The sequence below is a fragment of the Aethalodelphis obliquidens genome, unplaced genomic scaffold, assembly GCF_003676395.1.
Source record: "Aethalodelphis obliquidens isolate GAN/ISIS:26980383/991018 unplaced genomic scaffold, ASM367639v1 scaffold43, whole genome shotgun sequence".
Taxonomy (NCBI): Eukaryota; Metazoa; Chordata; class Mammalia; order Artiodactyla; family Delphinidae; genus Aethalodelphis; species Aethalodelphis obliquidens.
This window is the reverse complement of record NW_020837987.1, coordinates 8408817-8465830: the sequence shown is the minus strand read 5'-3', so window position 1 is coordinate 8465830 and position 57014 is coordinate 8408817. Positions and strand designations below refer to the sequence as shown.

The 57014-nt window shown below is 51.5% G+C and overlaps 4 protein-coding genes across 9 annotated transcripts in view; 1 reads left to right on the top strand and 3 right to left on the bottom strand.

Annotated features, from left to right (window-relative positions):
• Positions 1-259, bottom strand: part of ZFP36 (ZFP36 zinc finger CCCH-type) — a 2584-nt gene extending 2325 nt beyond the window's left edge. The window contains exon 1 of the mRNA XM_027079522.1: positions 133-259. Coding sequence (XP_026935323.1) covers positions 133-156 — 24 coding nt within the window. The 5' untranslated portion in view covers positions 157-259. The remainder of the gene's footprint in view (positions 1-132) is intronic.
• Positions 260-6844: 6585 nt separating this feature from the next.
• On the bottom strand, positions 6845-10292 carry MED29 (mediator complex subunit 29). The gene is made up of 4 exons (XM_027079521.1): positions 9927-10292; positions 9315-9373; positions 8953-9037; positions 6845-7148 (listed from the first exon to the last, which is right to left on the bottom strand). The coding sequence occupies exons 1-4, from the start codon at positions 10140-10142 to the stop codon at positions 6906-6908; spliced, it is 603 nt and encodes a 200-aa protein (XP_026935322.1). The 5' UTR covers positions 10143-10292; the 3' UTR covers positions 6845-6905.
• An 18-nt stretch (positions 10293-10310) lies between these two features.
• On the top strand, positions 10311-15408 carry PAF1 (PAF1 component of Paf1/RNA polymerase II complex). 2 transcript variants are annotated; one of them, XM_027079519.1, is made up of 14 exons: positions 10311-10740; positions 11292-11321; positions 11420-11512; positions 11818-11939; positions 12033-12099; positions 12187-12288; positions 12371-12476; positions 12577-12645; positions 12730-12833; positions 12924-13040; positions 13138-13266; positions 14483-14588; positions 14701-14791; positions 14870-15408. In XM_027079519.1, exons 1-14 carry the CDS (start codon positions 10694-10696, stop codon positions 15265-15267), a joined length of 1581 nt encoding a protein of 526 aa, XP_026935320.1. In that variant the 5' UTR covers positions 10311-10693; the 3' UTR covers positions 15268-15408. The 2 variants fall into 2 exon arrangements, with proteins under 2 accessions (XP_026935320.1, XP_026935319.1); XM_027079518.1 differs by having other exon boundaries at positions 11271-11321.
• A 157-nt stretch (positions 15409-15565) lies between these two features.
• SAMD4B (sterile alpha motif domain containing 4B) lies at positions 15566-53011 on the bottom strand. 5 transcript variants are annotated; one of them, XM_027079514.1, is made up of 15 exons: positions 52794-53011; positions 46587-46902; positions 40923-40979; positions 39264-39666; positions 29566-30036; positions 24795-25034; positions 24112-24221; positions 23866-23952; positions 22784-23126; positions 21587-21672; positions 20968-21086; positions 20184-20382; positions 19871-19994; positions 17999-18082; positions 15566-17788 (listed from the first exon to the last, which is right to left on the bottom strand). In XM_027079514.1, exons 4-15 carry the CDS (start codon positions 39457-39459, stop codon positions 17760-17762), a joined length of 2088 nt encoding a protein of 695 aa, XP_026935315.1. In that variant the 5' UTR covers positions 39460-39666; positions 40923-40979; positions 46587-46902; positions 52794-53011; the 3' UTR covers positions 15566-17759. The 5 variants fall into 5 exon arrangements, with proteins under 5 accessions (XP_026935315.1, XP_026935316.1, XP_026935317.1 ...); XM_027079515.1 differs by lacking the exon at positions 52794-53011 and adding an exon at positions 48305-52730; XM_027079516.1 differs by lacking the exon at positions 52794-53011 and adding an exon at positions 47815-48289.
• Between the last annotated feature and the right edge of the window lie 4003 nt (positions 53012-57014).

The window sequence follows — 57014 nt, the reverse complement described above, 5'->3', positions numbered from 1 at the left end:
GAAGCACTAAGGAGTTCCAGTTTGAGAAAGGAGCCAGGGGTCCCAGGCGGGAGTTTGTGGCGCTAGAGAGCCCTGGTTTGAGAAGGGAGTCAGGCATTGCGGACCTCGGGGTGCCGATCAGCGGGGGCTCACCTCGTAGATGGCGGTGAGATCCATGGCGGCGCAGATGGCCGAAGGCTGAGGTACAGACCGAAAGTGGGAGCGCTGAAGTCAGGCTGCGGTGGGGTGGAAGAGCCGCCGCTTTTATCCAGCCAGAGGGGGGCGGGGCCTTGAGGAGTTGGCCCGGGCGGGCGGGGCCAGGAGGGGCGCTTCCCGGACGCGCGCCCCCGGCGCAGCCCGCCCAGCCCTGGACCGGACCCCATCCGCCCGGCTCCCGGCCGGGACTCGCCTGAGGGGGGCCTGCGGGCGGTCGCAACACCGCGGGGAGTGCGTGGGGTGGGGGGTGTCGGCCCAGTTTTCAAAGGCTGGAGACTGAGGTGCGGAGAAGGGAACTGGCACGGAGGTGGGGGCAGGGCTCCTGGGGGAATTGACAAGGGCAGAGGCTGAGAGGGCGTGCAATCGAGAGACTGACCGACAGGGGCGGGGAGAGACGCACGGAGAGCAAGAGACAGAAATGGAGAGACCAAAGAGAAAAACACAGGGACACACACACAGAGGGAGGGAGTTGCGCACACAGGGAGACGTGCAGAGAGAGAGACAGGGTAAGGAGAGGAGGCGAGGTGGGGAGGCACAGATTGAAAAGACAAGATATAGACGGTCCCAGAGAGACAAATTCAGAGCGGGAAGCGGGAGGGAGGGAGAGTCACATAAAGAAACAGAGAAAAAGGGAGAAAACTGGGAGAAACAAGCATCCACAGACGGAAATCCGCAGGAGCAAAACGGAGAGAGGAGACCCACGGGCCTGGTGGAGAATTCTCTTCTGAGACGCTCTCAAACAGCCCAGATCCGGAGACCTGGACCGCCCTCCCCGCCCCCACTCACGGGGGTTGGGGGTGGGTGTGGTTCTGGACACCTGGTGAGGCTGGAAAGGGGCCTCCTTTCCCAATTTCCCAATTCCTCTGTGTCTTCTCACCCTCACGCAGATAATGGCACTTCTGATCGCTTCCTCTGGGCTAGGCACTGTTGCATGAAAGTGCTGTATTTACACACATTAACTCAAAGAGGTATTGTTATGCCTATTTTACACACCAGGAAACCCTGGCAGAGAGAGGCCAAGTTATCCTCCTTTAGTAAATGGCAGCAGCCTAATACCAGGGCCTTAAATTATGTTAAGAGTTTGTGCTCAGAGAAAACTCAAGATTGGAAAGGGGGAGATCTTTATTATGGTGGCGGGTTTCCTTGATGGAAAGCTGTCTCGAATGGCAGAAATGGGTCATCCCCAACTGATGGTCAGATGGGTCTCTAATAAAGGGATGTACCTTGAGAAAACTCTAAATGTGCAGAAATCACTCCCCTTATTGGCAAGTCTTTTATTGTCAAGGGGTTGCACTGAGTGATGCTCTCTTAAGATATTGAGAAGAAACTAATTTTTAAACTGGGTCTCGATGAGCTAGCTGGCTGCCCTGAGTGAAAACACGGGGGTAGAAATAAACCGTTGACACGGAGTGCAGTTATAATGGTGGAAAGTTCATTCTTGCAGGTTGCGACTGCAGGCTGCGGGCTTGTATTGAGGTGGGGAGATTCTGCTAGACACGCCGACTTGCTCGTCCGACAGAGCACGGGGGAATCCCTGGTGCGGCGCTTTCTGGGGCCGAGGGGCCTTCCCGGCCGGTCTCGTGAGCTGGGCGGCTGCGGGCGGCTCTGGCACGGTTGCAGGCTCCCTCTAGCCTGTGACTCACTCGCACGGGGCGAGGGAGGGGGGCTTCCTGGAAGCCGTGACGAGGAGGCTAGGCCTGGATGCCAGGGTTCCTCTCTGTAACCAGGGCTTCTGTCGCCTGTAAACAGACGCTCGAGGGCTACGGGAAAAGGGGGAAAGGGGAGGTGCCTGGCACCCGCCACCCGGCTGGGCTCCAAATCCCTGTGCGGCTAGTGGGACTAAGGCGGCGGTAAAACGAGAGGTGGGAGGCACCCTGGGGTCCCCGGTGTCCGGCTCGGCTCTGGCCGCGATCCTGGAGGAGGGATACCAGTTTCGATTCCCTGGAGACAGGGAGCATTTCCCATCCCTGAGTCAAGCAGACCCCCTCCCCTCTCCCAACTGCTGAGTCATCGGCCCGAGAGCCAGGACGCTTCGGACTGGGCGACTCTCGAAGAGGCTAGAGGGGGCTTTGCGCGATGAAGAACAGACCACCCCTGGAAACACTGACGGGGGCGGGGGTCCTAAGAGCCCGGGCCTCCGCCCCTCCTTGCTCAGATCTAGGAGTCCGGGTTTCCAAGCCACCTTCTCGCTCAGACCCAGGAGACCCGGCCCCCAGCCCCTTCCTTCACCAGACCCAGGAGTCCAGGCCCCCAGCTACCCTCGATCTCAAACGCAGGAGTCCGAGCCCCGAGGCCCCTCTCCCAACGGTTTAGGAGTCTGGCTCCCATCCCCCCTCACCCCCCCTCACCCCCCTCCCCTCCCATCCAGGCCTCAGGCGTCCCAGCCCAGGAGGAAGTTCAGGGCAGGGCTCCGCCCCGCTCCCCACGTAGCCAGCGGGAAAATCCGTGGCACCGGCTAAGGCCGGGAATCCCCTCTGGAATGACGGTGGGGAAGGGGACGGCCGGGGTCCCCCGTGGGGCGCAAGGGGGCAGGTCCTGGGCGGGCAGACCGAGGGGGAAAGGGGCGGAAACCAGAGAGGCTAAAAATACGGCGAGCGCTTCCGGCCTAGGGGGAGGGGAACGTTGAGCAGTTTCCAGAAAAACAAGCGGGGACGGGAAACGCGGGGGTGTGAGAGCCGGCCAGAGTGCGCGGGCGAGCTGGGGACAGTGTACGCGCCGGCACGTGTGCCTTGTGCGCCCCAGGCGTGATTGACTGGGAGGGAGCGGGTGCGGCCGACGCGGGCTGGCAGTGCGCGCGACTGCGCGGGCCCTGCGGCGTGTGGACCGCGTGTGCGGTGTAGGTGCGAGGTGGGGCTGCCCTGGCGCGCCTGGATGTGCAATTGGGCAATTAGGTGTGGGACACAAGTGCGCCCACTTTCCTGTGTCAACGCTGTGTCCTTACAACCCACCTGGAACGTATGGCTGTGAGAATAAATGCGGGAAACCGCCTATGCCTGCGCGTTTCTGACCAGACTGTATTTACTCTCACCATCTATGGGGGAGGGAGTGTGTACTCAGCTGTAACTGTCTTTGAGGTGGCATCCGTGAGAACGTGTGACTTACATACCTCCCTGCACATCTGTGTGTAGCTCTGAAACACCTTGGGATCTGTAGTGACTGAGTGTAACTCTTTGAGGGAGGCTGGCGAGAGTCGCTGTCTGTGTCCTCAGGTGTGATGAGGCTCTGTGAGCACACAGCTTGGGAGCTGAGGGTGTGTGGGAGCATGTGCGTGGCTGTAGGCAGCTGTGGCTGTGTGCAGGGCGCCTGCAGCTGACTGTGTGTGTGATCATCAGGTGTGTGAATAGTGTTCCTGTGTCTGTGTCCTCGGGGTGTAGCTGAAAGCACCAGGAGGCCAGTGTCTGGAAGCAGTTCCTCTGTGGCTCAGTCACAGGGCAGTGAAACTGAACTTTGGTTCCTGACGTCTACAAGCGCACATGATGGGGAGGGCAGCTGGCCCACTCCTGCGGTTCACACAGGCCTCCGTGAGCAGAGCAGAGGAAAACACGCACGCACACTCGAACCTGAGAAGCATTATCTAAATCCAGCCTCCGCTGCTTTTGATAATGTTGAGCTGAGGGCAGGGCTGAGTCAGCCTGTGATGGGCAAAGTCTGAGATGGGGTAGGAGATAGCGGGTTAAGGGGTGGTTAGAGGGTTGTTTGTATCTTCACATAGTTGGATTGTTCCTTGAGTCTGTTTGTGGGACTGCTCCCAGGACGGAGACGCCAGGGACACCATGGTTGTAGGATGGTGGGTTATGCCATTCTCTGCTAGGGAAGAGGGGTGTCATGTGCGCCTGTGTTTTGCCATGGTCTGTTTTGCCCTGTGTGGCTGTGCATCTCATATGCATGCTTCCCTGGAGTGGGTGGTTGTGCACGAGGCTGTACAGTCTCCCTCTGGGTTTAATAATCCACTAAGAACCTTCACTAAGGTCCTCTCCTATCCCTGCCTCTTCACCGTGGCCAGGCTTCCACATTATTCCTCAGGCAGGGCCTCTGCACTTACTGTTTCCTCTCCCTGGAATATCCACAACTTATTCCCTTTCCTTCAAGTTCACTCCAATACTACCTTCTCAGTGAGGCCTTCATGACCTGGGTCAAGGACTTTAACAGGTTTAAAAATAACCTTGTCATCTATTTAACAAATAATAAATACATGTAACATCTATTTATAGATCACATTAATACACGTGAACCACTACCCAACCTAAACTCTCAAACTTTCATGTTTTCCAATAAAGTAACATAATTCTCCATATGCAAATCTTTTTTTTTTTTTTTTTTGCGGTACACGGGCCTCTCACTGTTGTGGCCTCTCCCGTTGTGGAGCACAGGCTCCGGACGCGCAGGCTCAGTGGCCATGCCTCATGGGCCCAGCCGCTCCGCGGCATGTAGGATCTTCCCGGACCAGGGCACAAACCTGTGTCCCCTGCATCGGCAGGCGGACTCTCAACCACTGTGCCACCAGGGAAGCCCCCATATGCAAATCTTGTGTTACTTATTCCCAAATACTTTTCTTTTCCTCCTATTCTCTCTCTCCACTTCTGATCTCACTTCTCTGCTTTATTTTCCTTCTTGGAATTTCTCATTACCTGACATACTGTGTTTTACTTTATCACACTTAACTGTCACTAGAATATCAGCTCCAGCAAGGCAGGGATCTTTGGTTCACACTGTATAGGGCTTGGCCCAAAATAGATGCTCGGCAAACGTGTGTTGAATGAATTCCACTTCCGGGTGCACAATTTCCACCGTGTGGCTGTGTGAACTGTGCGTCCATCATCTCACTGCCCACCAGGTGTCTCCGCAGTCTCCCTGGGTATGGCTTTAAGCACTGCTGGGCCCCATGTCAGGGCTGCTGGGATGTCATGCCCCCATCTGTGTGTGATGTTGTGTTGATGCTGCCTCACAGGGCCAGCTGTACTTCATTCTGAGTGTGTGGGCCTGTGCACTGACACATCTCTACCAGTATGTGGTGTGTGCCCACAGGCTGGAAGCCACTGGGCTCTTCTGGGGAAAGCGTGCTGTACTCAGATAATTGCATCATGTTAGGTGGAAATATAACTTTGTTTTTATTTGGACCTTACGCATGGTTAAGGAGATGTGTATGGGTGTCATATTGACAAGGACAAGGTTATGATGGTCAGTTTTATGTGTCAACTTGGCTAGGCTACAGTCCCCAGTTATTTAATCAAACTAGTCTAGATGATGCTGTGAACGTATTTTGTAGATGTGATTAAAGTCTATAATCAGTTGACTTTAAGTAGGTTATCCTAGAAGATCTGGGGAGTCACGTGGGGGGTGGGGGCTGATTCAGTCAGATAAATGGGCAGAGCTGTGGCTTCCTTTCAGAAGAAATTCTACCTATGGGCCGCAGCTTCAGCTAGTGTCCAAGAGTTCTGCTGCCCTGCCTGGAGCTTGGCCCTATGTGCCTGGCACTTCAAGGAAGGTCAGGGAGAAAGGGAAGGAACTTCTGGGATGTGTGTACACACACACACACACACACACACACACACACACACACACACACACACACAGTTGCAGGCTCTGGGTGAATTGCAGGTCTCCATGGTCCCGGGTTTTCCTCACAGATGTGGAGTCCAGGACAGGAGGCCTCTGGGCGGTGCCATGGGAACCAGGGTACAGAAGGTTTTGGGTGGGTCAGTCCCCCAACCACGCTGAGTCACTTGAGCCTTTCACACCCACCAGCTGGGCCTGGGCTGGTAGCTCCGCCCTGTACTTGCCCAGGCCTGAAGGCCATGGGGAAGCCTGGTGGGGCACTCCCTCCCTGAAGCCCCCTCCCCAAGGTCTGCTTCCCGGAGCTGGGGCCCAGGCGCCTGTCTTCTTCCCCAGGACTGATGATTCACCCCTGCTGGGGCCTTTTCACTTCTCCTTTGGGGCTAAAAATACAGGGACCCAGGCATCCAACTGCGCCAGGCTTCACCGCAGATTGCACAACGCCCCTCATTTGAGTGCTGCTGACACAGACCCCGGGTACGGGGGCTGGCGGGCTGGGTTGCTCCCCAATCAGGCGTGCTGAGGTCAGGGCCTAGACCCCTCCACTTCCTCTTTCCTGGGTCAAACAGACTGGGGGTTGAGCTGACATGGGAGGTGCTGGGGATCCCTGGATGTGACTGTGGTCCCTGGAAATGAAGCTCCTTCTAGCCCCAGGTAAGCCAGGGGTTCTGGCTTCCATTCTGGCCCCCTGCACAGAGTCCCAGTTAGGAGCTGGGGGCAGAAGACAGCAAAGGGGCACTGGGAGAGAGATGGTCAGAGACAGGGAGATGGGGACAAAGAGATCGAATGACACAAGACGCTCAGAGGAACAGCTAGAAAAAGGAGCAGGCACAGAGACCACCCCCAAACTGGGACAGAATCAAGGAAGGATTGAGGGAGAGGGACCCAGTCAGGGTTCCAGAGCCAGGCCAGGTTGGGGGAGAGCCCCTGGAAGAGGTCACCAACAGGCACAATCCAAAGTCCACCCTCAGCCAGGGAAGAGAGAAGGCAGCCCGCAGAGGCCAGGCCCCGCCCTGGGTGCTCCCTGCTGGCCTCTGCTGCCCCCTGCTGGCGCCAGCCACAGTGCGCAGGCAGGAAGAAAAGTCAGAGAGACAGCTGCTTTGAGGCCACTCTTCATTCCCTCCTCCACTGCCAGCCCCGCTCCCAGCCCTGCCAGCTCACAGGGCGCCCCCCGGGCCCGTAGGCGGTGCAGGCGTCTTGCCTGTGACCTTGTTGGCGCAGTCCAGCAGGGCAGTGTGAATGTCCTTGGCACAGGCAATCTGGGCTTTGATGACCGCCAGGTACTGCGGATAGGGCAGGCTGTCAGGCTGGACGGCGTCGGGCTTGGTGGCCGTGGGCACCAGTGTCGGAGAGTGCTTGGCGCTGTCGCAACTCTGTGACAGGCACTCATGGGCCAGGCGCTGTGGGCAGGCAGGCAAGGTGTGGCATCAGCCTTCACTCCGGGTACTGCCAACCCCACCCCAAGGGCCAGCCTGGGGTAGCCTTTTTAGCCTCTGGAATCCTGGGGTCTTGGGGTCAGAGCCTGGCCCTGCCACTCGCTGGGTGACCTCAGGCATGCGGCTGCTCCTCTCTGCGTCTGTTTCCTCCTTTGGAAAATGGGCTTAATAACTACTTCTACTATCTAATAAGGTGAGAATGGTGAGAGCAGCGTGCAAGAGACACAGGCACAGGTCCTGGCAAGTTAACTTAAGTGCTAGTTGATGAATGTCAACTACTATTGTTGTGACTGTCCTGACCCTAGGCTTGGCATTGGCACTAGCTTCTCTGGCGGCACCTGCTCCTCCTGGTTTTCCTCGTACTTCTCTGGCTGGTCCTTCTAGATGCTTTTTAATCTATCTAAGCCTTAAATGTGGTAATTCCCGTATCCCTTCTCCTCGTCTCATTCTCATGCCCTCTAGGGGTTGTCTCACTCACACACACTACTGTTCCGACCTCTGTACTGATGACACCACTTCTGTGCACCCAGCCTCCCCTAAAATTCCAGAGTTCCCATACTCTGCCCCCCAAACCACTCTCCTTCCTGGGTCCCTGTCTCAGGGACGGCCCTACCATTCCAACTAGAGCCCCGGGCCTCATCTTGGAGGCTCCTCCCCCAGCCCGTCAGTCCCATGGCCCCGTGCACAAAGCCTTCTGAGTATCTCTCCCACCTGCCCTTTCCCACTTCCTCAGGACCCTGCTCTGGTGGAACCTGGCCCTCCTGAATCCTGCCATGGGCTCCCAGCCTCCACTCTCAGCCCCTTGCACCCATCCCTCATGTGGCAGCCAGAGAGGCATATTCCTAAAAAAGCAAATGGGTCCATGTCCTTCCCTGCTTGAAACCCTCCATGGCTCCCCAGCACCCTCCAGGCTATATTCAAAATGCAACAAGCACCAACGCCTAGCACACCTCAGCCAGACTGAATTTCATGATGTTCCTAAAGGGAACTTAAAGCAGAAGCTGTTCCGTCTGGCTGGAATACCTTTCTGCCACTACGAGGCTCCTCAGACTGACTTTTCCTTCCAAGTCCAGTTCAAAATAATGATGACAATGAGGATACTACAGGAAACGTTTGCCATGTGTCCAGTACCAGGTTAAGTGCTTTATATGCAAGATCTTGCTGAGTCCTTCCCAAAAATCCATTTTCCAAAGGAGGAACCCAAGGCTCAGAGGTAGAGATTGGTGGTCCGTCTGACTCCAAAGGCTGTGCTCTGAGACACTTGCCCTCCTCTCAACTCCTGCCCTTCTTCCATTTTTGTTCCAGGCTCCGCTCAGATGTGCTCTCCACTAGTAGTCTACCCTGAGCCACTTCCTCCCTAAACCTGCCCTAGGCAGGGTCAGGTGCCTTCTCTGGACTTTCACAGCCCCCTGAGCTTCCCTCATTTTAATCCTGCCCCCTCTGCCTGTGCCTACACGACTCCAGCCCTGAGCCTTCTGTCTATGCTTCCCCCTTCAGAGACCTCCATGGCCTGAGCTTTTCCCATCAGAGCCTTGACTACTCTGAACTGTCAGTGTTTGAGGATATATTTGTCACCCCACTGAACTGGAAGCTCTGTGAGGGCAAGGATTGGGCAATATTGTGCCCCCAGCATCAGTTGCAGCATCAGCACAGGTCTGGGCCGCAGGAGGTGCTCAGTGAGCGTGTGTCGATTGACTGAATGAAGGTTCCTGAAGCACCAGGAACTGAGACAGGGTTGTGGTCACCCGGTGGCTAGGAGACCCCTTACCAGGCAGAGCTCTAGCTGGTCACAGAGTGCGTAGAACTCCTCCAGACACTTGTCAAAGCGCTGAATGGGTCCATCGCTGCTCTTCCTACAGTCCGGGAGAAGAAGGTGCGGAATGTATTTCCAATCTCTGGGACTAAGTGACTACCCAACCAAGTATCCATCAGAAAACCAGGTATAGGCCCAGGAGACCCGAGGCAGGGCCTAGGGGACAGTTAATAGAAGAAGGGGCAAAAAGGGCAAGGTCAGGCGCTAGGGAGCCAGGCTTGAAAATCAGAGAAAAGTGGGGTGGGTGTGGTGCAAGGGGGATGAGTTTCTAAGACTAGGACGGAGTTAGGACAGCCTGGAGAAAGAGGAGTACTCACTGTCCATTGTCAATGTTAGTGTTCTGAATCAAGTTCTGGGCTGCAACCTTCATCAAGGTCTAGTTTAAAGAAAAAAAAAAAAGAGGTGCAGCAGATGGAGAAAGAGAAGAGGTGACACTTTTGGTAGATCTACACTCTTCCTTAAGATACACCCAATCTCAGGCCTCCTCTTCACTTGGCACTTACCCTCCTGTCACTCCAGAGTAACTCCAGCTTCCATTCCTCTATAGCAATAACCACCTGTATTTTCCCAGAGGCCCGCTCTCACCTGGGGTTCTCGCCAATACCCTCCCGGACATACCTTAGAGTCCTCCCTCACCCACCAGTCACGGTCAGTCTCTGTACAGGCCAGTCCTTTCCTCAGGCTTTAACGACCAGAGCTAAGTTTCTCCTTTAAATTCCCTCCCCCTCGAATTCCAGTCAGTCTCAAGCTCATAATTCGCCCTGATCCCACCTCACACTGTCAATCCACAGAGCTTCGCTTTGGCCTCACGAAGAAGATCAAGTCTCATCCCTCTCGCCTGCCTAACGCTCCTTTTGCTCTCTCCCTGACTAAACAGTCCCTCCGCCCGCCCCCGTGGTGTCAGAGAGCCAAATCTCCCGACCAATCACCTGCAGACTTTCCTTCAGCTGCGGGATGAGCATCTTATAGCGCTGCACAGGATCGAAGTCCTGTTGCTGTTGCTGCAAAAGCCCGCTCTGGGCAGGTCCCACAAGCTGTGTTGGTGGTTGTGGCTGCTGCTGCGGACCCGAGCCACCGGCCGAACCCGGACCTGACACACTACCGGCAGAGGAAGCCGCGGAAGCCTGCTGCTGGGAGGCAGCCATCTTTCTCGCTTCGCGGGCGGGAAGTGCGTCAGAAGCGCGTCTTCCCGGTTTCTTTTTAGCGTCTTGGTCTCTAGGCCCCGTTTGCAGGTTAGCTCCGCCTCCCAGAGAATTTAACCAATGGGGGGAAAGAACCCACCCTCCAACTCGACTCTCAAATCCGACGTCTAGACAGAGATACCGATTCACCAATCACATTGCCTCGCTCCGCCCTTTGCCCAGACGCTCGCCAATCCGGGTGTGGTTCCAATCAGACTCTATTTCCCAGAAGGCGTCGCCGCCTGAGGCGACCTGCGGTCCTCAGAGCATTGGCGGCAGTTGGTGTTCTGGAGCTGTGAGTCAGTCCCTGGCGTTGTTTGCGGGTTTACCTGAGTACTACGTTGTACTCCAGTGTTGCTGGAACTCTTCTCACCAGCCCACCTCACTCCGACCCTATCCCTGAGGAGAGCGGTGTCCACCCGAGCCCTGCCTCGGACTGGGCGTGCGCCGAAGTCGGCACGCCTTTTACCGTGGCTTTTTGAGGCTCTTGTTAGGACTTATCTCGCGTCGTCGCCATGGCGCCCACTATCCAGACCCAGGCCCAGCGCGAGGATGGCCACAGGTAGGCAATACGGCGCCTGACTGTACTGTTTTTCTTTACGTTTGGGTAGGCATCGGCGAGGTGGGAGGGTCGAGCCCAGTTGTCAGCCTACAACCTCACCAGCACCCCCAGGTCTGCCCGTGACGTCACGGAGCGCTCACCCGCTCACGGGGGCGGGTCTCAGAAGGCGTGTTGCCCCCCTCTTTCCCTGCCGTGGAGTTCTGGAATTAAGCTCTTGGGGACTTTACCCAGAAGGGATTGAGTTTTTATTCTTCCAGTCAAACGTTTGGAGACCCTTTTCCCAAAAACAATTGAGCATGTGACTTTTATTAAAGTACTTGAACACATCTCCTTCAAAAGGGATTGAGCACTTGGTTTCATTCATTAAAGCCTTTAGGGACACTGAAAGGAATACGTGACACTCTCATTAGAGCACTTGGGACACCCCTTCCAAGAGGAATTAGCGTTTGTCACTCTCTCCTTCCCTTTTAAAAGCTTGGAAAAACCCCCTTTGCTCTCCTGTCAATCTCTTTCTTTCCATCTTTTGTCAGTGTCTCTCTTTTACCCACCAGGCCCAATTCTCACCGGACTCTGCCTGAGAGGTGAGCTCCACTGTGTTTTCTTAGGACGGGTGGGCCAATGGGGGTTGCGAACAGAGGTGGGGCATCAGGGGCTGGGTTTTGAGCCACTGTGTTCCCAGGTCTGGAGTGGTCTGCCGAGTCAAGTACTGCAACAGCCTCCCTGACATCCCCTTCGACCCCAAGTTCATCACCTATCCCTTCGACCAGAACAGGTGAGACTGCGCATGGGGGTTAGGGAAACGCCTCACTTAGAATATGAGTTCCTTGAGGGCAAGGACTGCTCTTGTTGACTGTTCAGGCATACAACAGTAGCTAGCACATAATAGTAGGTGCCCCGTAAATATTTAAGTAAAGAAGCAGTGTCCAAGTCTCTTCGAGTGCTGCTCGCCTGCTGACTCCAACATGGGGGACATTTCGTTCTGAGTTCCTTCCTGGAGGAGCTTAGCCTCTGGGAAGCAGGGATGTGAGGGATAAGCCTGGAATTAGGCAACCATAATGGGCATGTTTCCCCACCCAGGTTCGTCCAGTACAAAGCGACTTCCTTGGAGAAACAGCACAAACATGATCTCCTGACTGAGCCAGACCTGGGAGTTACCATTGACCTCATCAACCCTGATACATACCGCATCGACCCCAATGGTGTGTTGGGAGACAGGGAGGGCCTCCCCTAGGCTAGCGAGGGCTGGCTGTGGTCCTCGGTCATAGTCCTTCTCTCACCTTGCTCTCTTCTAGTACTCCTAGATCCAGCTGATGAGAAGCTTTTGGAAGAGGAGATTCAGGCCCCTACCAGCTCCAAGAGGTGAGGGGGTGCTGAGTGGGGACTCAGGACTGGCTCTGATGGGAGGAAGGTAGTGGGGTCCTGAGGTGCCCGATTCTCCTGCCCCAGATCCCAGCAGCATGCAAAGGTGGTGCCATGGATGCGGAAGACAGAGTACATCTCCACCGAGTTCAATCGTTATGGCATTTCCAATGAGAAGCCTGAGGTTAAGTAAGTTGTGGTGGGTAGGGAGGGAAGGTGGAGCATTCAGGTATATCCAGTGGCCTCTAAAGGCCTTTTTCTTCCTCCCTAGGATTGGGGTTTCTGTGAAGCAGCAGTTCACTGAGGAAGAAATATACAAAGACAGGGATAGCCAGATCACAGCTATTGAGAAGACTTTTGAGGATGCCCAGAAATCCGTAATTGAGGCACTGGGATGAGGGGGTGGGGGTGGGGCAGACAGAGGTGTGGTTCCAGAGCACTTTGTACTCCTTCTCACCCTGTTTTTGCCTCTGCCAGATCTCCCAGCATTACAGCAAGCCCCGAGTGACACCAGTGGAGGTCATGCCTGTCTTTCCAGATTTTAAGGTCAGATCCAGGGCAGGGGGCAGAGAGGGATAGCCTGCCATCTCTGCCTGTCCCAGTCTAACTCCAGTGCCCTCCATCTCCCAGATGTGGATCAACCCTTGCGCTCAGGTAATCTTTGATTCAGACCCTGCCCCCAAGGACACAAGTGGTGCAGCTGCATTGGAGATGATGTCTCAGGCCATGATCAGGTAAGTGGCCCTGCTGTCCACCTTGGCCTGCTTCTTATTGTCTCTTTCTCCTCACTCACTCTTAACTGCTCCTCCTCTTCCCCCAACCAGGGGCATGATGGATGAGGAAGGGAACCAATTTGTGGCTTACTTCCTGCCTGTGGAAGAAACACTGAAGAAACGAAAACGGGACCAGGAAGAGGAGATGGATTATGCACCAGATGACGTGTGCGTGGGTTGGGGTTAGGTTTTGGGTATTGAGAAGTGTCTCCTTTTCTCCCTCACAGGGAAGAAATGGGGCTGACCCTATCCCCTTTATCCTCAGGTACGACTACAAGATTGCTCGGGAGTACAACTGGAATGTGAAGAACAAGGCTAGCAAGGGCTACGAGGAGAACTACTTCTTCATCTTCCGAGAGGGTGATGGGGTTTACTACAATGAGTTGGAGACCAGGTACTCAGCACAGTCCTACCTCACTCAGATTAGCCTGGGCTTGTACTTCAGTACCCTGGGGTGTGCAAGAGCCACCTTGGAGGTCATTTATACCTAAAGATTTGCCATGTGCATTTGTAAGAGCAGAAGCCTGTTCATGCATGTGGGCTGGACCTGGTTCTAACACAAGAACCCAGAAAAAATCTTTACTTAACACTGGAGATATTTAGAGCTTTTATGTAGAGTAGGACTACCAAGTTTACCGATACTAATAAGAGACTTCGTGTAAGAGTAAACATAGCTAAAGTATGGAGTAATACATAAAATTAGCATGAATGTTTTAAATGAAGCGCTAGATACCCAAGTTCAAAAAACATGACCCCCCAGACTTCCCTGATGGTTAAAAGTTTACTGCTGTGTTGGGACCCTTGGTGTAAGGTTGGGAAAGTGTGACCTGGAGTTTCTATTTAAAGGAGAGATCCAAATTCTGATCCCATTAAGGCAAAAAAATCTAAAAGGGGGCTTCCCTGGTGGCACAGTGGTTGAAAGTCCGCCTGCCGATGCAGGGGACATGGGTTCGTGCCCCAGTCCGGGAAGATCCCACATGCTGCGGAGCAGCTGGGCCCGTGAGCCATGGCCGCTGAGCCTGCGCATCCGGAGCCTGTGCTCCGCAATGGGAGAGGCCACAACAGTGAGAGGCCCGCATACTGCACACACACACACACACACAAAATCTAAAAGGCACAGTGGGCTGCTGGGGGCTGGATGACCTGGAGCTCTTGGCAACCTCCAAGGGGCACTGTGACCCAGCACAGCAACCCATCTACCGCTATGCTTGGGGTGGGGGTGGGGGGTGGCAGCGAGGCAACAAAGGCCTGGGGTGGGGGTCACAGAATCTTATTTTCCAAAAGCCAGAAATCCAGATTATGTTCTTTTAAAGTGTTGGTGTCTAGTTCACATTAAAGTCTCTTTCTTTATAGGTTTATGTGTATGTGTACAGGGCATACATATACACACATATAAAGTGTAGGGCAACCAAACTGCTATCCTGATGGCTGTCATGCCACCCGTCCCTTACCCCCAAGTTTAGTCTCCTTTATTCAGTCTGTATTTATTCTGGTCTGCTCTAGGCTAAGCATAGATGAGTAAGGATGGTTAAGAACCATATTAGACCAGGTTGCCCACGGGGGTCCTTAACTGAATCTCACACACCCCTCCCCCAACTCCACCACCACAGGGTCCGCCTGAGTAAGCGCCGAGCCAAGGCTGGGGTTCAGTCGGGTACCAATGCCCTGCTTGTGGTCAAACACCGGGACATGAATGAGAAGGAACTAGAAGCCCAGGTAACAAGCACCACTGACCCAGGGCACCCATGGGGAGGGTGGTAGTTCGTGAGGAGTGGGGCAGGAACCAGATAGAACACCCTCCCCTTCCCCTCAACCCTGCTGCTTCCAGGAGGCACGGAAGGCCCAGCTGGAGAACCACGAACCCGAGGAGGAAGAAGAGGAGGAAATGGAGACGGAAGAGAAAGAAGCTGGGGGCTCAGGTAAAGCTGGACAGGTCAAACTCTGGGAGCCCTGGGAGGGTGGGGAACTGGGTCTTACTGTTTCTTGCTCCTTCACAGATGAGGAACGAGAGAAGGGCAGCAGCAGTGAGAAGGAAGGCAGCGAGGATGAGCGCTCAGGCAGTGAGAGTGAACGGGAGGAGGGTGACAGGGACGAGGCGAGTGACAAGAGTGGCAGCGGTGAGGATGAAAGCAGTGAGGATGAGGCCCGGGCTGCCAGGGACAAAGAGGAGATCTTCGGCAGTGATGCTGATTCGGAGGACGACGCTGACTCTGATGATGAGGACAGAGGACGGGCCCACGGCAGTGACAATGATTCAGACAGTGGCAGCGATGGGGGTGGCCAGCGGAGCCGGAGCGCCAGCCCCTTCCCCAGTGGCAGCGAGCATTCTGCTCAGGAGGATGGCAGTGAAGCTGCAGCTTCTGATTCCAGTGAAGCTGAAAGTGACAGTGACTGAGTCCCAGGGCCTTCAGGGCTGATGCGGATAGTTATTTCGTGCAGGAAGGCACTTTTCAAGTGGTCTCTTTGTGAGCCTTTTGCTTTGTTTCCCTCTCCTCCAAACCTCTGCTGTTAATAAAGCCAACTTCTCTTTACTTACCCTCCAGGCACCATGGTCTCATTCTCCTGCCCCCCACCCCCACCCCCGCACCCCTGGTGCTTAAGGCACAGAAGCAAAGGCCACAAAGGCAGGGCCACCAGGTTTTTCATGAAATGTAGCATAACAAAGGTCAGAATCCTTTTTGTTTGTTTGTTTGTTTTTTTTTTTCCAAAATAAGCCCAGACCATTAAACAAGTGAAACTCCAACAAATAAGTCTTCTCCAACAGCGAGAAAAACTGTACAGTTACTCAAAGCTGATTCTGCCGGTGGGGCTGGGAATAGAAGGGAGAGTGAAATCATGGTGGAGGGGCAGGGGCCGGGGAGGGTCGGGAGTGGATCAGGGTCCTGCCCATCAGAGTGGGGCCGCCTGCGTCCTGCACACTCTGCTGACAGGTGGGGGGAGGGGGGCAACTCTTGCCTCCCACTGTGTATGGGGGTGTCCCTCACCGCCTCCCAGGGCCAGGAAGACCCAGCTCACCCTTATGGGTAGTGAACAAGACAGGACTGGCTGGGAAGAGGTGAGGGTCTCTAAGAGGAACACCCTGCTGATTCCAAAACGAGGTGGCCCCTGTCCATCCCACTTCCCCGGGCTAGGAGAGGATTGGAGAAGCCCTGGGAGTTGGAGGGGAATGAGCAAAGGCACAGAAACATGGAGGGGCCGGGGTGGGGGACTTGCATAGGTTGATGAGTGTGCAAGAGGTACATAAATAAACCTGACACCCTACCCAGCCCGGCACTGGGAGAGGAGGTGGGGACCTAGAGCAGGTCCCCAGGGCCACCCCACCCCCTGGCTTCCTCCCTCTCCCTGGGCTCAGAGTTGAGGGAGGTCCAGACCAGGAGAGCAGAGGCAAGAAGGTCTGGGGAATGGGTGAGTGCAGGGAGGGTGGTGGTTTTAAAATTTTTTTTTTTTTGGTTTTTTTTTTTTCCCAACGTTTTGTATCTTTAATAACATACACAATGGTTACCAGCCATATTCATAACAAAAGTTATTCATAAAATGTATCTAAAAATAACATTTTTTCCTTTTCGGTGTGAAAAGCTTGAGAATGTCCCAATGGGGGGTGCCGGTTGAGGGGGACAAGGGGTTGGAATAGAGGACCCTGGCTTCCCTACAGCCTGAACCCCCAAATCCCCTCCCTCCACCTGGGCCCCAGCACAACCCCTCAGGAGGAACAGGGATCAGAGGGTCTGTATGACTCTGGGACTGGGACGAATCTCTGGCTTATGATATAGTGTTCCACTTAAGTGAGGTCATGACAGAATGGGGGGTGGGGGTGGGATAAGGGTGAAAGAAAAGGGGATGGGGGTGGGGAAAGAAACCAAAAACCATCCCCTTTCCCTTATTCCTTACCCCCAAGTCTTTCAGCAACCAGACCTGGGAGTGGAGAAGGATTTGTTTCGGTGGGGGAAGGAGACGTTAAGGCAACAGACTTCCTGACCTCACTGGCTGCCCTGGCTCCCAGCCTTCAACCTCTGCATCTGGGGAGCCAGGGCTGGGGGCAAGTGGGGAAGGGCTAGAGGGGTCTGGAGGAGAGGGCTCTGCCCTCTCCCCTCGTAAAATTCAGGCTCCCCCTGCCACTTTCTTGGCTCAGAGAGAGGCCTGGGGGTTCTAAAAATGAGAGGGAATGATCAGAGAGAAAAACCGTTAAGAACTATATAAATATGTATCTTAAATAGGCCTAAGAAATTAATTGCAGAGAACCTCTGATAAACAGGGCAAAAGGAGGTGAGGGAGAGGAGAGTGGCTCCTGTCCTTGGGGAATGATGGGAATGGGGAAGGAGAAGGCTGCGGCAAGGAGGTGAGGGGCGGGGGGAGGGAGAGAGAGAGACAGAGAGCGCGCCAAGACAGACACGCTCCTCACCCGCCTTTATCTCCTCAGCTCCTCTCAAATAACGTTCAGGAGAGCAGATTATCTACCTCACTCATCTCTCCCCAAATGTCAGATGGTTCTGAGCAGGCCCCACAAGATAGTGGGTCAGTGAGTCTCTGGGGGAGACTGTTTCCTTGGGAGGGGCAGGTGGCCGGCAGTCTGGAGGAGGCAGGGGTGGGACGGGGCCAGGTGGGGGATGAAGGAGGGAAGGAGGGGGCAGGCAGGCTGGCCAGTCCCTGCCCCCTTTATCCTGGCTGCCCCCTACCTCCCTGGGCCTCAGCAGAGATCCCTCGACGGGCCTGGGAGTGAGCAAGGCGTGTGCCAATGTTAAACAAAAGTTAAAAGGGTGAGAGAGTAGAAAAATATTAGAATGTATAGCTGAGCCAGCCCACCCTCTCGCTGTCGCGGAGAAGCCCGTTGGGGGTTGGCCCCCGCCCGCCGCCCGGGGAGCCTATGGGTGCGCTGGGCTGTGGGTCCCGTCAGATGGTGGAGGTTTTGTCTGTCCCATCTGTGGTAAGAAAGGGAGGAAGGGAGGAAGGTCAGGAGCTGGCGGGAGGCCCAAGAAAAGGTGCTCAGGTAGCCTGTCATCCCAGTCGGGCCCTCCCTGGAGTCCGGCCTCCCCTGGGGACCCCTCAGGATGACTCTGAGTTGCTCAGTTCAGAGGTGGAGACGCTGGTGGGTAGGTGGGAGCTGGGTCAGGGAAAGAGGAAATGCTCACCACCCAAGGCGTGTTCTGTCATGCTCAGACACAGAGACTCCAGAGTGGGATTGATCTCCAGGTCAGGCCCAGGGACCGGGCAGTCTGGGTGGGAGACAGGAGAATGGAAGCAGTAAGAACTGGACTGGGGTGAAAGGTAGAGTCATGAAGACAAAGGCTGGCATGAGGCAGAGGCTGAGGGGGACGAGAGGGAAAGGGAGGAAGGGAAAGTAAAGGCAAGAGACAGAGACACAGAGAATGTAAGACATGCACACACTTGGATGGAAGGTATGACTGGGCAGAGCTGAAGGACAGACAGGCCTGGGAGTGCCACTAAGCAGGCAGAGGTGATGATGGCAAGGGCAGAGGCTTGGCAACACAGAGAAAGGCTGACAGGAAGTAATGTAAAGCTGGGGGAGCTGCTTGGAGGCCACGACTATTTTGGACACACTACACGTTCCCTTGGGCACAGTGAGGGCATCTGCCCTGAGCACTGGGCAGCCCCGTGCTCCCTGACTGATGACTTGCTCTGTACTTGGTGCGGAAGCTTAATTAGAGCCGTTCCCTCCCACCTGGACTTGCTCCTCTGTCAGGACGCTGTTGGGGAAGGCCTAGCAGGCACGGCAAATCTGGACAGCAGCCATGGGGGCTGGTCTTCATAGTCTCTCAAAGGGCCTCCTGTTCTGGAACCTGGGCAAGAGCCCACCAGGTCCCTGGGCAGACCTGACACCACCCACTGCTTAAAACCCTTCCTGGGCTCCTCACTGCTTCTAGAGGAACTCTAAGCTTTCTACCTAGGTTTAGAAGACCCTGCTCTTTCGCGCTCCAGCCTCACCTCTCACGACCTCCCCTCTGAACCCATGAGCCATGTCAGACCATCTAACTGTCTCTCCTTAATAAAAAAAATTTTTGACCTTGGGCAAATCACCTGAGACTCAGATTCATGACTAATAAGATGAAAATAATATCAGTGCCTTCACATGTGCAGTTGGGAGGATTTCATTCAACAGTGCAGAAAAGCTGTCTGACACAGTCTAGCACACGGCATACTGGTGAAAAGAACTGTTCTCAGTTTTTACTCCTGTAATTCATCCACCCAGTCATTTAATATCATTTACAGATGCCTACCATGTGCCAAGCCCTGTGCTAGGATGAATGGGACAAATGGGGTCTCCTGCCTCCCACAGATGGCAGTTCGCATAATCTCATAAAGAATCCCTACTGATTTGGCTATTTGCGACATGAAGAGTTTAGGGTTACAGGCAAATCTAAGCTCTCTCTAGAGGCAGCCCTTTCCAAACCAGCCTTATCTGCTTCTGCAGCCTCAGTGCCCAGCAGCAGGCCTGGCATAGGGAATCACCCCTGACTTACTGAGCAAGGCAGGGCTAGCGCTTCTCTAACCTCCCTTTTGCCCACTTTGCCCTCATTCTAATCTCCCATCTCTAGGCTGATCTGTGAGCAGAGGGGAAGACAGACCTTCCACCCTTTAGTGTAGAACCCATTCCAAGAGCTGAAGTCTACTGGTTCCTGCTTGGTCAACTGGCTCCTGAAAGAATGCCAGTGGACTGATAGGCAGGACTCCCTTCTATAGACACCTGGCTGCTGTGACTGTCTCATCCCCTCCACCCTTCCAAACTGAGTACTTAATGATTCTCGAAGAAGATGGGGACAGAGACCAGTATGAACAGTAAGATTATGACACAGGGAGGGAGAGAGATAGAGATTGGGGGGGGTGGGAATGAGGAGTGAGAGAAGATGACAGGGAGGGGGAGAAAGACAGAAAGACAGAGAGACAGAACACATGCAAGGGATAGTGTGTACAAGACCCAGAAGAGAAAAGAAAGGCCAGCTAAGCGTGCTGTTGAGGCCGAGTCGTAAGGGTGGGCACTGTACCTGGAGGGAACATGAGAATGGCCTGGGGGGACGAGTGGACCGGGAGCGAGTGGGTCCGTTGCACAGAGCTGCGGCTCTGGCTGGGCATGCTGTTGCTGCCTCCAGGGTTGGCGAACCACAGGTTCTGCATGTGGCATGGGAGAGAGAAAGCAGTGGGTGAGCGGGGAAGAGGCCCAGACCCAGAAGTGGTGGAGCTGGCAGAGTCGTCCCCTCCCCTCTACGCTGGGCCCAGACACAGAGATATGGACACATATCTCAGGCACCACCACCCCAACCCCAGAAGTGCCAGGTCCTTTGCTTCCAGCTGGCTCACCTGTCGGCCCTGGCCCCCAAGGCTGGGGCTGGTGAGGGCATGTCGAGGGGAGATGCCCCCAATGCCCGAGGGGCTCAGAAGGCCCATTCTGCCAGGCGGAAGGGCCCGGGGAGGCATTGGGAACTGCCGCTGGGTCCGCCGGGCCACCCCCATCCCCACAGAGCCAGCTATGGGGAGTGAGTTGGAGCCGAATGCCCAGCTGTGAGAGAGCAGAAGGCAGGGTGTCAGTTTAGGTGGATGGGGCCCATCTGTTCACCTCTTCCTCACCGCCCCCGCCCCCCGGCAGCCCCCATGGGTAGACAGAACACAGATCTGCTCTGAGCAGGGATTCCCTGTCCAAGGCCCTGCTCTGTACATTGTCTCCTCCTGCCCCAAGGGTACTCCCAGGATGGAGACGGGGAGTGTACGAAGGTTTCCTCAAGTCCACTCAAGGTAGTTCTCCTAATTTCAATTCTCAAGCACAATATTTCTGCTGTTTGTTTGGAGTGAGAAGGGACTTCAGAGTCCTCTGCACACAGGTGAGGAGAACAAGGGACAGGCAAGGGGCCAGCTATGGGGACATGTGCTGGTCTTGCCAGCTCAGCACTCTATTCTAATGGAAAATCAGGGACCACCTGATTTTCTTATGGCAAAGTCCTCACTGGGTGACTTACATAAAGACACCCAGTTACTGAATGAGTATAACAGGATTCCCAGCCCAGAATGCAATCACCCCTCTAGGCACTACCTGTCAACCAACGAGGGCCTAGGGAGGGAAGCCCCTGTGCCCTGGCCGCCCGCCTACCCTTTCTGCTGCCGGTAGTTCTGCATCTCTAGTGCGGCTTTGCGCGGGAAGGTCCGGAGGAGCTTCAGCACTTGCTGTTTCCAGGACAGCAGCCGTTTCTTCTGCGTTTCCGTGAAAGCCTAGAATTAGGGGGGTGAAAGGGGTGTGTGTGCTTCTTTCACATTTGCCTTCCATCCATTTGCTCAAATATTTATCAACTGCCTGTGCTGGTCAAAGCTGGGACACAGAGGTGACCTGTGCTCACGGAGCTTACAGTTTAGTTGGGGAGAAGATACACACGCATTCATAAGTGATAAATGCTGTGAGGGAGAAGCACAGGAGGCACAAGAAACCTGATGTTATGAGGGGCTGGTCAAGGCATCCCTGAGATACAGACGTATCAACTGAGATCTGAGGGGCCAGCAGACGGGAGGGGGACTTACTCCCCAGAGGATTATGTACTAAGGCTCTAAGAATGAGTGCTCAGGGGCATCCACTGAACCCAACACTGGGAAGGATGAGGGCTGGAGAGGTGGGCACGTGCCAGTCAGGCAGGGCCCTATTGCTTATATAAGGAATGTTGGTCCTGAGAGTGATGGGGCAGCCTTTCCCTTCTTGGGACCCCTAGAGAAGGCCTCACCTCATGAGTCAGGCACTTTTCGATGAGCTGGAGGTAACTGGTGATGTTCTCCTCGTCTGGTCGGGACACCAGCAGCTGGGTGCACACTTGGGGACATGGGAGAGGGCAGGAGGTTAGCTACCAGCATGCCCTCTGCCATGTTCCAGCTTCCCTGGCCCAGCTGGGTGGCACAGAAGGTGGGTCAGGAAACTCATGCTGGATGAGTACTAGCTATGTGCCAAGCACTGTACCTGGCTTATCACGAGGATATATAAAGTGCCCAGCATAGTGCCTGGCATAAAGCAGATGTGAAGTAAATGATACCTTTTCTCCTTTTTAAGTCTTGCAACAGTCTCATCAATGTAGGCATTTTTAGCCTGAGGCTCAGAGAGGTTGAGTCACTTGTCCCAGGCCACTCAGCTAAAAGAACTTAGACCTGGGACTTCCCTGGTGGTGCAGTAGTTAAGAACCCGCCTGCCAATGCAGGGGACACGGGTTCGAGCCCTGGTCCGGGAAAATCCCACAGGCCATGGAGCAACTAAGCCCGTGAGCCACAACTACCGAGCCTGCGCTCTAGAGCCCACGCGCCACAACTACTGGAGCCCGCGCACCTAGAGCCCGTGCTCTGCAACAAGAGAAGCCACTGTAACGAGAAGCCCGCACACTGAAATGGAAGAGTAGCCACCGCTCGCCACAACTAGAGAAAGCCTGTGCGCAGCAATGAAGACCCAATGCAGCCAAAAGTAAATAAATAAATAAATTTATATATATAAAAAAGAAAACAAATTTATTAAAAAAAAAAGAAACAACTTAAACCCAAGTGTAAAGTTGCCTACGCTGTGCTGCCTTAGGAAAAGGCGAGCCCATTAAGAGCTTCACCATACCCATCCTGTGGACTTCAGTCCCCTCTGAAAGAACCAACGGATTCGCCTTATCTGTTCACTCCTTACTGTATGCAGTTTCCACTGACACAACGTCCCATCTTCTGCTCAGGCTGGAGACACTTTGAGGGTAAGGGCTGTCTCCCACCATCAGCCTGGATGCACCTGAGGGCAGGGGCCCTGTCATCTCAGTCTTAGCCACTCTCTGTAGTGCTCTAAACCCCAGAGTGCTTTGAAAAGTTTTGCTTCCATCATTTAAACTGGATTTGACCTTTGATGCCTGGGTTCACTTGGCACCCTGCCCCAGAATTTCCTGCTGGGCCCTGGGTGGTCTCACCTTTGCCCATCACCCGTGTAAACTGACTGGGGATGTCTCCATCAGCGACGGGAGCCGGGGCTGGCTCACTGCCATCAGTGGGAGCTGGAGCTGGTGGAGGGGGGTAGCCCTCTGCAGCTGGAGGGTCCTTGGCCTCACTGCCCTTGTCTGTGCCAGGGTGAGCCAGGGGAGGCTCCGCACCTGGCAGTGGCAGCTCCCCCCGGCCCCCGTCCTTGGCAGTAGAGGTGGTGGCGGTGGCGGCAGCCACAGTGGCCTGAAGGACACTGTAGGCCTTGATGGGGGTGATGATGATCTGCTGCAGCTCCTGCAGAGCGTTTCGCAGATTCCCGCCTTCCAGCACATCCTGAGTGGGGAAGACACAGCCTGGGTCACATGCCAACCCCCAGAGCTACGTAGAATGACTATACATGTGGGGTCAAACAGTCCTTGCAGAGAGCTGGTGGGACCCTGGGTTCCAGCACACAGAGAAGGCAGGTAAGGGCACTGCCAGAGCATACACACACACACACATGCACAAACACACACATTTGTACATACACAGTCCCTGTTCCCCCCTCAAGGTAGAGTCCCACGGAGCTTAGAAGGTGGGGCCTCAGGGTCCCACCGAGGATGGAACCAGATTCAGACCCAGAGATCTGGACTAAGACACCGAAGGGGGCAAAAACCAGAAGGTAAGTGGCAGGGAAAGGGAAAAAGGGATGCAAATCAAGGCAGATGTGTAAGGAGAGTGAGCGGATAAGAAACAACCAACTGGAAAGAGAGATCATGCACACAGGGGAGACATTCTGCTCTATCAGCAAGAGCTGCTAGAAATGGAAAAGTGAAATGGAAGAGAGGGGCTGAGTCAACAAACAAGATTCTGGAGACACAGGCCAGGACAGACAGGGAGGAGAGCCTCTTAGCTTAGCCACAGCAAGTGAACCCTGTGATCCGACCTGCACTTGGTCCTTGGACCCTGGTTCCCTAGGGCTGGGGAGGTCCCGAGGTGGGGGCCACATGAGCAACAAGGCTGACCCAGAGACTTCAGCCACTAGCACCACTGGGTAGCCAGTTGGCCTTGGATGGGGATAGCAGGTCCTCACCTTCTCCAGGGATTTGAGGACACTCTGCCTCTCGCGCAGCTTCTGGATGCTCAGGGCTATCTTGTGGCGGGCACCTTTGGTGACATTCTGCGGTAGGGCAGAAGGGGAGAGGAAGCTGGAAATGGGAGGCTGAGGTACTGAAGGTGCCCCAACAAGGCCCAAAGAGGCAGAGGAGGCTTGGGCTGCAAGGGTAATGTCAAAATGGTACTGCCCCCAACCCCGCCCCGATGGTCCCCTCGGCTTTACCTGAGACTCCAGGTGCTGCTCAGTCAGTGTCATCATCTCCTCATAGCTCATCTGTGAGAAGAGGGCCGCGTACTTGTGCAAGCGGAGGCTCTTAAGCCACGAGGGCACATCTGTGGAAAAGAAGGGAGGGCCTAAGATCAGGAATCTGGCCCTGGTGACAGATGTGGGGAAGGACCAGGCATAAATCATAGGCAGCCTTAAAAGCTGTAGAAAATTGGAAGGAGGTAGGGAGAAGCCAAGGGTCCATAAGCTACCTTCTTCTGTCCAGCCAGACCCTTCCAGGTGGCCTTCCCTGGTCAGAACACCCGATCCTCCTGAGTTGCTGGGTTGGATGTGTACTAGGATGACCTCTGATGTCTTTAAAAGTATTCCTGGAACCTCTATTCCATCAGTTACCTCTGTGTCCTGGCTTTCTTGTCAGACTGGTGTGCCTGAGGGCAGGGGCTTTTCCCCCATCAGACTGGGACCTGTGGGGGTCCCTCTGCCCAGTCTTAAGCCCTAAGGGCAGGGCCTGTCCACTCTCCTCAGACCTGTCCCCTTCTCGGGGATGGAGTGGGGGAGAGGAAGAATTGGGTGGGGAGGGACAGGACAGGTGGGGTGGCAGCTACAAGCTCTCTTCTGTCCTTGTAAGTTCTGCGGAAGCCTCTTGAGGAGGGTCCTAGTGTTACTCTCCCACATTGTACCTTTCATGCCACTGCCGTCCTCCTGAAAAGTGTTCCGGCTGGAGCCCTGCTCCTCCGTCTGCTCGCTGCCAGAGGAGGCCACGCTGCTCTGGGGCGAGAGGGGTGCGTGGTCGGGCGTGTTGAAAGCAGCCCGGGCCCCAAGCTCCTCTGGACTCGGCCACTCACCAGGGGCCTGGGGGCTCGTGGGGATGAGCGACATGGAGCGCTTCAGCGGGCTGGGGTGGATTTGGCAGGGGAGACCTGGCCAGAGGGGGAGAGAGGCAAGAGGTCAGGCTTGGGGATCTGACCACAGGAGACCGTGTCCCCCTGGTCAGTGCCATGGACGGCAGCTCAGCCCTGGAATTCAACAAGAGGAAGGGACCCTGGGGTCTGAGGGGAACCACCTACCAGGTACTGCTGGTTCCCTCACTCCTCCACCCCCCAATCCATCAGCAAGCTCTCAGCCACTTCTCTGAACCGCTCCACTTCCTCTGCTAGCACCCTGGGCCAAGTCACTGGCGTCCCTAGCTGGAATTACTGTCACAACCTCCTCACCGGTTTCTTGCCTTCATCCTTGCCCCCTACAGTCTAATCAACTCACAACAGCCACACTGATCCTTCTTAAAAATGCAAATCTGACCCAGTCAGTCCCCGATTAAATCTTACCTGTAGCTTCCCTTTGCACTGAGAATAAAATTCAAACTCCTCCCCTGACACCTACAAGGCCCTGCAGCATCTGGGCCCTGCTCACCTCTGACTTCTCATGACTCGCCCCTTTGGTTCAAGCCCTTCTAGCCTTTGCCGCACACCCGCCCCAATTTGTTCCTGGAACAGTCAGGCTTGTTCCAGCCTCAGGACTTCTGTGCTTGCTCGCTCTTCTTGTTCTCCTGATCTTAGCAGTTGGCTCCCCCAGGTCTCATCTCAAACAATCACCTCTTCCGAGGCTTTCCCTGAACCCTCAGTCAGCAGTAGCTGTCCCCCACCAACCCCCTATCATATCACTCTGCCTTATCTTTTTTTTTTTTTTTGGCGGTACTCGGGCCTCTCACTGTTGTGGCCTCTCCCGTTGCGGAGCACAGGCTCTGGACGCGCAGGCTCCGCGGCATGTGGGATCCTCCCGGACCGGGGCACGAACCCGTGTCCCCTGCATCGGCAGGCGGACTCTCAACCACTGCGCCACCAGGGAAGCCCCGCTGCCTTATCTTTCTTACAGCACCTATCACAGCTTAAAATGACCTTATCTAGTTATTTGTTCACTTGCTTATTAACTGTACGCCCCTCCTACAAGACCTGTGACAGCAGGGCCCTGTCCTGTCTTAAACATCATTGTATCCTCAGTAATTACAATGGGGCCTCGACTAGAGGAGGTTCTTCACAACTACTTGCAAAGTAAGTGAATGAAGTACATAAACTGCTTCCTCAACATCTCTGTTATTGGGCTTCACCACCTCCCAAAGATTTTTCCTATACTGAGCCCAAATCAGGGTGAATCCAGGCCCTCATCCACAGGATGTTTCACATCCTCCATCCATCCCATTCCTGAGGTAAGAAAAAGGATCCAACTTGATTTTTAACCATTCTAAGGACAGGGCAGGTTCCCATGAGCTTCCAGACCTTTACAAGTGCTATTCCCTCCCCCTAGCTCACCGCTCGTCCACCCTTATCTGCCAGCCACTTCAGCCTTCACTCCTGGCTCAAGTGTTCCCTCTTCTGTGACTCCTTCCTCTGCGTTCCCTGGGCCCCTGTGCTACCTCAAGTCCAGCACTCACTGCCCCCTTCACTAGCCTGCCTCACACTGGACTCTGGGCTTCTATAGGATGGCTGCAAGCCTGCCCAATCATTTCTGTACCTCCAGGTCAGGGCAAGATACACAGGAATTTTCAAAGTTTCACTAAGTCCAAAAGGAGGGCACCCACCATCCTAAGGGTGCTAAGGGGGCCTCTGAGCTTGACACAGGAAATCTAGAAGTATCCCAAGTCAAAAAAAGAAAAGGAAACAAAGCCAAAAGCCTCACCCTGGGTAGGTGAGAACATCAAGGCCTGGGGAACTGAAGTCCTTTGCCCCAATTCCCACAAAGAGTTGGGAGGCAGAGACAGAAGAACCCCAGCCTTGTTTCTGATGGAAAGGCTGGGATTCCTGCCAGTGCTACACTGACACCCAGCCTCAGAAGGACAACCAGCCTGGTACAGGTCCCCAAAGCACCTTCCCTCATCTGTGACAGTTATCTATGATCCTAGCCAGGAAGTCACCTGAGGAAGAGGGCAGCGCATTGATCCCACCCACTAAGGCTAGCCTCCTCCCCCTATCTGTGACTTCTGGGGTTCTCTGCAAGGGGCTCCTCCAAGCCTCTGGACTCCTAGAAGATGTCACCCTCTGGGCCCTGGGGGGGCTGGGTAACCCTTAACACAGGCCTTTTTTTTTTTGCCTGTCTTGGTGTTCCTGGCTTCCTCCTTCCTCCCTTCTCAACCAAGAAGCGGGAAGGCGAGGCTGAGAGGGCTGGAAATTATCCTCATTGGAACGATTGTGCAGTTCCTGAGGAGCCCTTTTTGGACCCACACTGGGGTGGAGGCTGGCCACAGCATGAGAACCATAAAAACAGGAATGCCGGCCAGACATCCAGGGCCTCACACTCTCCAAGAAGCCCTGGCCTGTCCTTGGCAGCACCCCAAACCCACCCTGCCTGCCCTTACAGGCCAATCCTTGCTCCCCACTCAAAAATAGTTTAATGGCTTCCTGTTTCCTGCAACTGCTTGAAATTGAAATTGAAAAGCTTCATCCTAGCCTTCAAGGCCCCCTCTGAATGTGGCCCTAACATACTGAGATCTGAGAGTCAAGACAGACCTGCGTTCAAATTCTGGCTCTGCCATCTATTAACTTCATGATCCTGAGCAAGTCACTTCATCTTCCCCCTCTGTCTCCACTTCCATGTGAAGTCTCTGGCACAGGGTAAACATGAATATTTGCTACTGCTATTACTCATTTAAATCCTCGCACTTCTCCATCCTAGCCAGACCTGTCTGCATACTGTCCCCTCCAATCTGACACCCCTATACCTTCAATTCATGCTGTGCCCTGTACCTGGAATGCCCAATTCCTCTTCTGGTTCAAATCCCCTATTCAACATTGTTCCATCTTGGTCCTCTAAAGCTGCTGTCCCCATCGTGGGGAGGAAGGACTGTATGGGCACCCTGCATGGGTGACCCCTCCCCTTGATGAGCATCTTCGGGAGGGTCACTTTTAGGTGGGGGCAGTGTAGCACAGTAACAAAGAATATAAGCTGAGGAGCCAGACTGCCTCGACTGAAATTCTGGCTACACCACCTTGGGCAAGTGACTCCTCTGTGCCTCAGCCAATGAATTTATAAGTATAAACTTCTCAGAACAGCTCTTGGCAAAGACTAAACACTGAATATATTTTAGCTAGAATTACGATTATTAATATACCCTCCCAACATGGACCCAGAAACTGTCATGCTCTGAGACTAGAAAACAAGGTCCAAGACACCTTGGGTTGCTAGAGTTCCCGGAAGTACCCTTCTACCCCTCTATCTTCCCTGATTCTTGCCAGCATCTTGGAAGGAGGCAGGTGACCAGGATATCCATATTCAGCTGGGGAAGAAAGAGGCTCAGGGGTAACTGATATGTAACAGGTGCCACACAGCTGGGCAATGAAGACCCAGGGTTCACCCCACCCACTGGCACAGGTAACATTTCACTGCCACCCTCTCCTGGCCTGCTTTACCCAGTGCCTGCAAAAAGGGGCCGGCCACCTTGAGGTTAAATTTGGAAACTTCTTGCTTTGAGTCAGGTCCTGTCACCTCATCAATCCTTGGAAACGCCATTCTCCCTTATACTGTTCAACTAATATTTCAAAAACTCACTGGAATACCAGCTCCTCCCGCTGACCCCAGCCTCTGCGGGTGCTTGCTAAGAAGCCACTTAGTTGAAGGATGGCACAGTGGTCAGATGCAAGCTCTGGTATCAGACTGCCTGGGTCTAAACCCTGGCCAGTTCCACCACTTGTTCTGTGACCTTGAATACAAGACTTCGTCTCTTTGAGTCTCAGTGCCTTCATCTGCAGAATGGGGCTAATGATATTGTTGTGATGAGGATTAAACGAGATCATGCCTGAAAAGTCCCTATAAAAGAGTACCGAGCACAGTCAATGCTCAACAATGTTACCTACTATTACTAATGCCTTGCAGCATGAGTTACACCTAATATGAACAGGCTTACAAACATACATTTCTCAGAAATGAGTCTGTAGGCTGGAGCCAGATACAAAAATCCAGAATGTCTGGGCTGGAAGGGACCTCAAATTATGATGGTCTATAACTGAAGTCAGGCAGTTACCACACATGCCCAAAGTGGGATGGTAGGGGCAGAGGCCGACTGGGACACATGTGCAGGGTCAGAAGGTGGTGACCAATATTCAACTCCATCTTACGGTTGCCACCAGGAATACCGGCCTTGAGTTGCCAGATCTTTTGACTTTTCAAGAGAAGCTGAAAATCCAGATTTTTAGGAGAAAATTCCCAATTCCTTACATCACCAAATTTATTTAAAAACATAACAAAACAAAAACCGAAGTTTTGTTGAGTTTGAGCTCAATAAAACATGTCTGCAGGTCAGAAATGGCTCTGGGAATGCCAGTTCACAACCTCTGCACTGTCTCATAAAGCTGAGGCCCAGAGAGGTTATGTGACTTGCCCAGGGACACAGAGCGAGTGAAGAGAGAGCCCGGTCCGACCCTTTTCAAGTAGGCATGGCCTCCCGGACTCCCACCTCCTCACCTGCGTTTGCGTTGCTCCCAATACTGTTGATGGCTGGCGGCACTGAGCTGGGTGGGTGGAAGGGCACGTGTCCATTTTCCCGGGGTGGCTTGTCCTGCCAGCCTGGTCCTGCCTCCCCAGGGCCCAGCTCTGCAGGGCCACCCCACTCATCCGAGCCCTGGCGTGAGTGGTAGGTGGGCTCAGGCCGGGTGCGGAAGCCGCTAGCTAGCCGCTCTTCCAAGTGACTCAGCCAGAGGGCCAGCGCATTGCGGTCCTCCAGAGTGGTGGCCGGGTGGATGAGGGCATAGGAGAGCAGCTGGCGGCTCTCCTCGATGAAGGCATTGCTCTCAATCGAGTAGGCCAGCACTTTCTGCAGCAGCCTCATGTACTCCGACTTGGCCTCTGTGTTGCCTGGCTGAAGCAGGGGTAGGTGGGACAGCAGGAGGGACACCACCTTCTCTTTGGACTCCTGCTGCCACTGGCTGACGATGGCTGCAGAGGGGACAAGAGGGAATGTCAGGGGAGCCAGGGTGGGGGACTCCCATAAAACCAGGAGAGGTGCCTATAGCCTGCTCCCTCAGCTCCAATCTCATTTCCCTTCTCCTTTCATGACTCCGACCTTGTCCCTCATACAGGTGATATCTAACACACTCAGCCTGCTTCCAGAGTAATTTTTTTTCTGGTTCCATCACTCCCACTCTCAGAAACCTGCTTTGACTCCTAATAAGCCAAACTTGCTACTTTGGAATCTGAGCCCCTCCTGCTGCCCCCAGGCCTGCTCTTCTTGCTGTATCCCGACTCTTTATCTTCATGGCCTGTACCTGCTTTCCCCTGACTATCAAAACACCCTCTTTCCTGACTTGGAGGACAATGGAATACAGTGGTTAAAAGCTTGGGCTCAGGAATTCCCTAGCAGCCCAGTGGTTAGGACTCCACACCTCCATTGCAGGGGGCACAGGTTCAATCCCTGGTCTGGAAACTAAGATCTCACATGCCATATGGCTTGGCCAAACAAAACAAAACAAAACAAAACAAAAAAACCTTGGGCTCTGGAATCAGATGGTCTGGACTCCCCAACTCACTAGCTGGACCTCTGTCACTTGAACCTCACAGAGCACTGATTTCCTCACCTGAAAAATTCTGAAGATAATTACAGTACCCAATTCACAGTGTTGCTCTGAGATTCAAGAAGCTAAGAAAGAATGGAAAGTGGCCTGGCATATAGAACATAGTTAATAAATGCTTACTGTTGCTTTTTAAACTGGACTCAGCCTCTAGATTCTCCCCTTCCAATTCATCCCATACACCCAGATGGAGTGATCTTCCTAAAGCACACCAGGATATCATGTTCCTGACCAGGAGCTTATAATGGCAACCAGCACCAATGGACTCAAGCTCAAGAGCTCCTAGCCCAATATCACCTTCATTTCCAGGGCACTCCCCCACCTCCTATTCCTCCAGATAAAAACTTGGTTTAGGATATCCCCATCCTCCCTGGGGCTCTCTCCATGCCATATTCATCCAAGCTTCCATACTCAGGCTGAGATTCAACGCTTTAGCCTGCAACAGTCTCCTTCCTCCTATCCAAATTCTACTTCTTTTAGGGATTGCCTACACCTGCCCTTCTCCAGGAAGCCTTCTGTGGCTACTCCATGCCCTGGTGATCTGGTGATGTCTCCTTCCCATCCCATCGTCTGAGGGCCTGTCTGTCCTGTGAAGATGAGTGAGGCTTCCTCTCTCTACCCAGAAGTGAGCACCCCAAGAATAAGGCCCCAAGCTAGCCACATAAAGGAGGCCTCGGTACTCCCTGGTGGTCCAGTGGGTAAAACTCCACGCTCCCAATGCAGGGGGCCCGGGTTCGATCCCTGGTCGGGGAACTAGATCCCACATGCATGCCGCAACTAAGGGCCTGGATGCTGCAACTAAAGGTTCCTCATGCCGCAACTAAGACCCGACACAGCATGAATGAATGAATGAATAAATAAATAAATATTAAAAAAAAAAGGAGGTCTCAGGAAGGAACTGTTACAGGACTGACTGTCCTCCTTGAAAACCTTGTTACCACTTCCATGACTAGCTCAATGGAGTGGAGGATGGCAGGTAATGCTGATGGGGCAAGGGCAAGGGACAAAGTATACCAATACTTGAGAAAAGAGACAATGATCAAAGACTGGGACCAACTCTGCCCTCACTCTTGGGCAACTGAGCTCATATCTATAGCCACGGTAATGATTTTCAAACACCTAACAAGGAAGTTCTGAGAGTTGAGTTACTGGGATATTGGTGAGGTCTTGGAAAGGGACAAAGGAGCTGGTTCTAACCAAACAGAGCTAGGACCCCAGAGGGGTGGGTGATGAAAAAGAACAGGCAGTGATGTGGCTTATGTCCCTCCTCTCCTACTTACTGATGTAAATGTGATCACCTCACTGAGCTCTACTTTCTCTGTCCATAAAGTGGGGCTCACAATCATTCCTACCTGGCATGGTTGCTAATGAATTGAGACCAAAGCACAAAGGAAGGCACAAAGTAAGTCCTCAGTAAACATCAGCTGTCATTTCTAACACCATGGTTATTATAACTTACAGGGGCTCCCTCCTTTTGAATACCCACAGAGATTCTCAAGGCATAAGCCAACTGCCGGACCAGGAAACAGAGAGGCTGGGAATGGGCATGTATAGAAGGAGGGCCTCAGAATTCTAGCCATCTGGATTTCAAGTGAGCCCTGATCTGGATCCCTCTGCCTCTGATGGTGTCTCAACCCAATTTCCTTAAGGCTTAATATTCCAAGGACCTCTGGTCTCCTTTGGCCACACTACAGACCAGACACCTGGCCACTGGAAGCCTTGCATAAAAACCTGAGAAATACTTTTTTCACACATTTCTTTCCCTTAATGACCTGTCTGGAAATCTATGGCTTGGGAATTCACATAACTAATTCTTACATTTGTAGCTCTAAGAAAATGAAACACATACACCTCTCAACTCCTGGCCATATAAGTGCACATTTTCTTGCCTGCGCCTCTCTGACCCAAGCTTCCTAGAGAACCCCTGTTAAAGTGTTCAAGGGTTCATCCATTTATTCAGAGTCATGTTATGCCCACAGTACTGGCCAAAACAGAATGAAGAGTAATACTACACAATAATAGTAATAATGGATATTTACTGACCATTTATTCTGAGCCAGACACATGCTAAGAACATGACTGTCTTTCATCCTCACCTCAACTCTTGTTTTAGCACCCCCATCTTGTAGATGAGAAAATACATTTGGGAAGGTGATGTCCAAGGTGACAGAGCCAAGATCTGAACCCAGGTCCCTCTGCCTCGAAAACTGGGAGGAACTTTTACCCACAACCCTCTACTATCTCTCCAATGCTGCCTATCTTCTTCTTCCCCCTGTCCCTGGCTTTCAAGATCCCTTTCAGGACCTGCCACACAAGGCTAGGAAACCTCATCCCCTCCATCCATCTTCTGAACTAGCTCCCCATGACCATGAAGCTATCTCTCAGGTCAGCTCCATATCTAAAGATCTTTCCAAGGTGGGATAAGCCTTCCTGACTTCAGGGAGTCTTCACCTTTTGAGCTCTCCCACCTCCATCTGGCACTGGATCACATGGGAAGGACCTCCCTGGTACTCCATTTTCCTGACTTAGTCCCTGAGTTTTTAGTTTTTGATGAGAAGGAAGAAGAAATATAGTGACTGAAGATTAGGGACAGAAAGTTAAGGACTTGCATCCCAGGTGTGGTACAGTTGCCTGGGCAATATGCCTCCTCCTCTGTAAAAGAGGGATTACAGGGCTGTTGAGAGGATTTAGGGAGACAATGAATATAAAGCACCTGACAGAGTCTGCCCATAGTAAGCACTCAGTATGTGACTCAATGATTGGTGTTTTTCTCCCTTCTCCTCCAGCAGAGTTGGCCTACCCCTTTAGCCCTACCCTGATGCTCTCAATCGCTGTTGTTCAGGCCTTGCAGGGTAGCCAGAGGCATCTGGGACAGAGAGAAGCCTTGTCTAGTCCCTCCCCCACCCCAGAGTACTGCCAGGGCTAAGGGACACAGCTTCTCCTCTGGTACTGCCAGGGGACATGACAGAAGAGCCCCAAGGGTTGGGCTCAATGAAGGACCTTGTTCTACTGCAGTGAAAGGGGAGAGTGGTTTTGGAAGAATGGAAGCTGACCCTAGGGAAATGTGTGTTCATGTGTCTGCACAGCGGTGAACTGGGAAGGGTGGGCCTCCCATGACTGGAAAGCATCAGAGAGAACTGGAACTGGTCCAAGGAATCTGCACAGCCTCAGGCCCCTTGGGGTGAGCCCAGCAGGGGCTGCAGATGATAGGTAGGGATGGAACTTCTAGTTTCCTGCCCAGGGCAGAAAAGTCTGGCCCAGAGTTGAGGCACAGCAGAGGCCCAATGAATACCTGCACAGCTGAACCCTGATGGTCCCCTGGAAGGTAGTGGTGTCTGTGTGTGTATAATGTGCCCTGTCTAGGATCCCTTGACCTCAGGTCTCTCTGTCTCATGTCCTAGCAGAGTATACTGAGTAAAGAGTACAAGTTCAACTGGCAAACTTGCCTGGATTCGAAATCTAGCTCTGCCTCTAAGACTAGGTCAACATAACTGTGGGCCAGTCCTTTAAACCTCTCTGAGCCTTGGTTTCCTCTTCTGTACAATGGGGGTAGTTAAAAGCCCCTACATCACAGGGTTATTGTAAAGATTCAATGAGACAATCGTGCAAAGCACCTGATCTGTGTTAAGTGCTCCATGCATTTCAACTATTATTGTCACTGCTGATGGTTGAAGATCTAAAGCCTACGCTATTTCGGGGCTGGAGGGAGCAATTCACACAGGAGGGCACGTCTGGTCTCCCCCTTCAGATTCCCCACAGAGGTGGGGAATTTCATGCAGTTATTTACCAAAACCAGACACGTCTCTGGTTCCTCTGAGCTAGAGGCACAACAAGCAATGATGAAATTCTGGAGGTGGGCGGATGGGGGAGGGCACTGGGGAATGCTGTGATGTCAATGACTGCTGTTCACCAAGCTGCAAACCTGGACTCCAGAAAGGATGAGGGAGACTGCATATGAGTGCTCTCCTTGGCCAGGTGACCAGAGCTAAGTAGGTCATGACCCTGGTTGCTGGCAAATCACAGGAGCCAAATATATCTTGGAGACTGCCATAAGAGCAAATCCATTTTTACATGCTGGGCTGTTGCAACAATCGTGGCAGCCTGAGGCACCAGCCAGAGGGGATGCGTTTTGGCTCCAAACATGCCCCTCTATGCTTCATCCCATCTCACACAAACATAGGGGAGGGCAAGGGGGTTCACATTTTTGTTTGATGAACTGTGTTAGTAGAGCTTGAAAGGGGAGGGTGGAGGCATTAGAGTTGAGCTTGGGTGACTCACTCACCCACAGCCCCTTCTTGACCTCGGTTTCCCCACCCAGATTCGATGAGCCAGAGAGGGCAGGGCTTAAACCTGCTGGATAGGGGGACTCTGACTCAGAGGACAGGCGGAGGGAAGAAATGCAGGAAATGTGGCCCAGGAAGCTATAGGACCAGGGAGGGAAGGAGATTTCAGCTTCCCCGGCCCCACCCTTCTGGTCCAAGTCAGCATGGGAAGTGGGGTGGGTTGTAGGATTACTGTAATAGCTCCAAGCAGGCAGAGAAGACAGCACTGAGAGAAGGAACAGGGATAATGACAAGGGGAAACCTGGGGCTTCTCCTTTCCTGTTCCAGAGACCCTTGGGTGTTCCTTTTCTGTTCCCAGGTTTTATCTCAGACTCTGCTTCCATGAAACCAATGCTGGCTGCCCGGGCTGGGGGACTTCCCTACACCCTCCTAGCTGCTTGAGATGAAGGGACACAGCCCAGACCAGAGCCTCTTCCATGCCCCTCTTCTCTCCACTCCCAGTAGGTCATGTGACAGTACCTTCACCATCTTCCTGGGCCCACCCAGAATCAAGTGTCAGCATCAAAACTAGTAGTTCTCCACTGGATGCACACAAGGGCCAAGTAGGGAGCTTAAAAAACACCAAAGTCTCTGGAGATAGGACCGAGGCCTCAGGTTCTTTTTATAAAGTGACTCTGACATGAAGCCAGCATTGGAACCCACTCACCGAGATTGAGCTCTCTGCATTCCCTGGCCCTTTCTGAGAAGGAGATGGGTGGGTAGGCAGCTCTGACCCAAACCTGAACCCAGGGTCTCCCTGGGAGAACTGAAGGAAGTAGCAGGATTGGATGGGTGGGACATGGAGTATAAACCCAGAAAAAGGCAGAGGATCTGCCTCACTGTTCGGCCCTCCTGGCCTGATGGGATCTGAAAAGCTGAAGAAGAGCTTCAGACCCTGTTATAGGCAACCCTTATCCAGAATTGGTAGACCAACTGAACTGAAGATTTGGTTTGTGGGGTAAGTGTGCATCTTGGTGGGAAGGAGGGACAGGTTCGCTGAGGGGCCCACCCCATAAAATACTAAGGGCTACTGATGTACTTGGAGAGTATCTAGAACAATCCCCGTACTGTCTAGTGAATCCTCAGGCCCAAGAGGGATGGGGCTGGCCCACGTCACAAAAGGTGTTAGTGGCAGAGCTTGATCTAGAACTCCTGGGTGTCCTGATTCCTATTCTCATGTCCCATGACAAATGAATCATCAGTAAAGCATCATCTCTCAAACTGCCTGGTCACCAAGAGAACTTGGGTACCCACTACCAGGCCTATCCTCTCAGGACTCTGATTGAGTGGGTCTGGGTTAGGGGCCCAGAAATCTGGATTTTAGGTCACATTCTCCCCCATCAGGTGATTCTGATGATGCAAATTTGGGAAACACAGTGGGATGGGAAAGCCGTAATGAACAGAGGATGCAGAGCTCCTCCAAGCCCTCCAAAAGGATGCAGGCCTCCAAGCCCAGGAAGCAGCTCCTTCCTTCACAAATAAGGCAGGGCAGCTGCTCTACCTGAGGTTGGGAGGGAGACAGGAGACACAGTCTTCGAGTCCCCATGTCTATTAGGAAGAGGCCTTCAAGGCCCCACAGGATTTACCTCTGTGATCACTTCTCTCTCCAGTCATGCTCTGCTCTAATCCTGGCAGGCTTCCTGCTGACTCTGGAACACACCATGGCCCTCCCTCTCTTCCCTCATTTTAAGTTTTCCCTAACTCTCCATCCACCTAAGTACCAACTTGTTTTCCTCTCACCACCTGACATGGGGCTATGGTTAAAGACCTTGATTCATATATTCATTCACTAGTCAACTCATTCCACAGCAGTTCTCAAGGACAGGCATTAACCACAATATCTTAATGTAAACGGTCTGAGATGGGTCTCAGGCATAAAGTATACCATGGTATAAAGTGTACCATGTCTTTCAAGGGCAATGTGGTAACAACAAATATTTTAAACGTACATAACTTCAAACTAGCAGTCCCACAGAATTCTAGAAATTTATCCTAGAGATGCTTAAAGGGTACTCATTACAGCACTGCTTATAAGAGTAAGACAAAACATACCATGCAGTAGAGCCTACTGATCAAGAGGAAGAAATTTAAAGTCAAATTCCAGCTCCACCTCTGACCAGTTGTACAACCCAGGGCAAGCCACTAATCTCTGCAGACCTCAGTCTTGTTTGTAAATGGGGGAGTTAAAAGACCTTCCTTACAGAGCTGTTGTGAGGGTTACGAGTAATAAAGGTAGTAAAGCACTGCCTGATACACAGGTCAGGCTCTGTTACCTTACTATTCTTACAATCAAGCAGCCATTAACAACAATGAGGTATACACGTATGTGCTGAATAAGGAATGATCTTCAAGTAATACTGTTAAGTGAAAAAAGCAAATTGGTTAATATGTGCAATGTTCTTTGTGCTAAAACAATCAAAACAATGAAAAAGCTGGAGGGAGAACTTGTATGTGCTCATACATGCACAGAATATCTCATAAAACATACACAAATTGGGAACGTGGAAGTCTGGAAGGGGACCTCACTTTTTACCTTTCATATGGTTTGATTTTACCACAAATTTTGAAAACAAAAGCAAAAACTAAAAATGCTCTAATAAATAAACAGCAGTAAGCACGGGTGTGATTCTGATATACAGTCAGGATTGGCACCCAGTGCTCACCCAACTCCCTGCTCAGGATGGGGTGGTGGGGATGTGTGACCAAGCTTCTTAAGACACTGGCCTGCCCCAAAGGAGCCCCCACTCTAGGGGCAGAGCCATACCACAACCCCAGAATGCTTGCCCTGGTGCTAGAGCAGAGGGGAACCCTCCCTGGCGGGGAGGATGGGAGGGCTGTGAAATAGCTGAGGTCTGGGCTTGCTGGAGCCAAGCTGGGTTCCTGCTGCCCACTGTCTGCGAGACAGGGACTTAAGCTGATGATTCCTGGCCTGAGGAACTGTCTTCCCCTACAGCCATGGTGCTTCTGTGAATTGTACATAAAAACTCAGAAAAATGAAGGTGACTGCTGCTAAGACGGGTAGGCCTGAGAAGAGGAAGGAAGCAGCTCTGGGGGTCCCCAAATCCCAATCCTAGCAGCCCATGCTGATTTCCTCACCTATAAAATGGAGACAACAACATTACCTATCTCATGAGGTTGCTGCGTGGACTAAATGAGTTACTGACAATAAAAATAACAGTTAACATTTATTGAGTGTTTAGTACATGCCAGGCACTGTTCTCAGAGGGGTCGTAACTAACCTAGTAGCACAGTTATCATCTTGATTTTAAAGAAGAGGAAACCAAGGCTCAGAAAGGTGAAGTTACTTGATTATACAGCAAGTGACACAACTGGGATTTAAACCTCGACAGTCTGACTCTAGAGCCACCAAAGAACAGTTTTCAAAGTTACTATACAAGTAAAACCAGTACTTGGCTTGTTGTAGGGACTCAATGTGAACTGTTATCCTGAGGAAGAACATGGGAAAGTTTGGACACATGCTACATGGGGTCCTGGGGTCCTCTCCCCAGCTAGCTTTCAGGTGCACATACTCCCCCCTTCTTTGGCCTCCATCACTCCCACGCGTCACCTAGGTCAACACCTCTCCATCCAGCCTTGTGGAGGCCCAGAAGGCCAGAATGGCTTCAGCAGTGCCCCTTGAGATGGTTCTCTGGACTAACTCCTAGCTAGACCTGGGGCCTGAGGGAGAGGTTCTAGCAAAGCCTAGCTCACCCATCCCAATGTCAACTTCGTGGGACAAAGAGCACTTCTCTACTGAGTGTTCAGGAAACTGATACGGACTATATCTAAATTCAAAACTCTCTTGAAGCTGTTTATGCCTTAGGTGCAACCTACCTTTGAGGGGGTAAAGAACAGTATAAGATGACATGTGAATTTTGGAAGAGTTCTAAAATTTCCTCCTAGCTCTGACGTCCCGTAGCTTGAGAAATGAACTAATGCTCACCTTCCGTCCCCCTTTCATAGGTAATGACTTTAGTCTGTTCCTTTTAGCCACCCAGACCAGCCACCCTACATGATCCTTCCTCTGTTATGGGTAGTTTCTAGTTTGCACTGCACTCCCCCAGGAGCCCCCCATTCCATGTCTGAGGATTTCTGGCAACTAAGCCCCAGAAGAGCCATGATGATGACCTGGGAGGTCAGGGATTTCTCACCTACCAACAAGCCTAGAACCCACATTTCTTAGTGCCATTGCTGGGTAGGCCTCCTCAGACACCTGATATCTGTTCCCGTTCCAGGTCTCCCTCCTGCTGTGCACCCATCGCTGGAGACTCACCAGCACTGTTGGCCTCCGACTCCAGCAGGTGAATGTCATTGCAGTCCGCCAGTGAATGCTCCAGGCAGAGCTGTAGGAAGCGGGCCTGGGTGCGGGTGACCCTCTTCAGAAGTGACAGCAGGGCCACTGTCTGTTCACACTCATTCCAGCCCTTGAACCAGCCAGCGAGGATGCCCACCTGGTCTCGGAACATCATGGTGCCAGGCCTGGGGCCAGGGTGGGGGGGACGGCGGTGGCAAGGGCCAGCGCCGTCACATGGTCTCGGCTGCGGGCTCCTGTTACCTCTCCCCTGAGGGCCAGGGCTTGAGGATGTTCCCTGGCGTGGTGGCAATGGGTGGTGCAGGGAGGAGGACACCTGCTCACATCGGGGGAGGTCTTGGTCTAGCCACTCCTCTCCAGGCTCCTGGAAAAGGAAGCAAGGTCGTCAGAGAGAATGAAGGGGCTGGAACTGGCCTGGTGAGTGTGGGCTGAAGGGGTAAGGAGGCCTCATGCCTTCCTCTTTCAAGGTACCTACCCTGCTGAGCTCCTGGGAGAAAGATGAAGCTAACCAGATACTAAACCAACTCTCCCTCCAATCTCCAGATCCAGAGAAAAGGCTTGATTGGGACTCAGAGACCCAGACAAAGGAGAAGATGCTGCCCCTCAGGTCTGGCTGTCACAGGGCCAAAGGAAGTGGATTTAAAGCAGAGAGTAAGTTGGTAAGATATTCTAGATGGGAAATAGGAGACAATGCACACTGTGGCAAAATATCTGAATTAATGGAGACCTGGCCCCAGGTGACATGACTAAGCAGACATGTGATGCTGAGCACATGCCCTTTCCTTGCTGGTCTCTGGTCACCTCCTTCAGGGGGCTGGGCAGAGTGACTGCTCGCCTGCTAAAAGGACCCTATGGACTCTTTGTATTATTTCAAGCTAAGACCCACAAGGCTAGGATATAGGTGGGTGGTGACCCTGGTGGAGATCTCAGGTATGTGGATAGCTAACTGATCAGTAACTGGTTGCCTAAGGGTAGGGGCAGAGGTCCTTTTCAAAGATCTCCAACATGCTGGGGGGAATCTCATCTGTTCCAACCCAGCTCTCCTACTCTGATCTCTAAGATCCCACCTATCCCCGTTCTGAAGTGAATCTCTCCCTTCTTCTTCATTCCCTTGAAGGTTACTCCTGACCCAGGTCCTCTGGGTTGGGATGTCCCCTTGGCTCCCAGACATGGCAGCTTGTCACTCAGACTCCTAAGAGCCAAGAGGATACCAACCTGAGAAGGCGACACATCAGATGTTAAAAACTCCCAAGCAAGAAAGTGTCCAAATTCCTTTTGCAGGCAGGAACTACACAGGAGCTGTGTCAACTGGGCAGACAACAGGCCTATTCTTCAGTTGACTGGTTTCTGGACACTACTCTTAAGGCTTTTTCTAAGTGTCTCCTGCTCCAGGTCTCCACTCACATTTCCCTTCTGCCTCTCTTGCAACCAGTGCTCTTGGCTCCATCCCCAAACCATTTGGCTCCATCTCCCTCTGGCTGCCAAGAGGACTGAGAACTCCATACAAAGACCCATTGAACCTGCTGGGCTAGGTTTTAGGGAGCTATTGCCATCTCCCTGAATGTCTACGCTCCTGCTGAGGAGGGCTGTGAGGTACAACTGACAATGGCTGTGACTCACCTCAATAGATCCTCAGTGGGACAGTTGAACAGAGCAAACTGGTCTGGCTGTCAATCCCTTTGGATATAAGAAACAAGAGAAAGTGTGTGTGTGTGGGGAAATGAAACCTTGCTCCCCCAGCTAAACAAGCCTCCCAGAAATCTTTTCAAAAGACATATCAAATGTTGCCTCCCTGGCTTAAAATCCTCCAATGACTTCCTACCGTATTTAAATAAAATGCCTACAGGGCTCCCTGCAAGACTCTGGTGGCCCCTCCACCCTCCCTGTGTACCAAGCTCTTGTTCACTTGGACCCATCCATGGCTTCCCCCAGACCTATGCAAGGCTGGCTTCTACTCGTCACTCAGGTCTCAGCTCAATGTCATTTCCTCAGAGAGATCTTCCCTGACCATCCAATCTAAGGAGTTTCTCTCTGTCACTCTATTAATGCTATTTCATTTATTCTATATAATTTGGCACCCTCAGATATCATCATATTTTTGTTTGTTGTTTCTCTCCTCCCAACAAATGCAAGCTATATAGTTGCGCAGTGCCCAGGACAGTGACTAGGACTTAGAAGGTGCTCAATATATATTTATTGAATGAATAAATGAAAGTGAGCATGGAAGCCACACTTGGGACTTCTACAGCCCCTGGGGAGAAGGTGATAGAAGGAATGGCCCAAAGGATGGTAAAGGGATTTGGAAACCTTGCCCTAAGAGAAAAATTTGAAGGCACTGGGGAAATTTCCCCTGGGGAAGAGAAGACTCAGGAAGAATGGCATAACTGACTTCAAATACCTGAAGGGGTAGCACACAGAAGAAGAATTAGATTTGTTTATTTACTCCAGAGGAGAAAAAGGGTAGATGGCTCTAAGTGAGAGGCACTTAGATATGGGAAATGTTGAAACTCAAGAAAATTCAGTTCTAGTCTTGCCCCAGCCACTCTGTCACTTTAATCTTTGAGCTAGTCTGCTTCCCTTCTCTAGAATGTGTGAGATAAGGAGCGAGACTGACATTTGTCAGACATGACAAATGTGTTTTACCTCACAGGCTAACTCCAATCGATTGGTAGTGGCTGCCCGGAACACTGCAGTGAGAAGGGTCCTGAAGAAATGAAGCAATGGCAATATCCATCACTGGAGAATGACTAATAAATTGGAGCACACCTCATATAAGGGGATGTTAGATAGTAATTAAAAATATGCTTGATCTTGATAGCAGCATACAAACAATACATTTAGATCTAAGTACAGTGTTTGATCTTTAACTACGAAGATGGAGGGATGTCCATAAGTACATAGTAATATGTACAATCATGCCATTTTTGTAAAATGAAAAAAAAAGAGCCATATACAAAAGCCCTTATATATCTCATATGTCAATGTCTATGTATGTATGTAGAAAAATGTGCATGCTGTTCATATTGGTTACCTTGAGAGAAGGAGGAATTATTAACACTCTCTTTATATAACTTTGTACTATTTCACTAGTTGCAAATGAACATACATTACTTTTGTAATTTTTAAAGATAAATTTAATTTAAAAAAATTAAGGCTGCATTTTACTTTCTGGCTCAGTGAGAAAGAGTAATGTGATTGATTATCAATGTTTGCCCTGGATACGGGATGGATGAGTGGTAGCTCATGTGCCTGAAAAAAATCAGTTTCCCTTCCCAGCTCCAGCATTTTGTGGCTTTCAGTCCCAAGGAGACAGCAGCTGCCTCAACATAAGGAAGAATTTTAAAATAATGTATCTGTCCAAGAATGGAACTGGCTGCCATATATGAGGAGGTAATAAGCTCCCTGGCTGCTGGAAGTGGTCAAGCAGAGGCTGGATGAATATCCCTTGGGAGTGGGAGGGATTCCTTCACTGGGTGGCAACTCATAAGATAGAAGGACATGTTACTATTTCAGAGGGAACAACTGTGATGGGAGGTTTGCTATGCCAACAGCGTTTACGGCAAAAAGATGACCAAATCCACAAACAGACCAAAGTTGTGCACACTCTTTCCTATAAACACTTTTACTGGGTTGTTACTTTTCCCAAGCAACAGCACTCTGCCCCCCAACAGCACTGTGCCCCCCAAATAAACTGCTGACTGAACATTAATCTAGTTTCTTCCCCTGAGCCAAATGCTAGAAGCAAAGCCTTGGGACACAGCAGGATCTCAAACATGATGCTTACAAGGCCAGGTTTTGAATGGAGCAGGCTGGTGAGGACTACGGTGAGCTGGAAAGCACACACCCTGTCTAAAGGGAGAAGTTACTATTTAGCTCTAATCAACTGCTGCCATGTAGGAATTTGGGTCCAGTATTGTTAGATCTTAGATTATTATATACTTTTTTTAAAGAGGAGCCAGAAATCTGGATTTTAAAATAAAATCCCCCTATTTTTAAATGTTGGAAAATAATTCATATTAAAAGAGCAACAATGAACCACTATACAGAACAAACAAAGCCTGGGGCCTGCAGTCCTTAGACCAGATAGACACAAACTGTGATAAGACCAAAAGTCCGATAACTATCCCTCTCGAGGGCCTAGAGAAGGTCCTACACGTTTAAGCCACCCCACTGCTCAGGAAACATGATTGGCAGAGAGGATCTAGTGCCCAAGTATGGCTTGGACAGTCCTCAGGAAACACTGGGGCTTTAGGTAACAAACAGTCATGTTTAAGAATAAACTATTAGGGGAGGGACAAATTAGGAGTTTGGGATTAGCAGATACGAACTACTATATACAAAACAGATAAAACAACAAGGTCCTACTGTATAGCACAGGGAACTATATTATCTTGTAATAAACCCTAATGGAAAAGAATATGAAAAAGAATACACACACACACACACACACACACACACACACACACTTAACTGATTCACTTTGCTGTACACCAGAAATTAACACAACATTGTAAATCAACTATACTTCAACAAAAATCATCCCTAAAGGAAGTGTTCCTATGTTTTGGACAGGAGAATGCTGGGTGTTTGGTCTGGATGGTGACTGGAGAGGAGAACTGCATGGCTTTCTTCCATCAAAAAGCCAGAGGCCCCCAGCTACCTCCTCTCCTGCGTGCTTGGCAACAGTGAGAAAGGAAGACCTGGCTTGGTGAGACTGGCCAGGGAAGAGGCATCAGCCCTGACTATTTGAAGACATCTTACTGTGGTAGCAAATTACTATGATACATTCTGGTGGATTTGTCTGCCAAACATCCATGCCCATCTTCTGGTACCAGGCCCCTAAATTCCCTTTGGAGAATTAACTGTCTTTCTTGGATCTAGGAGCATACATGGAGTAAAGCCTGGCCAAGGAAAGGCCTCCCTGGACTTTTGCTGGAAATATTGGGGAAAATAAGTTCTTGGTTAGGGTTGCTCAGATTATACAACATCTCCTGATATTCCTGGTTGCCACTTCTGCTACCTCACAGTGAGGGCCTACCTCAGAATGAAGCCAATACAGATGAAAGCAGAGTCAAAAGAGGGGAGAAAAAGAGAGACCTGTTCACATCATTTGAAGACCTGTCTCCAGTTAGCCTGAAGCCCCCCATCCCACCTCCCCATCCCAGACTTTTCAGTTACATGGTCCAATAAATTCCTTTTGTGTTGAGGTCAGTTTGAGCTGGGTTTCTACCACTTAAAGTTTCAACTTTAAGCCTTGACTGCTCCCATACAAGAGAATTCACCACTGCTCTAGTCTCCATCCTTATGTGACCAAAAATGACTCCCTGCCTTTGAGAAAAGACACTAGAGGGGAACCCCTATGGTAAAGTCTTTCAAATAGTCCAACAATATGGCTGCCATACTTGGTCTCTAAGAGACCAAGTAACCTTCTTGAGAAGCATCTTCTAACCCTGGAGGGTGGGAAATGGAGTCAAAAGTTGGCTAAGAGGTTCCAGGAAAAACTGTCCACTGGACTCTTTCTTTGGCCCCAGTGAAAAACAGCCCACATACAGGAGGCGCCTCTGGAGGTCAGTTCCCCTCATCCACAAGCAGCACTGTGGAGTGAGACCTGGCTGAACCAGAGCTCTCCTACTGATACCAACTTGCTGTGCTGACCTTTGGCAAGTAACTCAGTTTCTTCCTCAGTGAAGCTTGTTGTAAGAATGAAAGAATATATATAAAAACACCTAGCATGATGCTTCAAATGTCTTCACATCATATATTATTGTATCATGTGCCAGGCCTTATGCTAACAGCTTTCCATGGATGAGCTCATCTGATCTCAAAAACTATAACTACAAATATATATATGTATATAATAGTATTCTCATTTTACAGATGAAGACACTGAGACACAGAGGTCAAGCCACTTACCCAAGACTGCACACAGCTAAGCTGAGATTTTTAAGGCCAAGCAGTCTGCTTCTTCCTGCAAATAATGCTACAGCGTATTTATTTATATTTAATTATATAAACTTATAAATATATATATGTTTATAAGTTTATACATATACATATATTTGTAAGTTTATATATTATATATTTATATATATTTATAAGTTCCCTTCCACTGCCTAGAAAGCTGGACCAAGCTGGACCAAAGCATACACCCTTTAACGCCAACATCTCTGGACAAATAACGGGAGGGTCCTATTAGCCTTCCCACCTAAACCTAGCCTTTCTACAGCATCCACATAGGCCTTGGAGGAGCTTGTTCATTTCATGAGTAAAGTAATAGGCTAGTTACCTAAGGTTAACTCACTATCCCAACTTGAGAAGAACAGGAGAATGTCAGAAGCCAAGGGACCCCAACTTCTCTCTTATGAAAACCAACCATTATTTACAGAAACTCGTGAAATATGTATACAAAATATGCATATTACTGCCTCAGCCAAGAATGAGGCTCTTGTATGAATGGTCCTGGAGAAGGGAAGGAGAGGAGGGGAGAAGCCAGGCAGGGCCTCCTGGAAGATAACAGAGCCTGGGGAGCTCTGGGAAACCTGCATAATTTGGGGCAAATGATTTTACCTTGCAGTGTCTGTTTTCTCATCTGTAAAATGGGTTTAATAATAGTACCTACTCTCATAGTGTTGTGAGGCATAAATACCCTCACAGACTTGTTACCTAGTATCATCATCCTGGATTCCTCTTTCTCTAATCCCATCATTAACTCCTGTTTTCTCAACATGGAACATGTATATCTGTATCTCCATTTTTACTACCACCACCATATTCAATTCATCATCCTTTCTCATCTGGACAAATGTATTGCCTCCTGCTTCCATTCTTGCCCCTGTTTTCCTTGCAGAAACCAGTGAATTTTCTTTACAAACAACCAAACAAACAAATCATGTCACTGTCTTGCTTTAAAAATCCTCTAATAGGGACTTCCCTGGTGGCGCAGTGGTTAAGAATCTGCCTGCCAATGCAGCTGACACGGGTTCGATCCCTAGTCCGGGAAGATCCCACATGCCGGGGAGCAACTAAGCCCGTGTGTCACAACTACTGAGCCTGCACCCTGGAGCCTGCGAGCCACAACTACTGAAGCCTGTGAGCCTAGAGCCTGTGCTCCGCAACAAGAGAAGCCACTGCACGAGAAGCCCGCGCACCGCAACGAAGAGTAGCCCCCACTCGCCGCAACTAGAGAAAGCCCGCGCGCAGCAACAGACCCAACGCAGCCAAAAAAAAAAAAAAAATCCTCTAATAGCTTCGCAATGCTCTTATGTGAAAATGTAAACTCCTTACCATAGCCCACAAGGCCCCACATGATCTGGCCTCTGTCAACCACTCCAAGCCCTTGCCCCTTCTGCTTCACTTATGCTTCAGCCACGAGCTCCTTGATGTTCCTTGAACACATCTCAGGGGTTTTGCACTGGCTGACCCCTCTACCCGAAATGTTCTTCCCCAGATCATCACATGGCTGGTTCCTTCTCATCAATCAGATCTGGGTTCATGTGTGCCCCAATCTTCCTCATCTCCCCAGTAGGAAGGAGTCTTTGGTCTGATATCGTCGTCAAAAACTGTTTCTTCAAAGGCTGCAGCTCTTCCGGAAACACCTAGACTGTAAGATCCACGAGGGAAAGGAAGACTGTGGCTGTATTATTCACGGCTACATTTTCAATTCCTAGAATAGTACCTGGCACATAACAGACCCTCAGTAAGCATCTGTGAAAAATTTCCCCACCTTGCAGCAGTCCTTTCTCCACATGTAACTATGCTTAGATTAGAATGCCCAGCTCTTAGATCTTCCCACAACTGGTGCCTTCTCATCTTTCAGGTTATCAGGCTCAACTGTCACCTCCTCAGAGGCCAATTCTGACCATCCTGTGTACAGTGGCCAACCTCCCACCCCCTTCACACTGTTTTAATTCCTTCATAGCACATATCACTATCTGATTTCTTTTGTTTATATATCTTCCCTCCATCAGAATATAAGACCCAAGAGCTCTAAGACCTTGACTGTTTCATTCACTGCTGTATCTCCAGTACCTAGAAAAGTGCTTTCATAAATTGTTTAATTGCTGGAGACGTTTGAGATGTGCACACTCTACACTGCTGTTCTGTTACTTGCCCTCGACCAGACTCTATTCAACAAATTTACCCTAAAACAAACAAAACAAAACTCTACGCACAGTAATCTGCTTAACCTTCTTCTAAAGTTCTGAGTCCTAGAAACCCAAAGCTGAGGTAAGGAACTGAACATGAGTACTCCTGGATTCCACTACCCCAAGGCTATAACCAAACCAGGCCAGTCATCTCATTCCTGTTTCTCCCAGTGAGATCCCAAAGGAAGGTCTGGTGGGGTGAGACCAGCCATAAACTCTCTGGATCCAAACGACCATAGAGAAGAGAATGATTGGGGCTGGGGAACAGTGAAGAGGGGGACTACCATCAACCCTCAGAAAGGTCATGGGATGGAATCACAGTCCTGTCTGGTTTAGCAAGCAAGAGAGTCTCTAAGAGCGCCGCTCACCTAAACATGTCTCAAAGGATCTTCTGTCACCATTTCACACTTATTCAGAGAGGAAACTGTTTTCAAACTGGGGCTCTCAGGAAAGAGTTCTCTTTCCAGTGAGACTGCTAAGAAGGTGGGGTTTAAGCCTACAGTTGCTGAGGGTCATCTTTGTCGTCACAAAGCAGAAACCAGTTGAGGATGAAGCTAAGTCAGTGGAGAAATGGGGAGAGATTACTAGGAAGACTGAACTCCTGGATGCAGGTAGGTCTGGAGCCATCCTAGTTCTGGACTTTTCAGTAACATGAGCCAATTAATTCTCTTTATTTTTATTAAACCAGTTTGAGCTAACATACTGTCACCTATATCTTAGAGTCTTGGTTGATATGACCTTTTTTTTTTTTTTTGCTAAAACTGAGCACTTATATACAAGGCATTGTTCTAAATACTTTATACATATTAAGTTATTTAATCCTTATAATAGTTCTATGAAGTAAGATACCATTATTACCTTCATTTTTCAACTCTGGAAACTAAGGACCAGAGAAGTTCAATAACTTGTCCTAGGTCACAAAACAGGGGGTAAGCAATGATGTGGGATGCAAATCCTGTCTGGCCCCAGAGTCTGCATACTTGATCACTACACTACAATGCCCCATTGCACCCAACCCTATCTGAACAGAAAATCCAACTCTCTGACCCCAGACACTATCATCCCGGGACGGACAGAGCCCAGAGACCTTCTATTTGTGCCACCTGTCCTCAATTTCATCCTTTGTAAAATGAGGATAATCACAGTTTACCTACCTCATAGAGTTCCTGTGAATATGAGATGAGACAATACATGTGAAGCACTTAAACAGTGACTGGCAGATAATAATTACTCAATAAACAGTGGTCATTAACATTATTACTCTGTGGGTCACTAAAGTGCATCTGGCAAATACAATGCAGATGGAAGAGATCTGTTTTCTTTCACCTCTGTCCTTTAGGTGAAGAGAAGAGATGCCATGGGTTAGAGATGAAGAGTCTTTCTTGTCTTTAACCCACTGCATAAGCTGCATCCTCTGCCTGGAAAGCCACTCATCCTTGTCCCAACTCTTGTGGAACAGCACCCAGAACAAGTACCACTTATTCTATGAAGTCTCTCCAGATAGAGGGTGCCTTCTCTCACTGCCAAATTTCCACAGTATATAATTTGTACCTCACGTTCTGTCCCGTGTACCTGCCCAACCTCTCTACTGTACTGTGAGCTCCCTGAAGGCCAGCCCCAGTATTTACCTCGTGATCTGTTTATTCTTCTCAAACTTAGAGAGAAACAAAAACCCTTGGAGAAAGTTGAGAGCCCTGTGGAGGCCCCAAACCTACAAAGGCTGAGGAGGGCTGAGAAGCCAACTAGGATGGGGTGAGGCAGATCCCCAGGAATAGGACGTGGGGTAGCTAAGAATCAGGAAACAGCACAAAGAAAAGTTCCAGATGAGAGAGGGTGGGGAAGGCAGCCTCTCCTAGGAGGAGTGGCAAAAGGAGCTGGGTAGAGAGAATAAAAGAGGTGAGAGGAGAGGAGGGGGGGCGATAAGATGTGTTGAACCTGGATGGGGAGTGAGAGTAAGGAACTCAGAGATTTCTGACCAAATGCAGGAAGAGCTGCCCATGAGCCAATGATTCCTCATAACTTACAGAGGGAAGGATCCCAGCTTGTGGGATTCAGAAAAGAACAAGTTACATCCTGGTACTTTCCAAACTCCCAGGTCAGTGAGGGTGAGTGGACAAGTACATGAAAAACTACAAGGAAGAAGATGAGCGGTGCTCTAAGAAGTACAATGGAAGGCTCTGGGCAGTAAGACACAGAGAATGAAAAGACTGGAAGGTGCCTTAAGGCAAGGGTGCCTATGTGGAGAATAGATGAGGATTAGATAAGGATAAGAGATGGACACGTGTGTTCAAGAAGGGAGCAACTTGAAGCAGAAGCACAGAAAGGGGATGGTATGGAGGGGTGGAGGGGAAGCCAGAAGGAGAAAATGCTGAGGAAGATCTGAAAGGGAACCATTCAAAGACGGAATATGAAGTAATTGCTCAGAGGGTGGGGTAACCTTGTGGAGAAACCAGAAACCTTTCAAAGAGGGTAAGGAATCTTCTGGAGGGTAGGTACTTCACAAAGGGGACTCCCAGGAAAATGGGGGTGGGCAGTAGGGCACAGAGGCATATGCTGAGATATCTTTCAGGGGGGCTTTCTGTGGGGAAAGGGAAATCCTCTTAGAGGGCAGTGGTTCTCAAACTTGAGCATGCATCAGAATCACCAGGAAGGTTCCTAAAAACAGCTGGGCCCTACTCCTAGGTTTTCTGATTCAGCAGGTCTGGGTTGGGACCTAAGAATTTGCATTTCTAACAAGTTCTCAGGTGATGCTGATGTTGCTGGTCCAGGGACAACACTTTGAGAACCACTACTACAGGGGGAGGGATTCTTTTGTGAGGAGGCCCTCAAAGTGGAAAAAGGAAGGAGAAGGCTTCAGAGAGGAAAATCAGGGGAGTCTTCAAGGAGAGTCTAAGGAGGGTGGGAATTCCCTGGCGGTTCAGTGGTTAGGACTCCATGCTCTCAATGCTGAGGGCCTGGGTTCAATCCCTGGTCAGGGAACTAAAATCCCACAAGCCTTGCAGCGCAGCCAAAAAAATAAAAACCTTAAAAAAAAAAAAGAGTCTAAGGAAGGTGTTAAGGGTCTCTCCATCTCTCTGAAGGGAAGATCTAAAGGGAGGAGGGGTCTATGAAGATAGAACCTAAGAAAAATGGTCTGAGAGAAAGATCTCTGAGAGTTGGGATTTCAAGAGGTGAGGGTATCTCTTGAGGATCTGTTTAATAAAAGGGGACATAGAGACTCTTGAGAGGAGGAGTCTGCAGGATGCTGGGGGCCTATGGTGGGATAATGGGGGAAGGAGGCTCAGATCTGAGAAGGATCTCTAAGTTGATTGCAGAAGAAAGAATGGAGGAGATGAGAGGGTGTAAATGGGGGTTCTAAAAGGGGTATATCTGATAGGGCCCTGAATAAGGTTTCTTGGGGATGTCAGAGGGAGAACCTGAGAGAGAGTGTTCTGAGGAAGTCTTACAAACTGCTGGAGTTGCTGATGCACAGCAATTTTGGAGAAAATTCTCTAAAGGGAGTCTGTGGAGGTGTGGTCTTCTGTGAGAGATCTTAGATTTACTGGAGCAGGATGACAGAGGCCTTTTTAGGAACAGCTCTCAAAGAGCTCAGATGAGAAACTCTGAGTAAAGGTCTCAATAGGATATACGGGGAAGGTGGGTCTTGGGGTGGGGGAATATGGGAACATCACAGTAGAGGGTTTTTCAAAAAACAATTCTGGGACTTTCTAAGAAAAGGAGCCGGTTGGTGCTGGGGGTCTTCTACAGGTGGTTCTAGAGGATTTGAGGGAAGCTGTGAGGGTGAGTTCAGGGAGGGAACTATCTAGGAAAAGTCTCTTAGTAAGGCAGGAGGTCTCTTAAGTGCTGATTCAAGGGTCTCTGTGCTGGAAGGGTCTCTGGGAGGGATTTCAAGGGCATATCTCAGAGGGCTCAAGGAGGTGGCTGGGGTCTCTGTGAAGACAGGAGGAGGTCTTGAAAAGCTGCATCTCAGAGGGGTCGTGAAGAGAGGGTCTTAGGGTTTACAGGGCTTGTGAGGAGGAAAGTTCATCTGAAAGTAGGTCTAGAAGGAGAGATTTTGAAAGGGGGATTCGAAGAGCGATTCTAGAAAATATCAGAGAGAAACTATGAGGAAACGTTTTGGAATCCTGAGGAAGCAATTTCTGTAACATTTTGTGTGGGTTACTAGGAGATTTGGGATACATAAAAAGGGTTTTGGAAGAGACTTGTGGAATGTGGAAGAAGAGTTCTCCAGAGATTTCAGGGAATCTCTGGAGAAGATTTCTGGGATAAGTGAGGAGGGTCTCAGGGGAAGATTTCTGGGGTATCTGAGGGTGATCTCTAGGGCATTTCAGGGTGGTGAGATTTGAGAAGCATGAGGAGGTCTTTGAGAGAGATTTTTGGGACCTGTGGGAGAGGCCAAAGGGATGACTTTCGGGATATGTCAAGGGGGAGTGTATATGGGAGATGGATTGGTGGCGGCGGGGGGGGGGGGGCGCTCCAAGTGAGTTTTGAGGATCCGAGGCCATTTCAGAGAGTCTCTGAGGAAGATTTTCAGGGGACATCAGGGGCATTCTGGAGGATTCCAAGGGGAGGGGCTCTGAGATTTGGGGGCTCTGAGTGGAAAATCTCCAAGGCGATTTCTGGTATGGGGGTAGGTGGGAGGGAAAATTCTTGGGATGTGTGAGAAGGAAGTCTGGGGGAGACTGTTGGGATGTGCGAAGCAGGTCGCTGGGGGAGATTTCTGGAATGTACAGGGTCTGGAGGGGATTTCGGGGAATCTCTGATCTGAAGGAGATTTTTAGGGCTTACGAGGGAGGTTCCTGGAGAAGATATCTGATACATATCGTTGGAATATGAGGAGTGGCCCCGGGGAAATATTTCTGGACGGAGGAGGTTCGGGGATCTGGGACCAGACGGGGGTTCTCTGAGGAAGATATTTGAGGCGTAGGACGGGGTCTGGAGCAGACGTGGAAATATCAGGGGTGGCCTCTCGGGAAGCCTTTCGCACCGCGGAAAGGTACAGAGGGCTTCGGGCGGATTCGGGGGGTCTGTGGGCGTGCCCTCCAGGGAGGTGTCCGAGGTACACCTGGGGGGGTCACGAGATAGGCTGCTGCCAGGCCCCCCGGCCACCCCGAGGGGCAAGAATTTCGGAGAGAAGCTCGAGAAGCGGCCTGTGAGGGCGACTCGGGGGATGGGTGTGGGAGATCCTCTCGAGGGTCGGGACCCCGGAGGCCCGCGCTCCGCGCCCGCCGCCTCCCAGGGTCCCTGAGGGGGCGGGGCCGCCCGCGGCCTGGGGCGCCCTGAGGTGAGCCCCGCGCGCTCCGACCCGCCCCCGCCCCGCGTCCGCCCGACCCTGCCCACCACTCACCGCCTCGGCCTCCGCCGCCGCCGCCGCCGCCGCCCGGGCCTCCTCAGGCCTCCGCCACTGCCGTCGCCCCCTCTCCGGCCCGCGAGCTCCCCTCCCTCCTCCCTCACCGACCACCGCCGCCGCCACCGCCGCCGTCGCGCTGCGTCACCGCGCCGTGCGTCACCGCCCCTGGCCCCGCCCCGACGGGACTGCCGCGCGCCGGCATTAGCTGATGCCGCGGAGAGGAACGGTACGCCCGCCAACGGGCTGCGAGGGCAGCCCGAAGGGCGGGAGGTGTGCGCGGAGAAAGGCGGGGTCCCAGCGGAGAAGGGGGCCGCGGGGGTTGAACGAGGCCCACGAGGCCCGCCCCCCGCTCAGTGGGATTGGCCTGCTGCGCGGCTGACGGGCTGTCAGCCCGGCGGGCGGGGCAGGGGCGGGGCGCGCGCGGCGTTGCCACGGGCAACGGGCCCTGCGGGGCCCGGCGGAGCCTGGGATTGGGCCTCCCGGCCTGCAGGGGACAGTCTCGCGCGCGTCTACCTCAGCGGCCTCGAGCTAAGTCACAATTCCTGATTCTGGCGTTCAAGGCCCGGCTGTGCGACCCGCCTGCACGCTCCGCTCTAGGCCTGGGCCCCGCCACCACCTGACTGTCTAGGTTGCGAGTAACCGCTCCGGCTGCTGGAGTCTCAGCTTTCCCACCGCAACCGTCTGTGAACCTGTTGCTTCTTCTCTCAGATAGGAATTGAAAGGAAGCATTTAAAAGTGCCGGACAGGGCTACCCTGGTGGCGCAGTGGTTAAGAATCCGCCTGCCAATGCAGGGGGCAATGGTTCGAGCCCTGGTCCGGGAGCAGCTAAGCCCGTGTGCCACAACTACTGAGCCTGCGCTCTAGAGCCCACGTGCCACAACTACTGAGCCAGCGTGCTACAACTACTGAAGCCCCCACGCCTAGAACCTGTGCTGCACAACAAGAGAAGCCACCGCAGTGAGAAGCCCGCGCCCTGCAACGGAAGACCCAATGCAGGCAAAAATAAATAAATAAATAAAATTAAAAAAAATTGTTGATAAAGCGGTGGGCGCAAAGCCTTCAATAAGTGGGAGTTGTTGCTCTGACTGTTGTAACCTATTCATTCCGCACACTGTCCTGGATCAGCGTGAACTAATCAGAGCGGGGCGCTCACTCAGAAGGCTGTCAGGTGACAGAGGCGTGGTTGTTAGAGGAACCCAAAGAAAGGCAGTCGGAGTGGAACATAGAGTTCACCGCGGCCAAAAGTTTGGCCACTTGAGAGAGTTTGGATTCGTCCCGAGGACGCTGAGGAGCCATGGAAGGGCTTCAAGCCAAGGAGAGTCAGTGGGGGTTTGCAAAGATGTCTCTGGCTTTTATATGGAAGATGGATTGGAGGAAATAGAACTGGAGCTGAGAGTCCAGGGAGGCAGCTGGGGTAGGAGAGGGGCGTTTGCACCAGGGTGGGACTGTGGGGAGGGGAGGAGGAGTGGGTGGCAGGGCTGGATGCCCAGGAGGCCCGGGGAACCTGCTCTGGGACTGGGTGGCCGCAGAGGGGTAGGGAGGGAGAAGTTCAAGATGAGGCCCTCTGGCTAGAAGGTTGGGGGGATTGGGGGCTTCCCTGAGAAGGAGACCCAGAGGAGAAACAGGTTAGGAAGATGCTGAGCCCAGTGTGTGCCACCCAGCATGAGGATTTAGGCGGCTCCACACCCCTGGGGCTGGGGCTTAAGAGAAAAATTGGGGCTGGAAACCAAGATCTGAGGGTGATCAAAGATGGTAATTGAAGCTGTGGGAGTTAGTGACCTAGTGTGCGGTGGGTATGAAGGATGAATGGAGACAAGGACTGGACAGAACCTTGAGAAGAGGAGACCTATAAGGTTTGAGCAAAGGAATTGACACTCTCAACAAAGATTGAGAAGGAACAGCCAGAGAGAGAGAGGAGGAAGAAAACCAGGAAAACATGGCATCTCAGACGCTGTGAGGAAAGGCCATTTTATTAAAAAAATTTTTTAATTAAAAAAATTTTATTTATTTTTGGCTGCGTTGGGTCTTTGTTTCTGCTAGCGGGCTTTCTCTAGTTGTGGCGAGCGCGGGCTACTCTTCGTTGGAGGGCGCGAGCTTCTCATTGTAGTGGCTTCTCTTGTGGAGCACGGGCTCTAGGTGCGCAGGCTTCAGTAGTCGTGGCACAAGGGCTCAGTAGTTGTGGCTTGCGGGTTCTAGAGCGCAGGCTCAGTAGTTGTGGCACACGGGCTTAGTTGCTCCGCAGCATGTGGGGATCTTCCTGGACCAGGGTTCGAACCCGTGTCCCCTGCGTTGGCAGGTGGATTCTTAACCACGGCGCCACCAGGGAAGCCTGGAAAGGCCATTTTAAAACAGGGTGGGGGGGATATCACAAACCCTAAGCATTACCCCCTCCATTTAAGCAACCACTTTCACACCATATAGAATGGTTGTGCTCTAAGGGTGCTGGTTCATTTATTCATTCAATAAGACTTCTTGAGTACCTAAAATGTGCCAGGCACTACCCGAAGTGCTAAAAATTCAGCAATGAACGAGGCAGACAAAAATCCCTCTCTTCATGAGGCTTACCTTCTAGTTGGGGGGGACAGAAACAAATAAATACAATGTAACTTGGTAATAAGTTCTATGGAGAAAACTTATAAGGGGATTGAGAGATGGGGCTGGCACTGTTTTAGATGGGGAAAAGCACCTTTGATCAGGTGACATTTGAACAGAAATCTGAAGGAGTGAAGGGGTGAACCATGAAGGAAGGAGGGTTCCAGAAAGAGGAGCCAGCAAGTGCAAAAACCCGGTGACAGGATCATTCACAGAACCAGAAAGGGGCCAGTGTGGGTGGAGAGGAGTGAGCAAAGAGGAGAGTATTGAAAGACAAGGTCCAAGAAGTAATGGAGGAGGGGTCGTGGCAGATGATTTAGAGTTTTTAAGGCCACTATAAGGACTTTTGCTTTCACCCAAATAATAGTGGAGCCATGAGAGGGTTTTTGAGAGGGCAGGCATGTCATCTGGCTTGGTTTTCTTTTTTGGCCACGCCGTGCAGCATGCGGGATCTTAGTTCCCCTGACCAGGGATTGAACCTGTGACCCCGCAGTGGAAGCACAGAGTCCTAACCACTGGACAGCCAGGGAGTTCCTGGCTTGGGTTGTTTTAGGATGTCTCTGACGGTCCTATGAAGAACAGAGTGTTGAGAGGCGGGCAGGAGCAGAGAAACAGTGAGGAGGCTGTTGTGAGATTTCAGGCAGAAGAATATGGGCTGTGGAGGGGAGCAGTGGACCAGTTCTGGTTATATTTTGAAGTTCAGAGCTGACAATTTCTGAGGTACGTTGTCAGAGGAAACAGACGGGTCAAGGATGACTCTTAAGACATGCAGATGGATATGTCACACTGGCATTTGGATATAAGAGCCTAGAGTTCAGGGAGAGGCCCAGCTGGAGAAATAATTAAGGTATCCCCTTTGAAAACCAAGAAGCTGTTGCTATCAGGAAGACAGGAAGATGGATGGAAAAGAGAAGGGGACCAAGGACTGACCCCTGGGACACCTGACTGTTAAAAGGAGGCTGACATATGATCCTGCAATCGCACTTCTAAGCACATATCTAGAGAAAACTGTAATTCGAGAAGATACATGCACTGCGATGTTCCTTGCAGCACTATTTACAATAGCCAAGACATGGAAACAACCTAAATGTCCATCGACAAATGAATGGATGGACCTAGAGATTATCATACTAAGTCAGAAAGAGTAAGACAAATACCATATGTTATCACTTATATGAGCAATCTAAAATGTGACACAAATGAACTTATCTACGAAGCAGAAACAGACTCGCAGACATAGAGAACACACTTGTGGTTGGAGGGGTGTGGGAGAGGGATGGATTGGGAGTTTGGGGGTAGCAGATGCAAACTATTATACATAGAATGGATAAACAACAAGTTCCTACTGTATAGCGCAGGGAACTATATTCAATATCCTGTGATAAACCAAAATGGAAAAGAATATGTAAAAAAAGTATGTACGTGTATAACGGAATCACTTTGCTGTACAGCAGAAATTAACACAACATCGTAAATCAACTATACTTCAATAAAATTAAAAAAAAAAAAAAGAAGGTCTGGGGCTTCCCTGGTGGCGCAGTGGTTGAGAGTCTGCCTGCCGATGCAGGGGACACGGGTTCGTGCCCCGGTCCGGGAAGATCCCACATGCCGCGGAGCGGCTGGGCC

Coding starts and splice junctions, on each gene's coding strand:
- MED29 (XM_027079521.1), bottom strand. CDS start 10,142: ATGGCTGCCTCCCAGCAGCAGGCTTCCGCGGCTTCCTCTGCCGGTAGT. Junction 9,374..9,926: donor AGCTGAAGGAAAGTCTGCAG/GTGATTGGTCGG, acceptor TCTTTAAACTAG/ACCTTGATGAAGGTTGCAGC. Junction 9,038..9,314: donor ACTAACATTGACAATGGACA/GTGAGTACTCCT, acceptor CCCGGACTGTAG/GAAGAGCAGCGATGGACCCA.
- PAF1 (XM_027079518.1), top strand. CDS start 10,694: ATGGCGCCCACTATCCAGACCCAGGCCCAGCGCGAGGATGGCCACAG. Junction 12,477..12,576: donor TTGAGGATGCCCAGAAATCC/GTAATTGAGGCA, acceptor TGCCTCTGCCAG/ATCTCCCAGCATTACAGCAA. Junction 14,792..14,869: donor GAAAGAAGCTGGGGGCTCAG/GTAAAGCTGGAC, acceptor GCTCCTTCACAG/ATGAGGAACGAGAGAAGGGC.
- SAMD4B (XM_027079514.1), bottom strand. CDS start 39,459: ATGATGTTCCGAGACCAGGTGGGCATCCTCGCTGGCTGGTTCAAGGGC. Junction 21,087..21,586: donor AAAAGTGCCTGACTCATGAG/GTGAGGCCTTCT, acceptor CCCTAATTCTAG/GCTTTCACGGAAACGCAGAA. Junction 17,789..17,998: donor GACAGAACACGCCTTGGGTG/GTGAGCATTTCC, acceptor TTCTTACCACAG/ATGGGACAGACAAAACCTCC.